This window comes from Pseudopipra pipra, chromosome 19, assembly GCF_036250125.1.
Source record: "Pseudopipra pipra isolate bDixPip1 chromosome 19, bDixPip1.hap1, whole genome shotgun sequence".
Lineage (NCBI taxonomy): Eukaryota > Metazoa > Chordata > Aves > Passeriformes > Pipridae > Pseudopipra > Pseudopipra pipra.
The window spans coordinates 3,031,295-3,101,580 of record NC_087567.1 but is presented as its reverse complement, the minus strand read 5'-3'; the positions used below and the strand labels follow the sequence as shown (position 1 = coordinate 3,101,580).

Sequence of the window (70,286 nt, the reverse complement as noted above, 5' to 3'; positions counted from 1 at the left end):
GGAAGCTGTTCAGAGGACACAGTGACTCGTTCTTCGCTGGAGCCCAAGCAGCCACTGGAGAAGAAATGAGTGTCTGGGGAAGAATTGAAATATATTAACCTGTGTGCAGAGAAGTGTTGCTGTTTCTGTTTCTCTCAAATCACTAAGAAAATGCTGCACTCGTGGCTCCAGTTGAGAAGTAGTTTCCATAGAGAAAGAGCTCATGGAAGGAGGGAGATGCAAAGAAAGTGTTAATGCCAGAGCAGAGGGTTTGGGAGCTGGGGAAACAAAAGGAAAATCCAGAAATGCTCATAATGTGCAACAGCCTTGGGGGATTTTTTGTGTCTTCAGACAAAATTAGTGAAGGGAGTTTAGTCTGAGGGCCTCCTGGAAGCTCTCTGAAATCAGCACATAAGCTGCTCCTGCCTCAGTAAGCCCTGTGCTGTGTCCCAGGGAGAGCTGTGGAAATGTGGTGCTTCCACAGCTCCTTTTTAATTGGAAGAGTAGTTAATTGGTGTGAACAGAGTTACTTGATCAAACTGCTTAAAAGTTTCTGCAGTTTGAAGGAGTAAGAAGTTCTCCCTCTCCTGCCACCTCATTAGCAGCTTCTGCCAGTTCTGCTGCCCGCCCAGGTCCATGATGGAGTTTCTCCCATGCCAGGAGCAGTTCCCTCCCTCCCACAGTGGGCAGGCAGAGAGCTTAGCCATGCTCCAGGCTCCCAGGGTGCTGGTGTGTGCCCAGGTCTCAGGAGGAGCAGCTGATCCTCCTTTTGTGGTGTCACTGAGCGGGGCTCCCTGTGTCTGTTCGAGTGGCTCTGCCCAGTGGCTCTTTTCTTCTCTGGATGCACCAACTCTGGAACCCAGGAGTAGAATCAAGAGGCTTCCAAGAAAACAGCCTCTTGCCCAACTGTGCTTCATTCCCACCAATTCCCTCAGGTAGAGACTGAGTTGGTGCAGAAACAAATTAGAGGTGGTTCATTATGAGGAAGTGACTTGCTGAAATGCTTTGCAAATTAAATGCTCCAAACCCAGACAATCCACCGTGCACAACCCTGTGTGAATGCCATTAAAACCAGAGGTTCCTTATCTCATGGTGCTGCCCTGAGCAGTGTCACAGCTGCCACAGCTGCCACATGTGTGTAGTGCTGGCAGCAGACAGCCCATGGCAGCCGAGTTCTGTGTGTGGCACTTCTCCCAGGGACCTTCTAACTCTTATGTCCTTCTCTCTGCCCCATCACAGGTGCTTTGCTGTTAGGAGGGATCCTTTACTCCTGGCAGTTCCCTCACTTCAACGCCCTGAGCTGGGGCCTGCGGGAGGATTACTCCAGAGGAGGATACTGTATGATGTCTGTCACCCACCCGGGGCTGTGCAGGAGGGTGGCTCTGCGGCACTGCTTGGCCTTAATCGGACTGTCGGCGGTGGCTCCTGTCCTCGACATCACCACGTGGACTTTCCCCATCATTTCACTCCCCATCAACCTCTACATCTCCTATCTCGGCTTTCGGTTCTACAGGGATGCAGATCGCAGCAGCTCCAGGAAGCTCTTCTTCTGCAGCCTCTGGCACCTGCCCATGCTGCTGCTGGTCATGTTCACCTGCAAGAAATCGGCCCTGGAGAAGGAAGACAAAGGCGACCTGCTGGGAAAGGGGGAGAGTCATGGGAGGGCTTTGGAAATTAGATTGCCTTAAATGTCGATTGTATGTTGTCCTCATGACACATCAGGTAGTTTATTTTAGTAATCACAGTGGGGAATCCTGTGGGAATCTGTTTGAGGAAGAATCGTTCGTGCCTAGCGACCACTTCATGCGATGATTTTCTGTTTTCTTTTGGAGGGAGTAGCTGGGAGAGCTCAAAGCACTCAGGGGCCTCAGGCCCCTTCACTCATCCCGGACTAGGATTTTGCTTTGGGGTGGCCTTCTGAAGTCCCTGTGAGCCATGGTCTCTGTCCTCGTGGGTGGTGGGGTTAGTTAACGAGTCACATGCGCACACGTTTCCCCGCCAGCACTGGCAGCCTTGGCGAAGCCGTCAGGGAGCGACCCAGGAATGATTTCTCACCCTGCTCCCCAAGCACCCTCTCCTTTAATTTAAGCTTTGAGGCACACAGTGGGTTGGGGTTTTGTCTCAATCCCCACCATCCCTGCGCTGGTGTCACACCAAAACCCTCGCTCTCGGGGGTGTTTTTCAGTCAGTTGCTTTTCCCGAGGTTCTCGCTCACCCCAGTAGATTTTTGGCTTGCATACAACTGGCACAGTGCTAAAGGAGAGAAGAAAACTGCCTTTCAGCACAGCACACACCAGCATTTAAACACCCTCCAGGTGAAAGCTCTCCTGTAGCACATCCCTCAGACACACTGAGCCATTCTGCTGTACTTCCATCACAGGGAACTTCTGGGTCCCACGTGGTTTTACATCATCAGAGTTTGAGCCCTGGGTGTCAGATCTTCAGCTGGTAAAAGTCACCATTAGTGTTTATGGCAGTGAGGCTGTGAAAGGTGGAGGAGGTGGGAAGCAGATCCCAGAGTCAGGTGGTTGTAGGGATTTTCCATGCTCATGTGTCTTGTGCCAGCACATTCGGTCTCAGCGTCCTCTCATGAGCCCTGGACTGGCATCAAGAGTTGGAGCTCTATTTAGTGTCACACTGTGGTGGCTCAGAGAAAGGCTTCACTTTGAGGGTAATTAATAGGTAAGGAAACACATTTACAGAAAAAAGGTTGTGGATTTAGCCTAATACTGTAATGTTCACTTGCTGCTGCAGCCTGTGTCCCTCCAAAGCAATTACTGTGGATGGTCTCCCGAGGAAAGTGCATTATCTCTGTTAGCTGATACACTGAAGAACATTTCTGGCCACAGTGCTTGTGATCCTGCTGCAGGGCTGTGGCTCACCCTCAGCCTGCCTGGGGCTGGCTGTGACCTGCTGGGATGCTCCCAGACACAGCAGCACCCAGGGCAGACAGAGACGGGGATAGTTTATTGCGGTAGTCAGTGCCTGTTACGACTTGATGTGTTCCCATGCCAAGATTTCTTTCCCATGTGGAAAGGGGCTGGGCAGCAGGTTGAGCATCAATCCAAAGATACAGCAACACCTGAAATGGGAGACACTGTCTCGAACCTGATCCCGAGTAAAATCCTTGAGGAAACGTCACAAATCTGCCATCACAGGTGTCTCACACTGACACAGAACCTTCCCTGGCTGCTCTCGGGATCCAAGCCTGACTCCTGGTCTGGGTTACGCTGGTGTAAATCAGGAGTGACACGGTTTAACCCCTGCTGTGCTGGCAGAGGTGCTCTCAGGAGCAGGGCCACCTGTTTTATGTGGCTCTTCAATAGTTGGCTTCAGGGTTTGGTGACTCTGGAGTGATTGCAGATGACAGGCTGGAGTCCCCTCTCACTGTCTGACAGGTCTGTTGTGCTCAGGCTACTGTGGGCAGCACTTTGTGGAACTGTCTGGAAACTGTTCAACTCCTGAATTTGTTTTAAAAATGCATCCAGTCTTCTCTGCAATAAAGTACAGACTGTACAAAAAGAGATGAACACTCCAAATCTGTTTTATAGTGTCCACTTATGACTGGAACTCTGGTCCAGTTCAGTTAATTGCAAAGGTATTTGGTAGTTCTGTGGCACTTCTCACAGCAGCATGTTCTTGATCACTGCAAGAGTTTGTGAAATACTGATTTATTGTGCAAGCAGCGACTGAAACTAAGTTGCATGTGAGTGGAAAGGGTTTGTGCGAAACCAAAGAATTTGGTCAACCTTAAGCTGACAGAGGAACCTGAAAAGAGCAAATGGCCTACAAAAAAAGTCACAGATTTTGCTCCCAGAGGCAGAAAGTGGTGCTGAAGCAGGAAGGTTGTGGTTTTCTCCTAAGTCATTCCAGAGCCAGGCTTCAGATGGCCTGTGAGTCCCGGGTGCTGTCCTGAGGAATTCCATTCTGATTAAAGGTCCCAAGGACATGCCTGTGGTTGAGCTTGTAAGAACAGTCATCTTCATTTCTAGGGCCAAAATGTGTAACATTCACGGGGTTTAGGGCTAGACAGGAGCTTTGTGATCATCCCTGAGTGTCTGCAGAATGCAGGTCACCGAGCTGCACCAACACCTCCACACCCAGTGAGTCTGGCCTGGAGAAAAACATGGCTTTAGAATCAGTGGATCTGGGGTTTAAAGGTAAGAAATACTTAATAAAATAAGCTTTTTTTGCCTAGGAGGTGTTCCCTGCTCTGCTACAAACTGGCCATAAACAGATGAAGCCATCTACTGCCATTTTACTGCCTTTTGGTAGTGTTGCTGTTGTATGTGCTTTGAAAATAAACACCTGGCCAAACTGAAGCCTTTTTTGCAAATGGATAGTGCAGCAGGTGCTCTCAGGTCTCCTTTTCAATATTGCTGTTGCCACTGTGGAAATTAAAAATCCTGAGCTGTCTGCCCTCATCCAAGGGTGTTTGTGGTCCCTGTGAGGATTAATGGCAGCCTTACCCCCTCCAGCACTGCTGATATTGCTGCCCAAATCCTGCAGGGAAAGAGGCAGGTGAGGTGCATGAGATGCCTTTCCATGATGGCTTTGCACAGGAGATAAAGTTGGGCTTCCTGCATCTCTCTGCTGGGCCCTGCAAGCATCAGGCTTTGCACGGCTCCTTGAACCTGAAACAGCAGTTCCTGCTTGAAATTGCAATGTTTTCTTTTCCTTGTCCCATTTGGAGAACTTGAATATGGGTTGGTTGTCATCCCCTTATCCTGCATAATCAGGATCTCCCCCTGAATTGGTCCTGCAGAATCACTGAATGGTTTGGGTTGGAAGGGACCTTAAAGACCATCTTGTTCCAACCCCCTGCCGTGAAATACCTGGTCTTTGTGTGGCAGTGAAAAAAACAGCTCTGATGTGCCCTGTCCCTCCTAGCCCTGGGTCTGCTGAGGGGTCCCATCTCGGTGCTGCTGTCACAACAGGCAGCTCTGCACCCCCAGGAGCTGGAGTAGAGCTCATGTAGGAATCTGGGCCAGAGACTCAAGAGGATGAAGCTGGTTTTAGTCTGTTTGGACTTTAAACCTTTTGTGTGGTTTTGTGGATAAAACAGTAGCCCTAGGGCTCAGGGGATCTTCATTCTTTCCAGACCTCTGCAGAAGAAATGCACTCCAGCTGTGGAACAGGGATGGAGGTGCTTCACCTTGCTGGAGGAGGGAACAGCTCATGTCTTTGTCGGCCCTGGCCTGTTATTCTCTCCATCAGTGCAGGGTGAGTGCTGGGTCAGGCTTTGAGGAGCATTGCAGAGAGCTGGCACTGGCTTCCCCCACATCCCTGCTTTGCCCTGACCTTCAGCAGATCTCTGAGCACAGCGCTGACCCCGCAGGGCGCGGTGAGGAGCCGAGTGACACAGCTGGGAGTTGTCCCAAGCTCTCAGATTTGCAGGGAGGTCCCATGTGAGCTCACACACAGTACCCTGACACTGCTGCCATCCCAGTGCCCCTGACTGCTGGCATCCCAGCGCAGCAGCAGTTGGTGTGGCTCTGCTCTTTGTTCCAGCATGAATGAGGAAACCCAATCCCAGCGCTCACAGCGCTTTCCCTCTCCTTTCCCCCACTGAGGGGTTTTTTTTCTCGCTTCCTGTATCAGTCTCCGATATAATCTGCCCCAGCAGAGTCACACATTCACACTCTCCTGGCTCCAGCAGCGTTTCCCACTCAGCCAGGCCACGGCACTTCAAGGCTTACACAAAACATACACGTCCTTTTCAGTTCCGAACGATCCCAGGAGAGCGGGAATGGAAACAAGAGTGATACTATTAGAAATCATTATCATTACAGATAGAAAGCATGTTGTCCTGGTTGCTCTCCAGAGGTGATTAGATATTCCCTCTTCCTTGGAAATGCAGGCTGTCTACAGAACACTTGGCTATTAAAACAGAGATATCAGCACTGTTTTCCTCCCGAGCAGCTCTGCTGGAGGTGGTAATACTAGACAGGCTGTCCCCAGTGGCATTTCTAGTCATGGAATTTCTTAACCAGGCAAAAAGCCAGCCCAGTCGAGGGCTCATGGGATGCAGGATGCCACTTGTGCTGCCCGTGGGACCTTGAGTTGGTTGTTTTGCCTCTTGGAGCTGCTATTTCTTCTTGCAGTCCTGGCAAGGTCAGTGCTGCAGGGCAGGGCTTGGCCCCTGTGGGTGCATGTCCAACACTTGGCCCTGCCCAAGACAAGTCAGACTCTGGTTTTAATGTTCATCATCTCCCTAACAGCGTGGTGTTAGTCTGGAGTCAGAGGTGACAACTGAGTGGTGAGGTCAGAAGTGTCACTGGTGAGGACACTCCTCTGTGAGATCCCTCAGACTGGGCCTTGCTGGGTGGTTCCCTCGATGTGTTTTAGTCCCCTCTGAAACAAATGTGCTACAGGTTTCTAGGGCTTTGACATGAGGTCTAGCAAGCTTTGGAGCTGCTTTCCAGACCCTTCTGTTCACAGAAGCACGGAATAGTCAGGGCTGGAAGGGATCTCTGGGGATCCCCCAGTCCAGCCCCCTGCCCAGGCAGGGTCACCTGGAGCAGGTGACACAGGAACACGTCCAGGTGGGGTTGGAATGTCTCCGGAGAGGGAAACTCCAGGCCCTCCCTGGGCAGCTGTTCCAGGGCTCTGCCACCATCCGTGGGAAGAAGTTCTTCCTCACGTTGAGGTGGAACTTGCTGTGTCTTAGTTTATGGCCACTGCTCCTTGTCCTGTCACTGGGCACCACTGACAAGAGTCTGGCACCATCCCCTGACACCCACCTTGGAGATGTTTGTGTGGATTGATGAGATCCCTTCTCAGTCTTCTCTTCTCCAGGCTAACCAGGCCCAGCTCATGCAGTCTCTCCTCATCAGAGAGATGCTGCAGTCCCTTAATCATCTTGTGGCTTCCACTGGCCACATTCTCCCTGACTCAAAGGAAAGGAGTCCTGTTGAGCAGGGCATGTGCAGGGTGTCCCAAAGCCATTTAAAGCACTGGCAGAGTAACCTGTGTTTCAAAGAGCTGGCAGGAGCACCTCTCATCAGCTCCACCTCACACACTGCCTGTCACCTCTGCTTTTCTGCTTCCAGACTTTAGCTGTTTGCACTGAAGATTTTCCAGCCTGTGTCGGTGCCTCAGGCTGGGATTTAGTTTCCAGTGTTTCAAAAAGGCACAGTTCAACTGTTTCACAGAGCAGGGTTGGCAGAATGAGCTATTTTCCCACAATGTGGAGATGTTTCTCCTCCTGCTTCCAACCAGTTCTGGCACCCCCAGGCCTTGGAGCGAGAACTGAGGGTTTGGCAGTGGGCTCAGGTTGGTGCATTCATCTGTTCTGGGAAGGTACTGGGTGTTACCCCAGTCCCTGAAAGGTCACAGCTCCCAAATTGCTGACACCTCCAAAGAGATGCTCTGAGTGTGGTGGTCCTGGACCATCCCAAGGAGCTGGTGAGGAGCTGCTGTCACAGTTCCTGTGCTTTGGGGGAGCACAAGGACTGAAAAGAGGTGCTAGAAAGGAGGGTGCTTGGCCCTCACCACTAGTGCTGGAACCATTGCCCTACATCCATTTTTCCAGGAGCCTTTCTTCAGTCCTGCCCATCGAGTGAGGCAGAGTGTGGTACCCAAAGGTTTCTATGTGTCTCCAAAGTGTGGGTGGCCCCAGGGACTGGGACCAGTTCAGTGGTTATGGCTTTTCCCCTTGTTTCACTGTCCCAGACACATCCCAAGGTCCTTTCTGCCCCCTGCTCCCCTTTTTAACACATTCTATTTAAACTACAGCTTCCCTTTGGTACATTTTTTCATGGAATATGTGCTATAACATGCATTGCCTGTGCCCCTTGGAACTGCAGCTGTAGCTGGACTGTCTGTTCTTCAAGAGAAACACAAACCGTGGGGAATTTCCCCGGCTGATTGGGAACAGCAGGGATCTCATCTCCCACACTGACCAACCTGTCCCTAACTGGGACCCCTGGGCACATCTTGCCCATCTTGCTCATCCAAAAAGCAAGAAGTGGGAAGAAGAGAGGAGGCATCCCTGCAGGTGGGGTGGGGAGAGACCAGACCGGTGCCAGGGGAGCACAGAGCTCCAGGCAGGATGTGCAGGATGGGCTCCAGCACTGACCCTTCTCAAAGTGCAGGATGCAGACACACACGGCACTCAAAGCTCATTTGCAAGGAAGTGTCTGGCACAGGGATCTGTCTTTTGTTTTCTGAGCAAGGGGGAAAATGAAGATTTGTGCGTCTGGGAGATGTTTGGGATTTTTTTTTTTTTTTTTTTTTTTTTTTTCCGGGGAGAGGAGGCACTATATCAAACTAAACTTGAAACGGAGATGCAAACGAGGTGATTAAGGTGTTTCCGCCGTGCTTCCAGGGGAGCTGCTGGACGGCATCCAGAGCGGGGAAGGGAACAGCCCGAGTTTATCAGTGAGCTCCGAGGTTCGCAGGGACACTCGCAGTGCGGAGCCGCCAGGGGCTGGGTGAGCGACTCTCTTGGCCATCCCTGCACTGAGTCACTCCCAAAAACACCGCAGGGACACCGAGGGATGCCGGGGGCAAACGGGATGCCCGGGGCCACGTAGTCACCGGAGTCAGCAGCAGAGAGAGGAATATTGCTTAGATGTCTTCTCCCCACTCTGACGCTCCTGACCTGCTCCTTACACACATTGCATTGGCTTTCACGGGGAGCAGGGGCTGGCAGGAGCTGGGAATACATTGGGAGTGAGGCTGATTAACCCTTCTCGCCTCAAAAATGAGCCGTGGGAAGAGTGCAGAGGAAGCATCTGCAGACAGATGTTCCCGTGGTGTCTCTGTCCTCTGCTCCTCCCCCGCAGCTCTGTCCCCAGGCCGAGCAGTGTCTCCAGGGCTGCCAAGAGATGACAAACACTTCTGGTTTGGGGGCTGTCCTCTGTGCTGTCACTGATGCCCGGGGGGGGTGACCCACAGGAGTCACCCAACATCTGCATCCCACGCTCCCACCAGGAGCAGCAGCGCTGGGTTTCCCGCAGGGGTTGCTCCGTGAGGGTGTTCGTGAGGTGCCCGTGGGTGCGATGAGGAGCCGCCCCGCTGGAAGAAGCGCAGCTGTACCAGGTACCCGCGGGGCTCAGCCTTGCTGAGTCCATCCTTGGAGCCGTGCCCGTGCCAGGGACACCGTCTGAGCCCGCAGCTCGGAGCCGTCGAGCCCGTCCAGCGCCGCCAGCCCTTTCCATCCTTGTTTGTGGTGGGGACTGCGGGAAGGCCGTGCTGGACGGACGGACAGAGGGACACGGAGCGCTCGGGGCGGCTGGCGGGCTGTGCGGGCTGTGCCTCGCTTGGCCGCGGTGGCCGGGAACTCCCTCTGTTGACTCCTCCTGAAGTTGCATCCCTTCATCCAGCGGTGTCCCCGGCTCTGGTAATAAATAGCACCTTCCGTAACGTCTGTAGCCCTCACTAAACCACAGACCGGACTGATTATTGCTGCTTTTGTAGCCTTTACAGAGCTGTTTTTATTTATAATTGCACCCCGCTGGTGTGTTCATAATGATTTTCCCGGCTGCGTCCCATGCGGTCCGGGGCTACAAAGCCACATTTTCATAGTAGCTGTTGTTGGTTTTAATCACTTGTTATTCGGATGATGTATTAATAGCAGTATCTCTGTGAAGCTTTAGAGTGTTTTCTTTTTCAAAACATTTACAATAAAAGCTAAGTGTTAGCCCTAATAAAACACGTGTTTCCTTTGGCTCCCTCCTCCAGCGATGAATCCAATTAACCGAGCGCTCCGAGCAGAGCCCGTCTCGCCCCGTCCCGTCCCGTCCCGCCCCAGAGCCCCTCCTGAACCTCTGATTTAAAGGTGTTTGGGACCCCAGCGGGAACAGGGGTGCTTGAAAGGCCCCTCGTGGTCGGAGGGGTGTGAGTTTGTAATTGCCCATGTGCAGACTGGGGGAGCTGCAATAATGCAAACCGTGCTTTGCAGATGTTTGTTCGCGCCTCGGGATTCTCCTAAAACCCAAATAACCCCTCACACCTTGTTTCCCAGAGAGGGAGGGCGATGAGGATGGGTGGATTGATGATGCTCTTGGGATGAGAAACCACTGGTGAAACCAGAAATAAACCCAGGGTTGTTGCCTCCTGAGCACCCTGAGCCCGTGGGTGGGGAGGAGTGGGGCGATGCTCTTTGTTTTAGCCATTTATGGGGGGGAAAACTCCCCCACAACAAAACGTATCTTTGCTGGAAGTGGTTTAAATGGAACACTTAACTCACTGGGGCCACTGCCTTTAATTTCATTCAGAAGGGGACTGTGAATGGACTCCTCACCCTCTTCAAAAGGCCGTGGCAGCGTGTCCGCTGCGCTGCGGGTCATTCATGGACACTACAGGAGATGTGAAAACATCTGCTGGGTCCAGGCCTGCTCCTTTCAGTACAGTTACTCCCCTTGCTAATAATTGTCTGTGTTCTGTCATCTAGAAAGGGACTTTGTGTGCCTCCCAGGTATTCTAATGCTAATTTGTTTAGTTAAAAAGGAGAAGAGGCTAAACAGATGTGAACCATTTGGTTAGGTTGTAGTTCATTTGTTAGGAAGTGCAAAGGATTCTTGGCAGGATATTAAATATTACCTTGGCTGCTCACAAACACTTCATATTTCAAGAGAGGAAGGGAGGTAGGGACTGCACTCCATAAATCAGCCTTTTCAAAGAGACAGAAAAAGGCAAACATTTGATAAATCTGTGTCATTATACTTAGAGATCAAAGGGGGTTTTACATATGTATTTATGCAACTGGCAACCTAGGAGACAATAATAACAAACATAGATCTCTGACAGCTTTACAAAAATAAAAATTAGCCGGTTCTAATCTGTAATTATCTGGGAACTGTGCGAGGTAGGAGGTTGCTCACAGCGAGCTTCAAGTTGCTAATGCTGAGACGGTGAGAGAATATTAAGTCATTCAAAAATACATTAGGAAGTTCCATGGGCAAGAGGTTGCCAAAGCCACTGGGTGGTAGCAGGGCATGGCCACTGCATCTGCAGCCCTGGTGTCATCCACAGAGCCCAAACAGGGCAGGCAGGAGTCACCAGAGCCAGGAGTCACCAGGGAAAGCAATGTTTCCCCATATGCCTTGATGAAAATCATTCCTTTATGATGGAAATATATAATGATGGAAATATATAATGGTAAAAATCATTCCTTTGTGATTTTCCAGCAGGTGATTTAGCAGGAAGCTACCTGAAGGATCCCTGAAAGCAGGGAGATTTCCATCCCTGGGCTCTCTCCAGGGTTACAGCTCTGTGTCTGGTACCTTCCACAGCCCCACATGGCATTGTTGGCCTGGGGAGCCCTGACACTGTTCCCCGGGTTTGGTCCATTCTGTACAGCTCAATAAACAGAGAACTGGATCCAGAGGCTCAGGTAAGTCAGGGAAGAAGCCTGACAAGATCCCAGAAGAGGTTTGCAAGCAGCAGGAATAAGAGCAGGGCCAACAGGGGCTGCAGTGGGTATTGCTTTAATCCAGGACAGAATTTAGCAGAGGAGTTGAAACCTCTCCAGAAGCAGCAAGAGCCTTCACATCACCCAGAACACAAGGAGGAATCCAGTTGCGTTAAAATAATTCCACGGACAAAGCAATGCAGCCACAGAAATTAGAGAAGGAGAAGTAGCATTATGTCATCTCTCCTTTCCTTCTGGCCAGTCACTGGCCTGATTTCCTATTCTCTTGTGCTGGTTTAAAATGACTTCAGCAACTTGGTTTCTGCTTGTTCCCATGGGAAACTTCCACAGTCTATAGATTTCACTGGTAGGAAACTCTTCTTGACAGTCAGACTATATTTTCCTTTACTCAATTCCATCACATCACTCCTACTTACGCCTCCTCGGAGCACCCTAAACGCTCTTCTCCATTGAAGTCGGGGCAGTTATGTGAGCAGTAAATTTGGCCCGTGGCACTTGGAGAAATAGATATTAAAACCCCAGGGACGAATTAGGGAGAGAGGGGAGGGAGGGCAGTGGGGGAAAGGAAATGGTTTCAGGTTGAGAGAAACAAGATCTCCTCTTACATCTGCACAGTGGTGCTGCCCAGGGCCCCGGAGGGAGCACGCCTGGGACGCAGCACCAGGACACTGCAGGAGGCAATGACATCCCTGGGATGTGCCTGGGGTGACCCTGGGGTGTCCCTGGGTGCTGGTGGGGTTACAGAGCCTCTTGAAGGCTCTAGGGCAGTATGTGGCACTTGGGCTTGGGTGCAAAAGGGTTGCATAAAGCCCTGGGCACTTGTCTTGACTGTGGCTGAGCTGTTTGGAGTTCCAAGGCCTGTCACCCCTGGGATGGCCCAGCCCCACTATTTGGGATGGTCACTGACTGCTGGTCCAGCAGCTCTGACCCACAGAACACTCCCTGCAAGCTGTGCCTCCATGGGCTAACATACATGTGTTCTTCAGGACAAAGTCCCAAATGCCCTGGGCCCTTTCCCCCCCAGCTCTCACCTCACTGTCGTGGCATCAATATGAGTCCAGCAGATGTGGGCAGGGATGGAGAGGAGGCTGCTGACAGACACACCAGATTTATCCATCAGCAATCCTCAGCTCCCCTCTGCTCTGGAATAGCACAGGGGGCACTGCAAAGGACATTATGGCAGAGAGGAGGGGTCAGCACCACGGACTTCTTAGGGGAGAAGAAGTGGAATAAAGAAGTGCAGGACCATGGGACCCTGCAAGGGGGCAAGGGCTGGGACATGGACTCATGACTGAGGAACATCTCAGGGTGCTGCAATAAGGACAAAACCCCATTATAGACACATGTGGATGGAAGAGGACACGTGAAAACATCCAGAAGCCCCACACCAAAGCCCTACATCTCAGTGTGCTGGGTGCTGTATGTTCCCCAAAAGGGGGTGGTGTTGGCTGGTCACCTCCTCTCTGACCAGGTCACTGCAGGGTTACACACTCCAGATTGCCTCCTTTTCCCATGATCAACCACTTGATTAACACCATGAAATGGCAAATTACTTTTCTCCAAGCACAGCTATGACCACGGTAAGAAAACTGCATCCTGTCTGGATTGGGACCAACAGCACCCTGGCTTGATTTTTGGGTACCTGCTTCTATTTGTCACCCCAGCAGGACAGGTTCCTGCAGATCTTTGAAGAGCTGTGTGCAAAGTCTTTCTCCTTCAAACATATGGATTTTCTATCTGGGAAGAAAAAAAGCAACCAGGTAGAACTCAGCATCAGGCCAGCAGGACAGGATCAGCACTGGGAACTGCTGCCTCGTGTCCGACTCCAAAAAATGCTGGAAAGCACATGGCTGCAAGGGTGGGTGTTGGTGAGGTGAGGTGAGCCCACAGAGCTGCCCCTTCCTCTGTCTTGCTGAGGATTTGATCACAGAATCACTGAATGGTTTGGGTTGGAAGGGACCTCAAAGCTCATCTCATCCCAACCCCTGCCATGGGCAGGGACATCTTCCACTCTCCCAGGTTGCTGAAAGTCTCATCCAACCCAGCCTTGGACACTTGCAGGGTTGGGGCAGCCACAGCTTCTCTGGCAACCATCTTCTCTGACTGAAGGTGTTCTGGGTTCTCTGCTTTCTGCCCTGATTGAACAAGTGTGTTTTGCAGAGCTGGGCACCCTCCAGGCCCATCTCAGCAGTGCTCCACTAAGTGCCACCATGACCCCTTGTCAGGAGCTGCACTTTCCCAGTGCTGTCTGTGTAATCAATCAATCAATCAGCCATCAAGAAATAGGATCTGGAGACTGTACCGATGCAGCTCAATTAGTTATTGATTAACCAGCCAACCAGCAGGACAGCCACTCTTATGATTGCAGGGCACAGAGCAAACCCAGCTGTGCATTTCTGTTCCCCTTCCCTTCTAACCCTGTTTCTTCAGGGGGTTTATGCACACATTCTCCTGCCACAACTGCTGTGTGTGGGATGTTAAATGAATTTTGGGAGCCAAGAGTAGGTGCTGGGCCTGGCTGGAGCCCTCTCTCAGTGTGGCAGTAGATACAGAGGAGACCTGTGCCCTGCCCAGCAGCCTGTGGGTCATTCACCCACAGCTGGAGACAGTGGGTCAGTCTGGAGGACAGAACACAACTGGTTCCCAACCTGCTTGTCAAAACCTCCCTCACCCACCCCCCCTGCTCCAGGAGCTCAGCCCTCCTCCTGATCTACCTTTCCTTGGATGCTGTTTCTGATCACTGACTTGCCATTCCTGGGGAAAAAACTCCTGACGTCCAACTGTTGAAGATACAATTACAGTAAAACCTATCTTGGGGCTATTTTTCTTAAAAAGCCAATCCAACTTTTACAAGCTACAGCTGACATATATTAAAGGCTTAAACCAAACTTTCCGTGACATTTTGTTGATGTTACCCTGGCTGGTGCTGGTGGATGTAAGGAACAGGGAGAATTATTCCATCTGAAGGGTTTCCCTCTTATTTCATGGGCGTAGGAATGTGCAGTGGAGCAACCTGTGCGTGGAAGCTGCAGGTTTCGTGTTTGGAATTGCACAAAACATTGAGTGCAGAGGTGAGGAAACCTGGGGGCAGGAGAGGCAGCCTGTGTCACCCGTGGAAGGGTTGCTGCCCACAGCTGTGATTCATGCACTGCCTGGAACTGTCCTCTTTAATTCCCTTCACAATTACCCGTCTGGGCCAGCTGGCACAGCTCTGCCAGCACACACAGGGAAACTGGGAAGCAATTCCTCCTGCCACTGCACCTCGGCTCTGCTTGGTTGGGATCACCCTTCACACCACAGAGAGCCCAGCAGTGCTGTCTATTTTCTCTCACAGCAGAGAGATTCTTTGGAATTGTTTGCTGTTGACTCTGCAGCTGAAGTACAAAAGTTCTCCTTGCGTCATCCCAAAATCTGCTTCGCAAATACCTGGTCCTGGGAAGGATGGGGGCCAGTGACACCAGAACTGGTGGCCCAAGCTCTGTGTTAACCCACTGAGCAGCTTTTAGAGAAGTCATACACTTCTCAGGGTCTTATTTATCTTATTTTCCTTTATTTCCCCTCAATCTTTATTTCCCCTCCTTGAAAAAGCAACTCATCAAAAGAGTGGGTAAAACACTGAATCACAGAATGGTTCGGGTTGGGAGGGACCTCTAAATGCCATCAGTGGCAATCCCTTGCCGTGGGCAGGGACACCTTCAACTAAACCAGGTTACTCCGTGCCCTTTCCAGCCTGGCTCTGAAAACTTCCAGGGCATCCACAGCTTCTCTGGGCAATGTTCGAGCACCTCATTGTAAAAAATTTCTTCCTTATACCTATTCTGCCCTGTCAGTTTAAAAATATTTTGCCTTGTCTCTGCCAAGAAGTTTTCCCCCACCTTCCTTATAACCCCCTTTCAGGTGCTGAAAGGCGGCAACAGGGTCTCCCCGGCGACCTTATTATCCCAGCATATTGGGAATAAGGAGGAGGAAAAAGTTACTGAGTTGCCGCCAACACCGTGACGCCCCAGCTGGCGATTGCCTGCAGCCCTGGGGGGACAGAGAGCGGGGAATGTACAGCACACAGCCCTCGGCGGGATTCACCCCGTGCGGACCCGGCGGCAGCTCCGGGACGGCGGCGGGCGACCGAACCGCCCCGACGGTGCGATCCCTCCCCGCGCCACCAACCAATGAGTTCATCCCTCCTCCCGCTTCTCCCCTCCCCGCCTCATTATGCACCGGCGTGTGTCTGTGATAGGCTGCGGGCTCCGCCCGTCCCCGCCGCCGTGTCCCGCCCCGCCGCTGCCTTTGCAGCGCTGCCGGCGGCGGGAGCGGCGCTGGGCGGGCGGCAGCGCCGGGCACACGGCGAGAGACCGATGGGGCCGTGCTGAGCCCCCGCGGGTGCCCATGAGGCGCCGGGCAGAGCCGAGCCGAGCCGGCCGGGCTCCAGCCATGCATCCCGGCGCGCCCGCGGGCACATGGGGCAGCGCCTGAACCGCTGCCTCGATGTCCCCGTCGCGCTGCCGCCGCTGAGGCGGAGGCTGCTGCTGCTCTTCATCATGCTCTTCCTCTGGCTCTACATGTTCTACTCGTGCGCCGGCTCCTGCGCCGGGCTGGCGGCCCGCGGCTCTCCCGCGCCGCCCCGCGCCGCCCCGCCGGGGGAGCCGGGCGAGGAGAGCAGCCTGGAGGAGCAGCGGGCAGCGCCCGACGCCGCCAGCCCCATCTCCAGCTTCTTCAACGGCTCCGGCACCAAGCGGCTGCCGCAGGCCATCATCATCGGCGTCAAGAAAGGGGGGACGCGGGCGCTGCTGGAGTTCCTGCGGGTGCACCCCGACGTGCGCGCCGTGGGCGCAGAGCCCCACTTCTTCGACCGCAACTACGAGCGGGGACTCGCCTGGTACAGGTACGGGACGGGGGTGCGGGGGGTCCCCCTGTCCCGCCCTGGCCGCCCCGGTGCGGGAGTGCGGGCTCCGGAGCAGCTCGGGGAGCGCCCGGGGCCGAGTCCGCTCGATGCCCACCCCTCCGAAAAAAACAACCCCTAAAAAATATAATCAACCCAGCGCGCAGCTTGCGCTCCCCGTTAGTCCAGGCGGCGGCGGGCTTGAAGCGATCCAAACCGTGTTTGATTCTTATATGAAGGTTAAATATCAGTTTAATATTCTTAAACGCTCTTATTCCGCCGTGCTTCCAGGGCTTTTGCTGGAGCGGTTATTTTTCCTCCAGCTCGGGGTGTTGCTTTGGGATGAGTGGTGTGTCCCCCGCGCCGGCACGGGCCGGAGGGCGACCGCAGATTTGGGGGGGAGATTGACCCGTTTGGGGTTTTTTTTACCCGTTGGGGTGGAGGTTGACCTGTTTGGGGTTTTTTTATTTTATTTTTTTGTTGTTTTGGGGTTTTTTTGTTTTTTGTTGTTTTTTTTTTTTTTTTTTTTTTTACCAGTTTGGAGGGCATTGACACGCTTGGGGATTTTTTTAAGGCGTTCGGAGGGTTTTTGACCCGTCCCGGGAGCGCAGCCGCAGCCGGGACTGGCAGGCGGCAGCTCCGCGTTCCAGATACAACTTCCTCGCTCCCTCCCCGCGCTCCGTCCCCGTTAACTTTCTCCTACCCCGCAATCATCTCTGGATCGATGGCCCGGGGTCGCGATCGCCCGCCCGGCGCGGGGCTGCGGCTGCGGGGGGGAACGGGCGCGTCGGGGACGGGACGAACCCTTTGGCCTGGGAGAAAATTATAAATTCCTGGCTCGCATCCTGCAAGGATGGATGCCATTCCGAGTGGTTTCGCGAGGAGCAGCCCCGTGCGGGGTGTCCGTGTGCCGATGGGCTCGGCGGAGCGGGAGGCGGTGGGTGCGGAGGAGAAGCGCTGTCGGACACCGAGCGCGGGGCGAGCCGCCTTTCGGTGTCTTTTCATCCCCTTTCCTATTGAAGTTCCTTTATCAGGAATATTTTGAATATGTCTTTCTACTGAGTGTTTACAGGAATGCTAAAGGAGCAGAGATGGAAACTTTGAAGCCAGATGGGAGCTGTGAAGTTGCGAATTGTAACCTCTTTGTAGTCTTGAAACTCCCACCCGGCAAGTCCGATTAGCTTTATGTCTCTTTTTTCAATGTTGCCATCCCTCAGCAGTTAGTGAAATGAGTGCAGGATAAGATCTGGCGAGGAGGAAGTCATTTTCGAAAGCTGTTTTCGTTTTAGGAAATTCTGTCAGTTTGGTGGAGGATGCAGCGCGTGGTCCCACAGCGACCCAGATGAAACCTTTATAAATCCAGTTGGGTTTAGAAAAGTGATAATCTCGCGTTTTGAAGGAGAACTTGCATATAACAGACCAGAAGACCTGTCAGGATTTATTAGCAAAATGGTGTTGTACGTGTTGAACTCTGTTTTTAATTAGGCACCTAAATTAGACCATAAAATGGTTGATTAATCTTTTACAAGTAAGAGGTGGAAGGGGAGAAGGAGAGAATAATGCTTATGATCACGTTCATCTGTTATCCCAGAGGCAGTGGGCAAAAGTCAATATTTAAAGGATACACATTATTTTTAAATTTGGACAACAGGTATCAAAGTTGTGTTTAACTTCTTAAAGTTTCCTCTTCTCAGCTACTGAATTTTAAGCGGAGTGGGCCCTATCCCTGCAAACACGTTGCAGTTTCTCGATAGTATTTTTGCTGTTTTAGCTGAAATACAGCAAATCTTGGGATCTAAATGATGATATTCCCAAGCAGCCAGTGCAAGTGATGCTGAAAGTCTTGAAATCACTGGAGTGTGATTCACCCCAGGACGGGAGCGTGTCTGGCTGTCTGTGGGACAGGGACCAGGGTCGATTAGGGGGGACTAAACAATGCAAAATACACGGGGGAGGATGAAAACAACAGACAAGTTGTAATATATTGTGCATTATTTCTAACTCAATTAGAATTAGATGCAGAAGTTTGTTCCTATAAATTTTGGCATTTAAAAATCAGTTCCTGTCTAGTAGCAACTCCAAACTCCCACTGACTTCAGCGAATCTTGGCTTCTCAGCCCTCCTCAAGAACATGCTTATTTCTCCCAGCCCTAATGAGGCTTTTATTTATTATCTTAATGTCAATAAGGAGATGTGTTTGTACTTTCTTGTTGATGGCCCAATAAAATCATATTAAAGGTGTCATAGAAGTTCGGTGGTGCCAGTGTCACACAGTGAGCTGGGCAAGCCTCGCCTCTGTTTTTCAGATACTTTTGCACAAATCGACTGAACTTTGGAACTGGGGGAGTTACTGTGTCCTCAGCACCCTGTGTGTTCAGTGTAAATCCAATTGCCTGTCTTTGAAATGATAAAGACTTTTGACCAATTTTTGACCCCCATCTCATTAAAAGTGTATTTTAGTCAGCTGGCTAAATTTGATCATATCCATTAGGAGTTTTTGTTTGTTTATTTAAGTTGTTCCTGCCATCCAAAATCTACTTTTTCAGATTCCCAAGGCATCACAAATTTGCTTATTTAGCTTGATGAATTCTTATTTTTGGGAATATTTGCAATTAATCATGTTTGTGTTAACCACTGATCTCTGTCTCAAGTTTTCATCTATAGAAAATAACTTCTGAAGGCGGGAACGCAAAGTTTTTCCTTGCTCCATTTTCTGTCAAGTGAAATGAAATCTGTTAGTTTGTTTCCTTTGTGTGGAAGGCAAAACAGCACCAAGTGGTGCTGACCACCATTCCTGAAAAGCAGAGGGAAAAGAGGGGGAAAATTACATTGTTTTTCTCAATAGTGATATAACTAAAATTTAGTGAAAATAACTTCTGTCCGCACGTTGCGGAGTTTGCACCCAGTAATGTTTTAACTGCCTCAAGTGAAAATATGTACCATGACAGAGGAGAAACGGGATCCAGCCACTATTGCAAATAAATTTTAAGTAGTGCCTGGAATTTTTGGACAGTAGAGAAGTTCCCTTTTTGGAGCAGTGAGGAATTCTGAGCTATGTGTCTGACTGCCTGGCCGAGCAGCCTGTGGGGACGTCGTTGTTCTCTTTTGGGTTTACTGTAGGGCTTGGTGGGGGAGAAAAAATGTTTCTTGCAAGCCTAGAAAATCAATTGTTGAATTTCTTTTATTATTTTCTTCAATTGATTCAACAGTGATGTGTTTTGAAACGTCCTTGGGACTTGAAAGCCTGTTGTCCTGTAACTAACGTAAGAAAAAGAGATCGTGTCGCTAGTGTTACACGCTTGCTGATTTTTCTTTTTTTACTATTAATTTCAGCCCAGTGGGCTGTAATACCCAGTCTCTCCTGCCTTGGGCTGGGCGTTCCCAGCCCTACTCACCATCACTGATTTATATTTCGAGTCTGTAGCTCTCTGCTGGAACCCCTGTGCCGTGGCTGTGCCGGCTGTAACCACGACACCACGGCTAGACCCGAGCTCCTCTGTCCCTAGCAGTGCAGCAGGGAGACCTCTTTTCCTTTTTCCTTTTTTTTTTTTCCATGGAAAATTCTTAAAGTGCTGGTGCTTTGTCTTCCTACTCTTGCTAAGTTGCCTTAGTTCATTCTCCTTAGTGAGACTGGGTGGTTTGGGTCAGCAGGATCAGGCCCCGAGGTCTGGTGGTGTGCGATAAACTGCTTCAAACGTGCCTTTCTCAGACTTCCAAATCACCTAAATGACACTGGGGACCTTAATGTGCAAAGAGCTGCTTCACAGCATCTCCTGAATCAGGAGAAACTTCCTCACTTTTTTATTTTTTATTTTTCCCTGGGAGCCTCCCTTTTCTCCCCAAGGACAGTGTAGGGGTGTGAGCTGCTGCTCGCAACGGGCCAGGCCGTGAGCAAGGGAAGAGTCAGGAAATGATGGTTAAAATTGAGGGTGAAAGCCTTGCTGTGCTAAATCTTGAGCAGGGCAGGGTTTGGCCCTTGTGTTTGGTCAGTCTCTATAATCTCAACTTTGGGGAGGGTTTAATCCCTGCTGTTGAATTGCCACTGCCACTTCGCTTCCCGGCGGGACACGGACCCGGAGCGCGGGCACAGCCGGGTGCTTGCAAAACTCAACGTGTTGGTTTCCGCTGAGTGTCACAAGCTTAGTTGGCCCCAGGAAGTTTGAGAACAGCCCTCTTTCTCCCAACTGGACTTTGGGTGCAAATGACAGCATCTGAGCAAAGACCAGTTCCTCCAGTGAGCTGTGCTGGGCTGGAATGAGCGTGTCCTAAAGGACCGTTGCGTTATCTGGGATGGTTTGGCCGAACAACTTTGCCTTTGAGATTTTTGTTTTCTTGATGTAAAAAAAAAAAAATTAAAAAATCAGCTATTGGCCTTGTACTGTGTTGTACTTAAGCGAGTGGGGACTTTAAGTGGTCCCCTCCAAACCTACACAGAGCTCAGTGCCCCCTTGGCCGTTGCAGCAGCTCCCCATGATGTGTCTCAACCGCTGGGCGACGTCGGGAAGAAAATGGCCCCAAAAAAGAAGGGCTGGGCTGCTAAAATCAGTCAGCAAGGCCCTTGTGTTTGCATGGGATCATTCCTCCAGATCTGAGGAGGGTTGAGTTGTTCAAACAGATGGCAAAGATTATTCGTGTTGCTGGGGTTTCAGTGCACTGCTCTGTTTCAAGCATGTTGCCCGATATGACGCACGTGACAAGTTCTTCCCAGCACGACGCTGGGGGGGGGGACGACATTGTCTGCCCTGCTCGGGTTTCATGGCCTCACCTGTCGAGCTGCTGAACTTTTCAAAGTTGCCCAAGCGTTGGGGGTGACGGATGCGGGTGGTGGATCTGCCTGGCTAATCGTGTTAGCCCGGCCCTGCCGGGGAGCGCTGCGCTCCTTGGCATGAAAACGATGGGAATGAAAACCCACGGGCTCAGCTCTGGGGTTGGGATTTATGATTTATTTTTTTTTTTTTCTTTTCAAGTGGGCCATGGCAGATGTCTGTAACACACACCAAGCTATGGATATCTCAAGGCACTTCTAGTCAAGGCTTTGTTTTCAAAAGCATCCAGCAAGCCCCGGGTGCGGTGGCTATAAAAACCCTACCCAAAGCACCATTCTTTGGAGCTGTATTTCCAAGCTGCCTGATGATGGGATTGTCCTACCTTCAGGCCTCTCTTGCTGAGCTGCTCTGTTCACTTGAGCCTGGGTTTGGGGCTATTAATCCACCCTAAGTAGGAAGAAGTCTAATTTAGTGATCGTTCAGCGTGAGATTCGTGTCTCCTGGTGGTGTGACCATGGGTGATCAATGGGTTCAGGGGATAATGAATGGGCCAGGGCTGTGTGGGATGGGTGACATATGGGCTCAAAGAACAACAAATAGCAGGGCACATTGTTTCAGTGCTGTAATTAGGGGGTCAGGGGCTATCGGCTGCTACCTGTTGTCACCATGTGGTGCGTGAGGAGGGGCTGGAGCAGAGGCTTCTCCCTTGGTTTGTGTGAGATGACTAAGAGCTGTGCTGGGTCCTGACTTGCTGCTGATGACTGTACCGGGGCTTGCCCACGCCGTGGCAATTCCAGGGCTTTCAGCAGCTCTCTGTGTGTTTAATTAGCTCAGAGAAGCACCGTGTGCTTTTTAAAGGCGCTCGGCCCAGCGGCAGCCAGAGGGCAAGAGAGTAAATGGACCTTATCCCGGCTTTCTTAATGGAAACAAGGAGTCCTGTGATGAAACATATTGATTATCAGCAGGCTCAGAGGGAAGGGGGGGGAGAATTTGGGACAGGGGTTTACTGGTGGTATAGCTTTGCCATGAGGAAGTTGCTCCCAGTCTGGAGGTGGCTGCAAGGTGCCCAGAGACAAGTCAGGAAGGGCATCACATCCTGTTGGGTGTCAGACAAGAGGCAGAAGTGAAAGTCCCTCTGTCTTGAGCATCTCTCCACCTGGGAATGGTAAAGGCTCCTCAGCTGTGTTTGCAGTGGACCTTAGCTCATTCATAAAAGTGATAGGAAGGAGACAACCCTCCCTGGTGCCACACTCTGAAGACCGAGGAGGAAAATGGGCTCGGTGATGGTGATGTAACACGTGGTGCTCTCGTACTGGGAGGTGAGGAGGGGCTTGTAGGAGCTGTGACCCGCCTTGCTTGGCTGCCCAACCTTTCCTCCTGGCTCTGGCCACACGAGTCACACAGAGAGGATCAGAAACTTGGGAGTTTGGGGCTTTAGAAGATGTTGATGAGAATGTTAGAGGAAAATAGGTGTACAAGTGCTGCTGGCAGAAGACCTCACACTGATTTCCAGTAAAAGAATAATTCCATTTTTTAATTTTTTTTTCTGTCAAAATATGTGAGCATGACAGTGCCCTGCCACGTGGTGGCTGGGAGAACTTTATTTAGAGAAAAATAATGCCAGGTTCTGCTAAATGCTTTACATCTGTGTTAACCTCCTCGGGAACGCCCTGGAACTACCCTGCTTCAACAGCACTGCAGTTTTCTCCACTCCCTACAGAAAAGGGAATGAGGAAGGACATCTCTACAGAGGGATGCTGTGACTTAGCAGTGGCATCAAGGGACTCGAGGCTCAATTTGGCAGCAGGTCTGACCCAGAATTTAATTTGCAGCCAGTCTGGGGTGCAGGGCCACGTGTGGCTCATCCTGCCCTCGATGTGGCTTGTAGAGAGTCACCCACAGAGCCTGGCTTTGCTAAACCGTGCTGGGGGCAGGGGGTGGCCCTCCCTCATCCTGGCCTTCTTGTGAGTCTTGTGCTGCTAAAATTCCTTAAGCCAGAGCTGTCGTCTGGCCAGTCCTCTCTGCTGGTGCTGCTGGGGATCTCTGTGAATCCACCAAAGTGGCTGGTTTGTAATAAAAGTGAGCAGTTGTAACCTCTCCCTGGAGCTGGCACAGCCTCTCCCCTCCGGTGTGTGTTCCTGGCAGCGCAGCAGGCAGCTCTTCCAGAACAGAGTGGGAATTGTGCAAGGGCTTTCATTTTATATGCTGATGTATAACATTATAGGTGGATGTATGTATTTTATAGATCCTTCCTGAAGGTGAACTCAAGGCCAGATCCTGCACTGCCACAAGCATGGTCTGAGAGTACTGAATATGGCTGCAGTAAAAACATCAACTCTCTTTAAAAGACACACTTTTCACATAGGAACTTTACTGTGATGAAAAGATGAGTCCTCAGCAGTGTGCAGTGGCAGAGAGAGAACCAGGTCCCCAAAAGTGGCTGTGTTTAATGCAGTTCAAAACTCTACCAGGAGAAGGGCTCCAGGATCAGGCCCTCGGTGTGTATCCATGTGACTGTGAGTGCAGAAAGTGTCCCCACAGAAGCCAAAATCCATTACAATGATTAACTTCAATAAAGCAGCTCGACAAGCTTTATATTAAAGCCTTGAGCTCACAGCGTCTCTGAGCATGGAACACAAACTTGCCTTAAAACGTGAAAGTCTGTGAAGTGCAGGCGAGCGAAGGAAATCTCTAGAAATTTGTTGATCCGGTAAAAGAAAAATTAAACGTGAGAAAAGCTTTGCTCTGGGGTTAAACTGCGTTTATATTTTTGATTCGGAGCAGGGTCCGGGGGCTGCAGCACTGGCTGGGCTCGGAGATCCTCCCGTCACTAGGGGGAGGACGAAACCCCGGCGTCTTACTCACAGAGCGTTTTGCTGCTTCGTTGAACTATTAAATATTTGTTTAAAAACTGGCAAGGCCTGCAGCTTTGGCATGCCTTCGGTTTGTTTTTGTAAAGGTGCATTAGGCTTGGAGGGAAGGCAGGAGGTGTTGGAGTAAACAGGAGGTGTGTCCCAGCCCTCGGTCCCGGAGTGGCTGCGCACGGGTTGGACGTGGGGCTGGGAATGCTGTTACTGAACCTGAATTGCAGCGGGACCCCGTGACTCTGCTCTGCCCCGTGTCTCTGCATGTTGGAGAGGACGTGATGCCTCTCACAGAGGTGCTGAGCCTCTGCTCTGACCCCCTGAGCCCACCTCTGGTGACACAGCCAGTGAATTGTGCCGGGTCAGAGCTGGTCCCCCAGTGCCGGGGCTTCTGCAGGAGCGTTGGGACGGGGGAAGCTCACCGAGGGCTCACCTGGGACCAGCGCGGCAGTGGTGGGTGTCTGTGATCACCCCGGGCACCTGCCCCGGCTTCCCCGTGGCTGGACCGACCCAAGGGAGCAGCAAAGGGCAGCCCAAGCACTACCCCTTCTCCAGGACACGCTCAGCAAAACCCATCCCCATCCTTTCCCCAGCGCAGTGCACTGAACTCGCTGCAACTTAACACAAAGCTTGTAACTTCTTTCTTTTTCTTTCTTTTTTTTTTTTTTTTCCCTTTTAATTTCCCTCTTGAGCTGCTCTGGTAGCTGATGAGCCTTGGGCTGTCTGCATGGCATTTGCAAGAAAGCAGAGGGGAATAACTAATAGAGGGGATGTTGTGCAGGGAAGGAAGATATCAGCCTTGCCAGAGCAGAAGTGGAATAGCCGGTTAGGGTTTCAACGTGGGTTTGCTGCAAGCCGAGAGGGGCCGGGAGCTGCTGTCTGCTCCGAGGGCTGGTAATTACAGGCTGGCGCTGCCCGGACAGCCGGACGAGCGGGAGGAGCCGCGGGTGTCTGGGCACACACCGGCGCCTTGGCCGCCTGCCCCGCCGGCACCGCCAGCGCTGCGCCCCCAGAGATGCTCCCAAGGTCACCCTGCTAAATGCAGTGTAATAATTAATTAAGCTATATATAAACACAACGCTCACGTGGTCCTAAAAGCAGATTAAGAGGGCCGGAGTTTCCTCTTCTGCGCCTTCCTCCCCGCGAGTCTTCCTCTGCCCGGGCTCCTCCGCGGGGGAGCCCCGCAGTTGTCGCGGGCTCGGCTGTCCCAGCAGGGCTCACCAGTTGGGTTAAGCAGCTGCACAGCCGGGGCTGAGCCCAAAAACGATGAGGGCAGAGCAGGGGCTGCTCGATGGATTCCCCTCGCCCGCTTCGCCCATCAAACCCACTCCTCTCGCTGGTGGGGGAGGGCAGGACACGTGCGAAGCCTCTGCCCTCCCAGTCCAGATCGGTCCGTCATTTCCCTCTGCCGTGGTGCCTGATGCTGGGAATGATCCAATGCTGGGAATAATCCAGTGCTGGGAATAATCCAGTGCTGGGAATAATCCAGTGCTGGGAATAGCTGCTGGGATTTGCCTTCAGCAACAGGCATTCCAAAGCTCCTGTTGCTTTCAGACTCAGTACAGCAAGAGCTGAGCTGCCCGGTTTGTTCCCCACCACGGTGGTGGGGAAACTTCAGCGAGGGGTTCAGAACCTCCCCAAAAGCACATTTGTGGGGGGTTTGCAGCATGGAGGTGGAAGAATAAGCTGGGCTGGGTTTCCTGGAAGAGCTACAGCAACTTAAAGTTTGTAATGAGGCTTGAAACTAAACCCAAACCATCGCTTGCCTTGCGACTCCTGGGGAGTTGAGATTTGTACAGGATCAAAAATGATGCTTTTTTTTTTTAATTGTCTCTTGCATCCATCTGAAGCTGGTCAAAAGTCACTCCAAACCCCATAAGTAAACATTTAGGGATAACATTTATTTAAATGCTGGGTTAATTTCAATGTAGCTGGAGAAACAGCTCGGGGAAAGTTAAAAATCACATTTCTTAATCAAGCATAGGTGATAATGTGATGTTGAGGCCATTGGAGAAGAGCAGAGCAGCTTCCAGCACTTCCAGATCGGCCCAACTTTTGTAGTAGGGGCACATGCATGCCACGAACCCATCAGCAAAGTCTGACCCTTGGCTTTGCACAGGGAAAATCCTTGGAAAACAGAGCAGATCCCACATCTGTCTCTGGGAGCTGTGGGGAGTGAGCATTAGCACTGCCCATGCTTGCTCTGAGGCCACTCCTGCTGCTTCCCAGACCTTCTCCTCGTGCACATCCAGTTGACTGAGGGCCGCCACTAGGGATGGGGACTGGTGGAGGGGGTGTCCAGGGTGGTGGGCTCCGGGGGAGGTGATGCAGGTTGTCCATCTCCAGCATCCCTGGCTCTCCCAGGCAGAGCTGGCTGGTCTCACTCTCCAAACCCCAGGCTGGATCTACATCCAGGGGATGGAGACAGAGAGAAAAGACTTTGTGAGGGCTCACAATGGGGTCCCCAGTGGGTTCAGCCCGGGTCAGAGGGGGCTGGGCTGTCCCTTTGGGAACCCAAGGGTGCAGAGATCAAAGGTGGGGGTGAGTCAATTACAATCCACGTTTGGTTCATCCATATGTTTGGGTATTTGAAAGGCTTCAATGGTCACCCATTTTATGTCTCTTATGCCCATTGATTTGTTAATCTGACACTTGGTTTCATCTGAATAACAATAGCTGTCATTCAGAGCCCTCAGTGTTCAGGGAAAAGTCATTTCACTTGGGTTGTGCTCCAAGGCCTTGGCAGACCAGCCCACTGTGCTCTTTATGTGGAAGGGCTCAAAGGACTTGGGGATAATTCAGCCCCATGGCAGGCTCTGGAAGGAAATCAGCTCTTGGTGGAAGCTGGGTGGGGTGCTGAAGGTTGGTGATGGGTTTTGACACTTGTAGCTTTGCTCCCTAAGGTGCTTCCTGGTTGTCACCAGTGGACCTGCAGTGTGTGGGGTGTGAGGAGGTGGGCAGGGTTCCACACAGGGACAAGCCAAGCAGTCAGGAGTGGGAAGCAGGCATGGAGAGCCCTCAGATACTGGCTGAGTGCTCTGGACTAGATCAAATCATTGGTACGGCCAAGTGAAGTCTCTAATTATGTGAATACCTTTTTAATGAGCAGCAGTGCTTTGCATCTGTTGTACTTGCAGCAGAGCATCTCCACCAGCTGAGCCTGCTCTTTAAAGAGCTCCTGACTGTGTTTCGTGGACTGTTTGTGACCACGTCATGATCCCACGTAATGACTGGGGCAGGAAGGGAGTCTGCAGACAGACCTGCTCCTTCTTGTTTCCCTAATTGGTGCCTGTCTCCCTCCCTTGCTGGGAATTTCTCTCCTTCCCAAGCCTGGTTGGGTTCCTTCTGCTCTACCCTGAGCCCTGCAGCGTCACTGGGGACCCATCTTGAGATGTGGTGGCACCACAAACCTGCAGCTTGATTGCCTCAATGGGCACGATGTTTTTTTAATCCTGGAACTTAATTTTGTGTCTTTGTGGAGTGTAAAAAGGAGGGGAGAGAATCAGGATGTTCATCCTGGCCTGACTGGAGATGTTGGGTTAAAAATCTCATTCTGGACAAATGTCTTACTGCTCTGTTTACCATGGAGAGATCTTAATTTCCAGTGCCACTCCTTTGTGAGTGCAAATCACAACTCCATTAACAAATGAGTTGAGGTGACAATCCCATTTGTGTTCAAATGCATTTAGGGATCAGCACTGAGAGCATCACCGGTGTATTAATTTGCCAGGCCTTTTGTTCCAGGGGGTGGCAAATATAGCTCATCCCAAGGGGGGTCACACTGACCAGGACAGTGTCCAGATTACTCATGGTTCGGGATGGGGTTGGTGCCACCCCTCCCTTTTGGGAAGGAAGTGGGAGATTTTAAGGAGTTAACTGGGTGGCTCAGCTGGGAATAAAATCCTAAACCAATTTTAAAGTCGTGACCCAGTTGATGGGATGCTGGGGGTAATGAGCAGCTGGTGAGTACAGGACATGCTTGGTTCCTTGGGCACCTTCCCGTGCAGCTGGTCCTGGGTTTGTTCTTCACTGGCCACTGGGAAGGTGACCCATCCTCTGACAGTGAGAGAGGGCATCCCCTTCCCTTTACAGCAGCTGAGGAGGAGCCTCAGTGCTGCGTGGTCTCATGGCTGGTTTGGGTGTTGCTGAAGAGGCAGGTGGAGTCGTGTAGCTGAGGTTTGGCAGCACTTGGCCTGTCTTAGGAACACGGATTCGTGACCAGAAGGGGCAGAAAAAATTATAACTTTCTTTTTCCGTGGTGCAAATGGAAAACTGGAGACTTTCCGAGCTGATGTCTCAAAAGTCTCTGCTGTTCAGACAGTGCTGGATGCCCAGAGGATCCCTTTAGGTGTAGAAGGTGGGTTCCTGGAGATCCTACACAGCTTTTTTGAGGACCTGTAGATGTAAATGTGTCTCAAGGTTTGTGTCAAGCCTGCCCTGGCCCTGCCACCTCGTGAGCTGCCTTTCCATATGCTGCTGGTGGGAGGAGCTGGTGGGCTCTGGTTCAGACTTCACATGGAAGATGCTCGAGGAGTTCTCAGTGCCCAGAGGAAAGTGCTGCTGGGTCAATAAAGTCCCTACTCCCCTCCCTGTGTTGTTATGCCCATGGTGAGGAAGAGGAGCAGGAGCACAGCTGTCATCAGTCCCTTTTGGGGGTCTAGACAGTAGTTTAAGCCCCCCCTTTGCCATGACTTACCCCAAGGGCAGGTGAATCCCCAGGAATGCTTCCCCTGCATTGATTATGATCCAAGGGGTGCAAGCTGGGGTGTCACTCAGAGCAGAAAGGGGCTCTGGGGCTTATCAGGAGGCTTTTTCAGAGCAGGAAGGCTGGGCTTGATTAGCAGAAATGTGTGTCAAGGTGGCAAACAAAGTCCTCCCTGTGCAAAGGCTGGGCCACTCGTGCTGGTGTTTAACAAAGGGAGGCATTATCAGCCTGACTCGTTACCTGCCCGTGCAGGCACAGGATTAGGGCATTTGTTTGGTGTGGGAAAAACACAAAAGACCTCTCAGCAGGGCTGTGATTTATGGATGTGGCATTAGGGGAACGTGGGCCTGCCTGTGTCTTGCTGGGTTGGTTTTGTTTGGTGCCTGTTGACTTGTGCAGCATTTCTGGGGGGTTGGCTCTTTGCTTTCTGGGTTGGGTTGGGTTTTTTTTTCCCCCTACCTTCCAGCAGAATTGGAGCAGGTGAAATGTGGTGGCTTGGCAGTGCCCCAGGGAAGAGGGAGAGCTTGGGAAGGGACACTGAAGTTCATCTCCTTGTAGTGCTCTGCTGGGTGGAAATTTGTTAGGTGGTCCTGAGTTCCTGAGTGTTCAGCCGTGGTGGACCAGGGTTGGCCTCCCACATCCAGCTGCTCTTGGTGGCTGGAGAGAGGCTGCTGCCATGGTCACTGCATGAAACTTCACCAGCAAGTTAATTTATAAGTATATGCCATAAAAATCGATATGCATATATGGACCCCCACCCCAGGATGGCTCCAACTAGGGGTTGACCTCTGCTGAAATCCCAGTTGAAACTGGGAAGCTTCCTTATTGCAGCATGGCTACAGAAACACTGGGAGGCTGCACAGCTGCCTTGCAGACAACTTGGGGTGCATGAAGGGACCATCTCCCCTGCATTGGTTACACCAGATGTGCCCTTTGGGTCCAAACTGAGGTGTGTTCTGCTCACTGGGCTCCCCAGCACCAACACAGGCACAAGGGGTTGCTGGAGAAGGGCCTTGAAGAGCAGGTACTGCAGGGATGAGGCAGGTGGGATAGCATCCCGTGGGCCACCTGGATCAGGAACAGCTCCTGGTGTCCCAGCCAGGGGCAGGAGCCCCGGGAGCCCCAGTGTGACAGGCCATGAGCCAGGAGGATGCTTTGCTCCATGGGCGGGGGGGTGATTTGGCTCTTTGGCTCTTGGTTTGGGCATCTAGTTCTTGAAACAGCCGGTGCTTCTGGGACAAGAGCAGGAAGCCAACAGGCTGTGCCCTGGCTGCAGTGCCAGCTCTGTGCACCTCAGCTTCTGCCTGCCCCACATCCCAGATCCCCACATCCCTGGGGTTTAACCCCATGGAGATGGCTCCCTTTGCTGCAAGGAAACATTTTCCCAAGACCTACAAGGAGGAGAGGTGTCTTAAAGACCAGCGAGGAGCAGTGCCTGGGGGGCTTAACATCTTTTGAGAGGATTAGTGCCCTTGCTGCAATTAAGAGAGCAAATTGGTGGGTGTGGGAGACGTTTGGGGCTACAGACTCAGTGCTGGGATGGCTGAACACGCTGCCAGCACGGGCTGGTGCTCCTGCTGCTACCAGATGGTTGTGTCTGAGCCTTGGTGACAGGGCCAGAGGGAAGAGGCTGCAGTGGGCACTGGTGCCACTTGGAGGTGGCTGAGCAGTTACTGCGTGGCAAGAGAGCTGACAGTGAGTGCTGGGCTTTGATGGGGACCTGTGAGAAGAGCCCAGTTGTTCTCCTGATGGAGCTGAAGCCAAACCCCTGAGATCAGTGTTATTAGTCCCACATTCCACAGTCTGTTCACCTGGGTAGCATGGATGTGTTTTGGCTGTCCCACCAGCTATGGTTTCTTTATCTGCTTTTAAGCCTCTTCCAAGCCAGGCTTCCTTTGCTCAGGCCTACTCTGAGGTAGCAAAAGCCTTGCAAGGGCTGCATTTTGGGGTTTACCCTTTTTAATTATTTCCACAGTTAAGCCAATAACTCCAGACTTCAACTCTCTTTGCTTTGCTGGGTTTTTTTCTGGGCAGGGACATTCTGTGCCTGCTGAGCCAGTCCAAGCTCAGCAGATACTTGTTCCAGCTTCCCATGAGGGCAGAATTGGTGCTACCCAAGTAAAGCTGAGTTCAGGAATTCACACTTCTGGTGCAAGGATGTGTTAAACCAGTGCTGTCCGAGAGGCTTTGAGAGCAGAGCTTTGTCTTGCAATGAATCCATAAGTGGATCTATCAAATCTTTGTGTAGTAGGAGTTTGGTACATGTAATTTTAACTGTAGGTAGGAGTGTACTACATGTAATTTTAACTGTAGGCTATAAATTTTGGAGGGAGGAGAAGTTGCTGGTCCTTCTGGTCCTGATAGAGTAAGAGGCAGAAGGCAGTCCAGAGAATTTATTTTTTCCCCAGGAGTGAGCTGTGAGCACTGAAATCTCTGCAGATGCCTAAAATTCTTCCTCTTTCCTCCCTTTCAGGCTGTTGTCTGTTTAATTTATTAGGAAAAATGTTTCTACTGCTACCAGGGCAAGCAGAGCCGAGCTCCTGCTCCTGCTGGAGGTGCTGGGGACTCACACTGGTGGCCTCCAGGTGCCCGAAGAGAGGGAAGAGGATTACACTGGTGCAACTGGGGCTCTCCTGCAGGGATAAATTCCAGTTAAACACTCCAGCGGGGTGTAGGGAGAGGTGACATGGAAGAGGAATCAAACACACAGCTTGGCACAGACAGCTGGCGCTGCGAGCTGCTGAGAAAGAGTCTTTAGTCCCAGTTTACCAGTTAGCTCAGTCATGTTTCCTGCTGAGTTTAGGGGTTCTCCCCCTCCGCTTAAATCATGAGTTTCACAGAACTGCCCCCCTCCCTGTTCTGCTTTTAAACAAAACCAGTCTTTTTGTTCCTTTTCGGGGGGAAATGGAGACAGATTAGAGTACTCTCACATGACCGGAGCGGTGGGCAGCGCAGCCCGGTGCCGCTGGGCGATATTCTAAAGAACTCACCCAGAAACGGCAATTAGCTTTTAATTGCGGCTCTGCTGCCGGCCCGGGAGCAGCACCGGCCGCTCTTTGTGGGCCGGAGCAGCACCGGGGGGGACCCGCGGCCATGAAAGGGGACCGGGGGTGACCGGCAGGAATAAGATGCTCATTTCAGCCCCACCCCCTTAGTGCGCTCAAAAGCTCTTATTTTCAGAGCAAAGCACTATTGAAGCGCCGGGACAATGGAGCCCAAATCCTGCTGGGGGAAGGGAGGTGCTGGCAATTGCGTCTTTTGTTGCTTTTCCTTCTTTCCTTGCCTACGGCCTCCCCCATCCCATCCCTCCAAGAAATCCACATAGATGCTCGCTAGATGATAATGCAATCACTTTCTCGGGACCTTGCTAATAGGATTATAATTATTACTGGAGATGAACTGGAGTGAATAGAATATTTACCACTTCATCTTAAATTATTGTAAATCCCTCCAAAGCAGCCCTTTGATATGTAAAGTGCTGCCCCTCTCCCCCCCCAGTGAAGATAATTATTTAGTGGAAGTTCAGAGCTTTTAAGTATGATGGGGAGCAGAAAGAGGCTTCGGTGTTTACATAAAGAGAAGAGGAGGGCCTGTGTAATGAACTGCTGAAGTTGATGAATGTTGTGCCTGGCTCCTGCAAAGGAGGAGGGAAAGTTCTTGCTTAGCACTTGTAACATCTTGGGCTGTTGTTGGGGGAAGAGGGGACAAAGTAATTGGAAATATGGCCCATCCTAGCCCAAAGAAAGCCCCACATCTCTGCAGTCCATGTCAGTCAGTGCATGAGTCCAGCAGGTGACAGTGGCAGTATTTTGGGTTTGTTCTTTAGGGCTGGAGGAATTCCTGTTTGAGGAGTGACCAAACAGCCTGGGAGTCCTCAGCCTGGCAAAGAGAAGTCCAGGGTGAAGCTGTGGTACTCTACAGACTCAGAGCTAGGCTGGAGATGAAGGTGGGGGTGGACTGGTGTGATGGTGCAGGATCTTCACATGGTTTAAGGGCAGGGGCTGGGGTGGGCTGTGCACGTGGAGGGTCTGTGTGGGCTCAGGGGGAGTCACAGGATGGTTTGGGTTGGAAGGGACATCAAAGATCATCCAGTTCCAACCCCCTGCCATGGGCAGGGATGCCACCCACTAGATCAGGTTGCTCAGGGCCCCATCCAACCTGGCCTTGTCCAGGTATAGCACATCCACCTGGACAAGGGGTTGGAAGAGTGACTGACTGAAGATTATTGGGTGGGCAAAGTGCATCAGGCACAGGAAAGCCCCTGAGCTGATTTTGGATGGAGGCTGGGAGAACACTAGGGGATGAGGTGTGTCTTTCCTTGTTCTTGCTCTGCCCTTGACCTCCTATGGCAGGACTGGAGACCCCCAGGCCACTGGAGAAGGGGTCTGCACCCTCCCAGGTTTCAGGCTGGTCCCAGCCCCTTGAGCCTTTCCTCCCAGAGGCTGCCCCACATGGAGCATCAGGTCTGGGGTGGGAAAGGGGGTTGCTCCAGTCAGTCACCTCCAAGGCCACCTTCATGCCTTTGTATCCTTTGCCAAGGGCCAGGCATGTCCCAGGAATGATGGCCACACCACCATCAGCCTCCATGGAGTCTTTGTGCCTCTTGGGCCTCTTTATTTTCCTCACTGCTGAATGCACAAGCCCTGTCCCATGCAGACAAGACTCTCATCAGGTATTTCTGCTGATCTAAGTTGTTCCTGCCCTATAGGCTGTACTATATGGTGCACCATATATGGCATTTGGATGCAGAAGGCAGCAGCCCTGCAAGGGATAACATGTCATTATCTTGGTCATGAGTCTGTGCTTCTAATTAACCCACTTAGTCCCATCAGCTGGGGGAGGCATTTGGGTGAAAGATGGGTTTGGGCTGGCACAGGGTGGGAGGCAGCCTTGACAGCAGAGGCTGGTTCAGCTCATCACACCCACTGCTGCTCCCAGAGGCACAAACCCTCCAGGTTTTGTGCATGGATCAGGCCCTGCTTTGTCCAGATGGGTGCTCAGATGCTGCTGCAAACCCTCTGCTCAGCTCTGGCTGGACCAGCTCTGCTGCAGCGTGGAGAGGGTCAAACCTCTGTGGTGGCTCTGAGGTCTGATTTGAATGCAGAGACTTTTGGGGAGCTGGAGAAATCCTTTTATTAAAAAAAATAAATCCCAAAAAGCCCCCGCCCCCTGGTGATTGCAGCAGTGTGTTGCCCCCTCCTCGAGGCTCTGCCGGCTTTGATTTGCTGGGGCTGTTCGGTGCCGGCTCTGCCGCCGGGGTGGGGCCCGAAGGACCATCTGCCGGTGTCCTGCCTCTCCCTGCTCCCCCTGCCTTTGATGGGGCTTTTTATCCGCATCAAAGGAACTCGGAGCAGCCTCCACAGCCCGGCCAGAGCCTGTTCCTGTGGCCTGTGTGGTGATGCCACCCGTGGCCACCAGCTCTTTGGTGCCTTCACACACCATCACCCTCCTCTCCCTCCTTTAATCCCCTGAACTCCCCGACAGGTGAAGGGCACCTGGCAGCTCCGGGGGCAGGGGGCAAGGAGAGGGAGAAAAACATTCATTTCAGGCCCACATATTTTTTTTTTTCTCCTTTCCCTACCCCTTCCTCACCCCCGAAGTTCATTAATTCCCATCATCTGGTTTGTGTAAGCGTCGTGGCGAGGGTTCCACGGAGCTGGATTGGGTTACACCCATTTCAAAAAGGCCGAGCCCGGTTCCCAGCCGTTCCCTTTTATTGTTGTATAATTTGCCAACCCAAACAACAGGCTCCTGCTCGAGACAAAGGCACACATGTTGCTCTTACCACTGGCCATAAAAAAGAGGAGAGGCTGCCTGCTACTGTACAGGTCTGCGGTGCAACAGCAGCCCAAGCCAGGGAGGATTTTGGTAAGAAAAATGTCATGTAGCAAATAATAAACCACCAAGCACTCCCACCCCCAAAGAGGAATTTGCTGTTGCCTCTTCTCTCTCTGTTTTTTCCTCTTCCTCCACCTCCCTTATTCTCCCATCCCCTTTCTGCCACAAGAAAGCGGAACCAAAGCCAAGAGGGTAATTTTGAAGCCAGTTGACCTTGATGCAGGTGGCAGGTTCTGCGATGCAATTAAAATGCTTTATTACTTTAACAGTCTTTCCCCGGGCTTGTCAGATGCTTGCTTTTAAGGAATATTGCTGGGATTTGATGATTTTGTGATCAGCCTTGCTGTGATGAGAGGTTGGGATAGAACTAATGTGGTGGCCTCAGGGCTGAGCTGGAGATGCTCTGAGTTTTTACTTCCCAGAACATTGCAGAGCTCTTGCTCACTGCCAGGTGCCTCTACAGGGCTACAAGTGCGTGGTTTTAATCCAGCCCTTGGCTGCTCTTATCACCACTGTCCATTTTTCCTGCTTTCTGACAGCAAAACTCTGCCTTGGAAACTGGGACCGACTGGGTATTGCCTGGGCAGAGTGGATGGGTTGGGAGGCAGAGCTGCCAGCAGTGGAGGTGCCACCCCCATGGAGATACCCCTGGGTGTCCACAACTCTTTTTCAAGATGCTGGAGTCAGCTCACTTGGCCTAAATTTATTTATTGGGATGGGGGAGGAGAGGAAGAGGCAGAGAAGCAGCGAGAATTATTAGAGTAAGAATTGGCTGTGCAGGGTGGGAGTGGCAGTCAAACCCTCCCCAGAAGTGAGTTTGACTTAAGGCAGCAGGTGGACTGTGGTTTGAAATGAGCCCTTTGGCTTTGGTGGGATCCTGAGTGGAGCAAAGCTGAGCAGGACCATGCTGGGATGGAGCAGGGGACCCAACTGGCCCCAGGAACAGGGCAGTGATGTGGGAGGGGATGAAGCTTTAACCTGCCTTATCTTCACAGTTAGTCCCTCTAGAGCTGTTCCAAGCTGGTACCTGTGGGCTTGTTTGCTTTCTAGCCTGCAAATTAAAAACGCAGCAAAAATCTTAAATTTATCACATGCACCAAATTGTACCACTTTGGGGGTTATTCTGGTTCTGGCTCTACCTGAGCTTGGTGTCACCTTGGGTTTTCAAACACTCTGACAGGATTCTGGAGGCTAAAAATCTGTTTCCCCCCAGGAAAGAAGAACTTTTATGTTTATCTTTTGTATTTCTATTCACCTTCTCACCACAACCTTCCAACCTAACTTATGTGGTTTCTGGGACAGCCCTTTGGGAGGATTTGGGATGAGAAACTGAAACTGAAAATTCACTTTTCTGGGAAGAAATCACTTTTTGAAGCACCAGTGAGGAATTTGGGCAGAAACTGGCCAGAAATAGGTTGGGTGCTCTGTGTGTACAGTGCTGGGCTGCAAAGCAAATGGTTCTGGATGGCAGACCTGAACTTGATTGATGTCCAAAACAGTTTGACTTCATATTTCTCCCATTTCCCCTATTTTTATTGCTTCTGGGGAACAGCTATGGGGAGAAAGTCTAGGAATTCTGCACCAAAGGCAGTTCTTGCTGTATCTGGTGGCAGAGCTGCTGCAGGGACAGCTGTGAGCACTCCTCAGTCTGCATCCTGTAGCTGCATCCAGGTGCTGTGACATTCCCTGTACACTCCTCCAGGAGAGTTTTGTCACCCTTGTAGAGGGAAACTGAGGGATTGAGCACGTGGAGTGGAGGGGTTTGAGGCTGGAGGGTGCCACTGCTGCAGCACAGGGTGCCCTGATTTTAGCACTGTGGGACTCAACGCGTGAACGTGCTGGAGCCTGAGGAACAGCCCCAAAAGTGATGCTGGGTGGCTCCAGGTGCTGGGTAGGATTATATCCAGCATGAAGCCCTCCCCAGGAAGGCAAACTCGTCTGAGTGAGCTGTGTCTGGGCCGGGCAGCCTGACGCTGACCCCTTGGTGGGCAGACGGCCGGGGGTGGGAGTCTCTGCAGCCCCCCAGGGCTCCAGCAGACCCCGGAGGGGTTTATCCCAGCAGGTGTTTGCTATGGCAGGAGGTGCGTGGGGGGACCAACAGACATCCCCAGGGATAAATCCACCACTGCTGTGCCCTGCCCTGTGCTCTGGTCTGTCCTACCTGCAGTGAATAACCAGCAACAGGTTGTGGGGGTCCCCTGGCCCCCCCGTCCCTCCCTGAGACGTGGCAGCAGATTAGCCCCGAGCCCCTCTGCACAGACAAAAGCTGCCACAAAGGGCATTAGGCTTCAGGATTGGATTACTGTGGGGCCACCTGTCATCCCCACTTTGTAAATTTATCTCGCTCCGTGCCCGGTTTTCACACTGGAGAAGTTTGCACTTTAAAAAACCTGTCCCATAAAATCCCCCGCCCCGTGCCTGTCCAAGCAGCAGCCTGGCTGTGTTTGTCTGAGCATCCCTTCTTCTTCCAGGCTTCAGAGCTGTGTGGGGCTGGGGATTAGGGCTGTTTGAATGAAGAGAGCCTTTATTACATTAGTCTAAGTGGTTAATAGGTAAAGTAGGCCAATCCATCTTTAGACTAAGCCTATCACTTCGCCTACGGAGGGTGCAGGCTCCGCCGAGGAGATATTCATTAAAGGAAAAGCTTTTCCTCTGTCCCTCTTGACATGTTAATAGCTCAGGGTTAGGGGCTCTGCTCTCTGCCTGTGCAGAATTCATAGCTGTGCAAAATTCCTGGCTGTGCTCACACAGCAACTCCCTCCCCTCGCTGGGACCCCTGGCAGCTCTGCCCGAGTCAGCAGCACTGAGCCCCACCAGTGCTTTGCTGGCTGGGCTGGGTGGGGAGTAAAAGATGCTGGGAGCCTGTTCCTCATCCTCACTTCCCTCTTCAATGCTCAGGAACAGATGCCTCATCCCTTCCCAGGAAGGGAAGGAGTGAGAGAGTTCAGATGATGGGTAGAGGCAACGCTTCAGTGCTGGGACTCTCTGCTGTGGGATGTTCTCAAGGCCAGGAGTATTCATGGGTTTGAAAGGATTAGACAGTTCATAGTCACTATGAAATGAGATGATTTGGATGCAGATGCTGGCTCCAGAGGTCTTTGAACTGCAGGTTGCCAGAAGGCAGGAGGATAACAAGGCAGGAGGGATTGCTTGCCAAGCTTTTCATACCATCTTTATTTTCCACTACGAGTTTCCGCTGCAGAGTCTTCATCCAGCCCTGTCCCGACTGGGGCTCAGCTGAGCTCCCTGTTTCCCACAGCCTGACTCCCTTTATCCTCTCCCTTTGCTCTCCCATAAGGACAGAAGTGGTGGCTGCACCTCTGCCATTCTTTCCTTGCACCAAAGAGTGCTGACAGGAGCTGCCCGGGTCTCCACCGTGCCTGTGAAGGCTCCATGGGAGTGGAAGGCTCCATGGCAGTGGAAGGCTCCATGGGAGTGGAAGGCTCCATGGGAGTGGAAGGCTCCATGGCAGTGGAAGGCTCCATGGGAATGGAAGGCTCCATGGGAGTGGAAGGCTCCATGGCAGTGGAAGGCTCCATGGAAATGGAAGACTCCACATCTGTCACGAGCTGCCCCAGGGCTGAGCTGTGCACACACCTCTGAGCTGAATGTGGGTTTGTGCTGAACCCCACTCCTTTTGCCCAAGGAGCTGCATCCTGCCAGGGCATTGTGGCTTCTGACCATCACAACTCCTCTTTCCCCTCCCTGTGCAGCAGCTGTGGTTTAGTGAGGCCCTTGCTGCCGTGGAGCCCCAGGAGCAGGGAGCTCATCCTCCTTCCACCAACACGTATGTCCAGCATGTTGGAGCTGCACTGGGCCAAGCTGCTGTTCTCCAGTTGTGGTTTGAATGGGAACAAGCACTTCTTGGTGACTTTTCCACCGCTGTGAGTTCAGAGCAGCCAAAGTACCAGTTCCTCCTGTCCCCGAGGCTCTGTTGTCTCTGGCTGCCAGCGTGACGGATGGAGCCTCTGTGGGAGCTTATGGAAACCATGGGAAAGCTCCTCACAGCTGACATGCCCATGCAATAAAACTTTGCTTTCCTGGATGTGATGCTGTCAGAGGTTCAAACCACATCCGTGGGCCACAGTTTTTGGCTTCACTTGCAGCTGTCTCGCTTTCAGGGAGCCACTTTTCAAATAAGGCAGCGTCTGAGACAACCGTGAGGATCTTAGTTTTGGGCTATGCCTGGCACCTGTGTGGGTACAATGAAGGGAGTGCAGGAACAAGGGCCTGAGGGCTGGTTTTGATGGTTCCAGGTCTTCTTCTTGGGTTGAAAGCTCCGTTTCTACCTCTGCTCATCTCAGCCTGTGCTGGCCAACCTGAGGGCAGCAGCAATCAATGTGCTTTGTCCTGCTTCTCCTGCTGCGATGGGTCACCAGCAAGATGTTCTGCAAACACCAGGGATTCAAATCCTCTCCAAAGATAACAATCTGGTGGGTCTAGACCTGCACAGAGCTGAGTGCTTTCAGCCACAATTGAGGTGTGGGTTCAGGAGATGACAGCTCTGCAAAGGGACTGACACCAGGCCAGTGGATGTCTCTTAAGTAAAGAGTTTCTCCCTGTTTTTTCCACTTACACAGTGCTCTCCTCTGTGTTTGTTGAAATGCTAATTAGGAACCTGTGTTTCCCAACTGGATCAACTGACTTGGCAATGCATTCCCAGCAATTTCCTCCCGTGTCACGGCCCAGCCCTACCCCATGCCTTTCTTGTGCAAGGAAGGGAAAATAAGCCTTGCATCATTCCCAGCAGATGGATATATACTGACTGCAGTAGTCCTGGAGGAGAAGTCTGTGCCAAGGTGCAGGGCCCCATACAACCAGCAATCTGATGGACCTGACCTGAAGCCAAAGGGCTCCAGTGCAACACAGCCATCCTGAGGATGTCTTGGGAACCATTCTCTGCTCCAGGCAGGTCCCAGACCATTAAGGACTTCATGGGATGAAACCAACCTCTTAAATCAAGCTGGAAAGCAGTTGGTGGCCAGCGCAGGATGTAGAACTCGGGTTTAATGTGGCCATAAAAGGAGACACCACTTAATGAGCAAATGTTGAAATCCACATCAGCCCATGACAGCTTTAGGAGTTGCTCTGAGCGTTATTGACTGGCCCAGCTCTGTGACGGCATCGTGGGCTTGCAGAGTTGGCCAGAAAGGCAAAGGATTAGTCAGAGTTTTATTTTGGTTACTGTTTTTTTGGCACATGCTGGCTCCTGACTTCCAGAAGCTCTCACGTCCCAGGTGTCTGGTAGACCAGCGTGATTTTTATCTGCATGTGAAACTCCTCTTGTGTGGACTTGAAATCCCGGCCCTCGGGGTTGCCACAACCCCTGGGCATGGCTGGAGGTTTGCACAAGCTGGCATCCTCTTCCTCCACAGTCCAGCTTGTCCAGCACCACTTCCCCCAATGTCCTGTGGAGATCTGGCACAGGGACCATCACCCACCATGTAGAGAAGGGGCTTTCTGGGCAGCCCCCAGGCACAGCTCACCTGCGGGGTGGAGGTGCAGCCAGTGGGTGCCTCTTGCCAGTAAACACATTGCACAAAGGTAATGCCAGAAGCTGATGAGGCAAACACCAGGTACGGTTGTGAGCTCACCAGGAGTTGCATAAACAGTACTGACCAGCTTTCGTGGGCATGGGATGATTTTTGATGCAATCAGACCTCTCATTCCTGGTTTCCCTGTGTTTTGGCCTCAGAACAGATTGGTCAGGCTTTTTTCCCTTGAGCTCTTAATCAGGGCAACCATTGGCTTTAGCACAAATTATCAGTGGCTTTTTTAATTGCAGGAACCCTGGTGATCTTTGCTGTGGAAGCATAAAAGCAGTGAGGGAGGAGTTGGCTGTGGGGGAACAGCCTCTGTAAGGTGTTGTAAAGCTGAGGGAAGCTCAGCTTGGGGCTTGCAGATCACACGCTGGCTGGTTATTTCTCTGTGCTGGGTGGATGCTTTGAAAACTTAATCAAGTTTTATAGCTTTAATTTCGTGCCTGACTCCCCTCTTGCCTTTTCTTTTCAACTGTCTTGCAACCCAGAGCAAATGAGTCCCGTTGGGTTATAAAAGGAATGAATTGGCAAAGGGTCTGAAATATTTCAGCTTGCCTAGTGAAGGATAGGAAAAAATGACTCTCCCTGCTTTGTGCCACTTCCATCAATTCTGCAAAGCTCTCCAGTGCTTCCCAACATGGTTAATTAGAAATAACCAGGGAAGAAGGTGGAATTGCTGAAAGCTTTAGGTTTCACAGGTACTTTGTGAGGGTATGTCCTGCCCATGAGCTGAGGTTGTGTTCTCCATGGTTGTATCCTGTATCCTGACCTGCTGTAGCCTGTGGGGCAGTGCTGGGAGGGATTGTCCTTGTTGGGTGCTTGGCTGGGATGTGCTGAAGATGCCACCAGCAGCAGCTCCTGATTCTCCTTTTAGTTCATGTGAGGGAACAAGTCTGTGCATCAACAGGGAATAGTAAAGCAGTGGGTGAAGCTGGGTGCAAGAGGACCCCTGTGGTTGGTGAGGTCCTGCTGTTGATAAGCCTGGGACAAATTGCTCCCTCTTGCCTGAATTTGGAAAAGTTCTGCATTTGGGATGTAAGGGAAAGCGAGGTGGATGAGCTCTGACGAGCTCCTGCTTTTCCGCTAAACCATCCTCTCGTTCCTACGGGGAAGTGAGCTCTGGGTTGGGGCTTGAGGGCTCTGTGGTGCTGCCATGAGCCAGAAAAGCCACCTGGTGCAGCTCAGGACTCATCCTGACCGCTCTGGAGCTGGTGTGGTACGTGTAGCCACACTCCAGGTGCAGTGTAGCCCAGCTAATCCACTCATGGATAACTGGGAGATTACTCAGCTGGATTTCTAATACAGTGGCCTTTAATAATAATCCCCCCCTAATCCCTAAATCAATGGAAAATGGATTTGTCTGTACAAACCAAATGGCCTGTGAAGGCATGTTATGCAGAAGCATTCTTGTGTGTACCTATGTGTGAACATACCTAGAAATGCATATGGATGTTTTTTTCCTGTTCCCTGCCCTTCTGACCCACGTCCTCGTGTTTTGCTGGCAGGGACCTGATGCCCAGGACGCTGGAGGGGCAGATCACCATGGAGAAGACCCCCAGCTACTTCGTCACCAAGGAGGCCCCAGCCCGCATCTCCTCCATGTCCAAGGGCACGAAGCTCATCGTGGTGGTGCGGGACCCCGTGACCAGAGCCATCTCGGACTACACCCAGACGCTCTCCAAGAAGCCCGACATCCCCACCTTTGAGAGCCTGACCTTCAAAAACAGGACTACGGGCCTGATCGACACCTCGTGGAGCGCCATCCAGATTGGCATCTACGCCAAGCACCTGGAGAACTGGCTCCTCTACTTCCCCATCGGGCAGATCCTCTTCGTCAGCGGGGAGAGGCTGATCAGCGACCCCGCGGGGGAGCTGGGCAGGGTCCAGGACTTTCTGGGCCTCAAGAGGATCATCACCGACAAACACTTCTACTTCAACAAAACCAAGGGGTTCCCGTGCCTGAAGAAGGCGGAAGGCAGCAGCAAACCCCACTGCCTGGGGAAGACCAAAGGCAGGACCCACCCCGACATCGACCAGGAGGTGGTGCAGAGGCTGCGGGACTTCTACCGGCCCTTCAACATGAAGTTCTACCAGATGACGGGGCAGGACTTTGGCTGGGACTGAGCCTGGCCTGGGAAAGACCCCCTTGTAATTCCTTGCCCAGCACGGTTTGCTTATATAAAGAGATATATATGTATGTAAAATGTACAGAAATCTATTTTATAATAATTTATTTTTAATTCCTAAGCAATTAATTCACTAAGCTGCCTAACCGCACTGGCTAGAACGGTAGCCCGTAACCTGTTTAACATTCCACGGTGTTTAATTCTAATATGTCTCTCTCTTCCTTTTTTTATTTTTGTTTGTTTGGTTTTTTTCTCCCCCCTTCTGTTTCCTCCTCTTTTTGGTTTGGTTTGTAACAGACAGTGCTTCCACTTTTCCTAAACAAAATTTGTATTAAAAAAAAAAAAATCAAAAAAAGGGAGGGGAGGGAGGGAAAGCACAGGTTTATTTTTGTTACGGGTATCTGGCCTTTATAAAACACTTGCTTTCCCTACTCCGGTGTCCCAGTCTCTGCTCCGGTGTTGTGCTCCTTTGTCCCACAGTTTTCCAGTTAGTCCCACAGCCCCAGGGGGGTTTCACTGGGGTGGGTGGGAGGGAGGCTGGGAATTCTTTCACCCCACATAGCTCTGCTGAGCAGCAGGATGTGCTCCCAGCGGCTGCAAGCCTGGGGAACCCCAAGCCATGGAGCTCCTGCTCACACCCAGGGCTCTTTTCCCAGCGGAGAAGCCGCAGAGCCTGTTGCATGGGCAGAGCTCTCTCCTCAGTACACTTTTCCCTCTTGCCTTTTGTCCAGGAGGCTGTTTCCCACGATCCTTCTATGCATTTAAAATCTTCACTGCAGGACAAATGCAAAGTACCCGTGTCTGTGTGTGTCACACAGGGTGCTGGTCGCAGTGACGTGGGAAGCGTCGCTCCGGGGATGCCCACCTGCTCCGGGCACTGCTGGGACACGGCTGCACCTGCAGCACGTGGAGCAGCCTCCACCCACCAGAGACACTGGCAGAGCCATGGAAAAACCCCAGGTCTCTGCCTGGCACCATGCCCAGCACGGAACACATCCCAGGACACTGCACAGGCAGCGCTACCTCCAGTCCCACAGCCACCACAGCAGCTGCAGTACATCAACCTGGGGAACATCAAGCAGTTTGATTCCCATCATTTTTTGGTCCAATGCCCAATCCATGTCTCTCCCAAGAAGCAGGGTTTGCCTAGAGCCAGGAGGAAGTGCTGCTTTGGCAATGAGGGTGACTGTAGGAAAGCAGGGGGGAGACTGGGGTGGGTTGGGGCACTGCAGCAGCCCAGGGGTGCCCTGGCTGAGCACAGGGGTGGCAGCCAGGCAGGACAGGAGGCTCTGAGCAACTGGAAATCCTTCCCCTCGGGTGGAAGTAGATGCTGTGGGACTCAGGACAGTCAGCTGGGCTGTCCTGAGAGCTCTGGCCCAAGGTTTATGAGCTCAGGAGGTCCCGATAAGCACCGTGTGTGTTCAATGCCTTAGCACTGCTGTCAGAGGCTCTGCAAGCTCAGCTGGAACGTTTTCAGAGCAAGGTGGCAGCTGAAGTGATTTGTTCATTTTTAACAGAAGGAGGGCTATGATGGCTTTGGGCAGCAAAACCCTGCGTACCTCACCTGCAGCACTGAGATGATGCACTTCACTGAGTGTCTGCTGATGTAACTACAGCACTTCATAAAGCAGTGTGAGTGAAACTGGAAACAGCAACAGCAGCAATCGGTACAACATCTGATTTTATATATGTTTTCTATATAAAACTGAGCCCTGCACCTCTCCCCAGTCACCCACAGCTCCCTCTTGGAGCATCTCATTTCTGAGCTGTGCCCAGCTGTGGTGGGATGCATTCAATGGCATTTCCCAGATGTTTCTTTTACTTTTGCAGCCTCCTCGCTCTTGCCTGCCCCTTACAGCTCTCTGCTGTGGCTGTTGGGGGATGAAAACCTCCCTCAGAGCCTGGGCTGCTCTCTCTGGGTCTTGATCTGGTCCTGCTCAGGCAGATGGAGCAAAGAGCAGACTCAGCTCCGGGTCTGCTGCAGGGATCTGCACTTCAGAGCTTTGTTTGAACCAAAGGGCTCTGGGCTTGGCTCAGCAGTGTCACATCTCCAACGGGATTTCAAAGAATCACAGAATGGTCTGGGTTGGAAGGGACCTTCAAGACCATCCCATTCCAGCCCCCTGCCATGGGGTCCGTGTGAGTCCACCAGCCAGGGACACGTGTGGGTTCACACATGGGGTCAGTGCACTGGGGTGACCTCAAGGAAAGGGAGATGTTGAGCAGAACATCAGGCCTGAACTGCCTACAAAGCTGCTGTGAGCAGATGCAAATCCCTCCTTGGGGTTTGCCTCCAAGCACATCTTCCCACGAACAGGAAAAGTTCTCCTCTTTGCCCTGAGCCGTTTCTAGTGAGGAAGCAACGCTTGGGGCTGACACAGTCCCACTTCAGGGGGCACAGGGGGGATGTGGGACCTGCTGGGCTGTGCAGCCCCAACATGCCCCCCCTCCTGCACAGTGCAGGTGGTGGGTGGATCTATGCACATTCAGGGGCTTTGGCTTCAGCTCCAGCCGTGTCCCCAGCCCTGTTCCCTGCTGCCAGGACAGGTGACGGATGCAACGGCGTGTCTGCTTTATCCCAGACCTGAGGGGAAGGGGCTGCAGGCAGCGAGAAGAAAACACTTCCTGGTGGAAAAAAAGAGTGATTTTTGGTTCTCCAAACCTCAGTCTTCCTACTAGCAGCTTATGCAATGTGTGGAAAGGAGCTGGACCTCCCCACCTGGCTTTGGGTGAGCTCCCAGCCGCGGCTGTGCCGCTTCCCTGAGCGGTTTCGCTCCAGGACCTGCCGTGGTTTCCTTCCCATGTGCTTCTCTCCAGAGCACGTGCCTGCTCCTCAATGCCAGAAGAGTTTTGCATCCCCTACGTCTTCCTTCTTGCTTTCTTGGAACCAGGTTTTTAATACCCCACTGCCTCCCTCAGCTGCACAGCGGAGCGTGGGCTTGGTTTGTGTAACCGAGCCCTACTGCAAAAGGCTCTTGTGAAACAACCCTGCTGGAGAGTGGAAACACAGAGAGTGAGTAATAACTCTTCTAACCTTAAGCAAATTGTTAGCTCTGACTCAACATCCTTCATAATGAAGTCTGCACTGGACTTTTAATGTAAAAAAGCCTTACCTAACAAATACGACAATGAAGGTGAATTCCCCGTGGTGTACAACTGGTTGCTGATACTGGAATCAGTGCTATTGTCATCATTTTTTTAAAAATACCTTTTTTATTTTAATTTAAGCTTGGAGGTGTGATTAAAAGTTTGGTTGTTTTTCTTTTTTTTTTTTTTTCCACATTGTAACATTAATTTATGGCTGAGTTTCATTCAGTCCTGTGTTCAGAAGTGCAGTACAGGTAGTAGTGATGTGTTGTCTGTAACATGGCTCTAGAGAGTAGTAACCAATTTGTAAGAAAAAGAACAGAATGGAAAGGAAAACAAACAAACAAACAAACAAAAACCCACAAAAAAGAAAATCTGAAAAAAATATGTAAATGGAGTATTTTGTGGTATGTACAACACAAATTAATTTTGCACAAAGACATTTCTAGGAAAATGAAACTCTGATAATTCATACTATTTGTATGAACAAATAAAAGCTCTATTTTACGAAGCCATGGGCACGGCTCTGTTCATTCACAGGGCCTCCCCACGGGGGTTTGGAAGTGCTGGACTTGCATGTCCATCCCAGCACTGTCCATGCAGCTGCCCAGAAGCCTGTGCTGAGTCCAGCAGGATGTGATTCCCCACATGATCCCCATCCAGCACAGGGCTGATGAGGAGCCAGAGGCTTCCCTGGGGGGTGAACATGTCCATGTTTTTCAGTCAGGTTTTGGGGGGGGTGATCTGTCCTGTTGGACACGCCTGCATCCAACACCATCTGAGGGAAGGAGACCTGAGGGATTGCCCTCAGCCCTGGGCAAAAACTGGGTGGGCTTGGTGGTTGGTGGAACCCCCCTCCGGTGTCAGGGAGGCTGCAGGACAAACTCAGCCCTTTACAGCTGATGGGGGGGAACCTCTCCAGTGCCAAATTCCTTTCCAAAAGGTTTGCACTTCAGCCTGGAGAAGGGGAGACTGAGAGGAGACCTCATTGCAGCTACAACTCCTTCAGGAGGGGCAGAGGAGGGGCAGGGACTGAGCTCTGCTCTGGGGGGACCAGGGACAGCACCCAGGGAAGGGCTGGAGCTGTGTCAGGGCAGGCTCAGGTTGGATCTCAGGCAAAGGTTCTTCCCCCAGAGGCTGGTTGGGCACTGCCCAGGCTCCCCAGGGCAGTGGGCACAGCCCCAAGGCTGCCAGAGCTCCAGGAGGGTTTGGCTGATCCTCTGGGGCACAGGGGGTGACTCTTGGGGATGGGCCTGTGCAGGGCTCAGGGCTGGACTGGATGATCCTGATGACTCTTCTAACTCAGCATATTCTGGGATTCTGTGGTCCAGCCTCTGGGGTCACTGGTTGCCACTCCCTACACACTCAGCACTTTCTGATACAAAACTTCATTATCATTAAATTCAGAAGAGTCCTGGGCTAGTGCTATACAAAGCAGCACCTAAACAGCATTACAGATTTATGTAACTGCCACTCAAAATTAAAATAATTACATTAAAATAATTTCATTTTTTTCCACATCCTTGCATCCAGTACAGAGTAATCGATGGGAGTCTTTTAGGCTGTCCATTTTTCAGAGACCTTCTAGAAAAGGAGTCAAAAGGGAGCACGAGATTTAATTTAGCAATTTAGGAAGAGTTCAGCCTGGAAAGCTCCAGCTGGTCAGGATTGTAATTAGCTGCTCCCAAACTCTGGCAGTGCTTAAACTCCATAGGTGTCTCATTTTTAAAATATGTAGATTTTACTTTACCATTCCCATGAACCTCTGGAGCGGCACAGCTGGATGTGCTGGGAGCTGACCTCAGCCTGATGGAGTTGAGCTGCTCCTTACCTCATTCTCACCTCACCTTGATTTAGTTCCAAAGCAGGTGTGAATGCCCCAGCAGATGTCAGTCCTGTAGGCAGCCTGGATCTGAGCTCAACCTGATTTCCCAGCAGCTCACGGAATCCTGTCCCTCATTCCTGTGTTTTATAAGAGCTGCTCAGTGCTGGGGTGGAGAGTGTGGGGGCTTTTCCATCACAGGGGGACTCGTGCTGCTGAGGAAAGGGAAGGTTAGTCCTCAAGTCCTTGATTCAGCACCTGCCCTGCCCTCTGCATCTCCCTGTGGGCTGTTCCCAGTTGTACCCAGGCTTGTGGATACCAGGGATTCAATCCCCAGCTTGGGCTGGGTCCCATTCTCAGGTGCTGTTTTGGCAAGAGCAACTAGAAGATAAAGTTAAGGGTGTCTGTGTGATTTGTGGGGTCCTGAATACAGAGAAGATGGGCTGAGGGGTCTTCTCATAGCCCTGGGGACCCCAGAGAAGGAGGAAGCTCCTGAAGGAGGAGAACGGATTGGTGAAGAGGCAGCTGAAGCTGCTGATATGGTGTTAACCAAGGTGGATTTAATTTTTCTCCAGGTATTCCTTTCACCTAGGAGTTAACCATGTCTCCAGGTTGTGCAAGTCACTGTGGCATTTCTAGGGAAGGTGCCTGGGCTCTGGTGCTGAGATAATGTCCCAGACAGGTGTCACCTTGTGAAGATACAGATACCAGGGATGAGAATACACAGAGCAGGGAGGAATTCACCTGAAAGGGAACAGGCTGCTGCCATGGGCATCCCTGTGTGGCACCTGGAGGCTGTGGAGACCTCTCTGAGGGGGGTGAGGGAATGTTGAAATGAAGGAGGACAGAGCTGGAGAGCCTTTAAGCACCAGGGAAAGGTCTGGGCAGGACCTGCAAAGGCAAGAAAGTGCTGGTAGTGCTTGGAGTTGAGTCCATGCTAACAAAGCCATTGAAAAAGCTGGTGGATTTTATAGGTAGCACCATGTTTATTTGGCTTCAGGCCAAAATGATGCATTTAAAACAACCCTGAAGCTTGAGAAAGTTTTTACTGGGGCCTGGTTTTGGGAACACGTCATTATTATATGTATGTATTTTTCCTTGGGCCTGGTGTACAGATGGCTGGGAGGTTGTGCTGCTGGCAGCCCCAGCTCCCAAACCACCAGGGCACTGCAGTAGGAAGTGCTTTGCTTCTCTTTCTGGCTTTTTGTTATTTTTTTTCTCCCCTTCAAAAGTGTTACTGAACCACCAGATCTGTCCGTTAATCGCTTTGTTTAAAGCTAAACTTTATTATCCTCCAATTTCTCTCTGTGGTTAAGAACCACGGTGTTAACTCTTTTCCTAATGCATATATTTAAAAAAGTAATAATAGTGACTAATCAGTTATAAATCATTCAAACATTTCTATGCAAGGCAATTGTTCAGCACCTTGTTTAATGGCTTCTTTATTAGAGGGAGGAATTCCTGTGTCAAATGTTGGTGTTGGTACCTTCAGCTGGGATAAAATCTCATGATCACTGGGAGTCCTCAGATCTCTCTGTTGATGGGGATTTTCCCTTTTGCAGATTAAAATTAGTTTAATTACAACACCTATTCCAGATAATTTCAGAGCCCTACATCCTAATTCACAGGGAGAGCAGTCGGTACCAACCACAGGAGGTTTGCTGCTCTCGCTGCCTCTAAACCCTTCTCACTGAGCTGTTTGCTCTGCTTTTCCTCCTGTTGCTTTCCCTTATTTTCCAGCAGGACGTGATTCAGTCCTGCAGGACTTTTAGATCTTGACTTCTGCCTCCCCATTTTCCCTCTCCCTCTGAGAAAGGGCTTACAAACAGGATTGTGAGAATCAGCCTCTCTCATCAGAACAATTCGCTGAAGAACCGAAGAGCATCGTCCTCCAGGAATATTATTTGCAACTATTTATACAGTCAGCTATAATTGTGAGGCTTAATTCATGCTCATTAAGTCCTCTGAGATGCTTGATGAGCAGTGCTAAGCATTGCTGGTTATTTAAGCTGCTCACAGCACTGAAAGCATCACCATTTGTCTTGCCTGGATCTTTTTCCCCATCCCACCATGAGCTGGGAGGGAGAACATGGGCACCAGCTGCCCTCTGGAACAATCTGGCTATTCCTTGGCAGAGATTACATGCCATGCCCTGGTAGCAACCAAAATCCTGAACAAAGGAATGAAGCTTTAAAATGATGTGCTCAAAAAAAATGGCTTGGCAGAGAAGATGCAACTGCTTTGACATTGAGGTTATTTAGCTGGGAATTTATGTGTCAAAAGCTTAAAAGCTTCACCAAAGAAAATTTAAGAAAGCACCATGTTTCCAACTAATTAAGTAATGTCAGCCAAATATAATTTATCTCTCACCATCACTCATGTCTACAGCAGAATTATCTCATTTTTGATTTCTAATGACTTTCTCTCTCTCTCATTAATCTGGCCATGAATTATTTTTATGTAACTTTTTGGCATTGAAGCAAAGAAATTTTTTTCTTTTTAATAAAAGCAGCATCCCTGGATAATTCTACATCACCCTTGAAAGGGGGCAAGGAGTTTAGCTGGGGTTTCATGGCACAACTCCAGCCTCCCTTTCCAGGAACCCTGGTAGGCTCTACCCCGGCTCTTCCCCAGGATCTCAGCTTGTCCTTGATTCCCTGAGGCTTCTCTTCTAGTACCAAGGTCTGTAAACAGGTTCTGGTTTGGGCTTTTATTCTGACAACAACAACAAAAACAAAAAAGAGGTCTTTCCCTGGAGTTCTCTGTGTTTTTTTACCCAGCATTGCTGCCTTTTCTGTTTCTCACAGGATCCCTGGCTTTTCTTGTAGACACAGGCTGTTGCTCAGGCTTAAAATTTGATTCCTCCACTGATCATCCATGACTCTGTCCCAGGCATGCATGTCCTGGGTATTGGAAATGTCCTTATTTCTGCTTCACTGCTCTGATTCATGTCTTGTTTTTTTACTGATGGTTTGTTATCTGAAGCTCAGCTTGCTTCCAAATCCCCGGAGCAAGCCCTGAGGATGCTCCCAAACAGGGCTGGATTTGGATGTGTTGTTTGCATCCAAATCCCACCTCCTCCTCCTCCAAGAGCAAAGAACTGGAGATGAACCTTTTTTGCTGCTGCTCATGGGTGAACAGGGGTGGATCTGTAGTTTGGAGGTCTGTGCTCTGCCTGGATTTCTCTGGCAGTGAGGACCTTGAGTACAACCTAAAGAGATCAGCAAATCCCCCTTGTACTGTCAGTCCCAGCTGCAGAACAAACTCAGGGTATTTAGAAAGGCAGACAAACGCTGGGGGCTTTGCACAGATTGGCCAGACCTCCCAAAAGTTCCTTTGTTTCCAGCCCCTGCAGAAGCAGACCCTGCTATCCAGTCACAGAGAGCTCTCCTGCTGCATCTCCCGTGGGAGGAGCTGCCACTTCCAGCCAGCCCGGGGTGCTGCGAGGTTACCTGGCTGGCAGGTGACCCGGGCAGAGAGCAAGAGCTGCTCCAGCACCTCCCTGGGGAATGCAGGAGTGAGCTCACAGCCAGGAATGCCAGGCAGGCAGAGCCTCAGCTGGCAGAGATCCACTGCCTTCAAAGGCTGAGCTGGGAGGAAGCTGCAGGCAGCAAACAGAAGGCTGGAGGATGGTGTGGAGGGTGGGAAAGGGAGCACTGTGCAGGGACACCTCAAATATTGCCTTTCTGTGCCCTTTGCATGGGCTGGGGATGCTTAGAGGTACCTTGTATGTAAGAGTATCTCTGAAACTCGTGCCCACTCTGCCAATAAAGGCACAATTTAAGTTGGATGTGACTGGTCTCAGCGTGGAACTCTCAACAGGAGTGAAGTTGCACTGCTGGTTAGTTTGGGTTAAGAGGTCACCTACAGCTCAGTGTTTCCCTAGTGCTTCACCAACAGCTTATAAATATGGTGACAGGTTGGATTTACCATGGTCTCTGTCATGGTTTAACCCCAGCTGGCAGCTCAGCCCCACTTGCTCAGTCCCCTGGTGGGATGGAGGACAGGACTGGGAGAGTAAATCTGAGAACCTTTGGGTTGAGACAAAGACAGTTATCTGTGTTATCTGTTGTGTCCCTTCCCAACTCCCTGTGCCCCCCAGCCCCCTCACTGGTGGGATGGTGTGGGGAGCAGGAAAGGCCCTGGCTCTGTGGAAACCCTCCTCAGCAGTAAGGGAAACATGCCTGGGTTGTCAATGCTGTTCCCAGCACAAATCCAGATCACAGCCCTGTATCAGCTGCTATAAAGAAAATTAACTCTATCCCAGCCCAAATCAGCACAGTCTGTCACCTGTGTCATCTTGGATGACCAACCAGCCTCCAGTACTGAATTCCCAAAGCTGAGCTTGGGAAGGAACAGGGGAAAGTGAGCAGGTAAATCACATTCCCGTGGTTGCAGCCTAAAAAGCTGGAGGACTCTGGTCAGTCCATGACCTGTCAGTGCTGAGAACTGGGAGAGGCTCTGGCCAACCTGGTCTCAATCCATGCCCCCACATCCCAGCAGGTACAGGAAAGACCCTGTTGTTTACAACCTGCTGTAGGAGATGCAGAGCTGCTCTACTCTCTGTCCCACTCTCCCCTTCTCCTAAACCAAAGCAAAACTTGAAAATCAAAAAGCCGAACGAGGAAAACTCCCCTAAAACCCAAAGGAGTTTTTGACTCATTTCTCCTCCCCAGATTTTCATTATTTCCTATGGAAAAATCCACTTCACCCATGGAAACCTGCCGTGCAGAAACTTCCATGCAGTTAAAAAGTAAGAAAACAACTTTTTTGGAGAACAGAGTGGCACTGACACTTCTGCTAATTCTGGCCCAGCATAAGGCAGCCAGATGGGGCAGGGGGGACAGGAGCAGGGACCTCCAGAGCTGGATGTGTCTCTGCAGCAGGAGGGATGTGAAAGCCCCATGTCCCAACTAATATCTCAGCAGCTCTGCAGGTGAAGGTCTATCAGGCAGATATGGAGATGTGCTGGAGCCACTGGGCTGTGCTGATATTAAACCCATCCTGACTGCTGTTCAGTGCTGGATCGACTGCAGAAGTGTCAGACAGCACTTGGCTTTCTTTGATCATGAGAATGATGGAAAAAGTAAACTCCAGGCCAAGTATTAACACAGCTCTGCCATGGGAAGCTCCAAGGCACAGATCTCCTGGGGACCAGCAGCACCAATTCAGCCTGGGGAGGGCAGCCCTGCTGATGTGCAGGGTGGAATTTAGCAGATACCTACCCAAAACCTGGGGCCACAGTCATGTGGGCAAGGGCTGATGGCTGCAGACTTACAGAGGGCATGTTTGGATTAGATATAAGGAAAAAATTCTGCCCTGTGAGGGTGGGGAGGCCCTGGCACAGGTTGCCCAGAGAAGCTGAGGCTGCCCCATCCCTGGGAGTGTCCAAGGGCAGGTTGGATGGGGCTTGGAGCAACCTGGGCTAGTGGAAGGTGTCCCTGCCCATGGCAGGGGGTGGAATGAGATGATCCTTAAGGTCCCTCCCCACCCAAAGCATTCCATGACTCTGTGCAGCTGTAGGTGTGTTGCATCTCCACCTGCAGCGTGGGCTGCTCAGGTGATTCTGAGACATGGACATAGAATAACACTGTACTCATTTTTTTTCAAGCCTTTGCAACAAATTCCAGTGTGGAGGGCCAAATCCTCAACTTGGTATGAATCAGCCTCTCTATTTTTTTTTTCCAGGTAACTTCAGTGGCCCCTCAGGACTTGTGGCATCTGGTGGGATCTGCTTGTAAAGAGCTCCAAACAGAGCAGCAAACACCTGGGCAGCCTGGGACTCATCCTGAGCAGCCTTGTGGTGCTGATGGAGATGACTCTTAGTCCATCTACCTTGACATGGCCACAGATGCATGAAGTGATGCAGTTGTACCAGAAATCCAGTCGGCTCTCAGTCCTGAGGAAATTCATATGCCATGTGTTGGGTTGGCATCACCCATCCCTGGAGGGGGAACAGTGCTGGGATCTCATTATGCTCCCTCTGTGTATATTTGCTTTATACTGCTTTGTTTGAGAGCGTGTTTGGCAACTCTGTTGTTCAAGTATTGTGCTGGGAAACACACAGTGTTTATGTACCAACAGGGAATAACAGCCTGCAGACAGTCAGGGCTGTGGTTCCAGCGGTGCAGGGGGTGGGGGATGTGGGGTGAGGGGTCTTGTGAGGGATCTCTCAGAGTGAGGAGGTCAATCTGATGGGATCTGGGACACAAGGACTGGATTACCTGTGGAAGGGGAGTCTGTGAAACATTTCTTTAGTGTCTGTGTTGCCATTTGTGGCAGAGCCCACCTCACCAGTGCAAGGGATTAACCCTTTGCTCACGGGTAGTCCTTTAAAGATGAAGCCAAGGGTCTGTTTTGGGTCTGCATTTGGGTCTGCACAGACCAAACCACGAGGTCAATGCACAAGGTCACCTCCAGAAGTCCTGACTGTCTCAGGGACTCCACTTTCTGCCCTCTTCAAGGAAGGATAGTGGGAAGACTTTGATCTGGGTGTTTCTTGGCAGTTCACAGGCACTCCAGAAGGTTTATAATGAGGTGCTTTTCTAATTCTGTACAATCCCATTTTCAATGGCAACTTGGGCTCTTGGCACTCATTTTCCTATGGAATCCTGATGAGGACTAGGTTTCTATGGCCTCTAGCTTCAAAATAGAGAAGCAATTTGCTTATACTGGCAGTTAGAAGCCTAATTGGGATCTGGGCCTCAGGACCAATCACTTCTGAAAATGTTACCTCAAACACTTCAGCCCCAGGTGCTTGGGCAGTTTCACTGGTTCTTCACAAGTTCACAACCCTTTTAGGAGGTTATCTAAAGAGCTGAAGCAAAGTCCTGTGCTTTGGGAGGTTTGGTTTATGCTCCTGGATTGCTCAGTTGGGGTGTTTTTGGCAAGCAGCTCTCCCTGCCCGCACATCTCTGTGTTGTTTCCATCCTGAGCTCCCAGTTCTGCTTTACCTTACCCTGACAGCTTTGATAATTCTGGAGCAGCACTTGGATACTCCACCTGGGTCCATGTGTATCTTTTTTTTGCTGTTCACTGCCTTCATTATCCTATTTTTAAGTATAAATAATGATGTGTCCTGGGAATAAACAGTAAATTCAGGAAGAGCTTATAGTTTAGAGAAGATTGACTAATTCTTGGCAAGGGCACGTTGGCATAGCAGTGTTGCCTTCAAGGGAGAGGAATTGATTGATGTTTGCAATGTGGCTGGCCCTGTTTCTCCAGATGTTCTGGTGAATGCCTGCAGATAATGAATCCTGTCTGGAAATCTGCAGAAATTTATGAATATTTGTGGGATAAGGATGGTGTTACATGGATTACTCTGACCTGCTCCAGGCATGGCTCAATGCAGGGCAATAAGCAGCCCCACTCTGCCTTCTGAGGCATCACATGCTGCCAGAGAGGCCCTAATTCAGCTGTGGAGGACAAAGCTGCAGCTTCTGGAGGTGGATTTATCAAGTGAGTGATCGTAGCTCGCTGCCTCTCGCTGTGTGTGTGTGTGACATAAACATCTATTATCTTCATTTGTAAAATTTCTCCGTGGCTCACCTCGGGGCAGACACTTCTGAGAGCTCAATTACAGGCAGTTAGCTGCTTGACAACACTCCTGGCAGATGCTGGCAGAGTGCAGGGCTGTGTCCCTGTCAGACAGCAGATCTCTCTGTTTATTAATGTACCGACACCGAGCGGTGCCTGAAGTCACCTGGGGAGCTGCTGGGGCTGTCACAGGGATGGAAAGAGGGGCAGCCTGGAGTGGGAGCTCCTTGTGGCTCTTACAGGAGGTCCCAAGAGGTCTTTGGTCTCACAGATCCCCATGGGGATGGAAGGGCAGCATCCCTTGGCATGGTCAGTCCTCGTCTCCAAAATCAGTGTCATTCAGACACGAGGAGTTTCCTCCCTGCACCACAAGTGCATCCACAAAGGGATCTGCCCAAGGACGTGCAGAAACCCTGTGGAAGGGCTTGCAATCAAAGGTGGGTTCCTGGTTCTCAGCCCACAGTTCTTTAAAGCATTTAAGCAGATACAAATCCCATCTGAGGATTGGATCTCTGCTCTCCAGGGGGATTAGAGAGCAGAGACTGTCCCTGTGCCAGAGCCACCAACACAAACAGTCCCTGTGGGGCTGGAGGGGACGGTCCCTGCTGTCCTTCACCTCGGTGTCTCCCCACCTGGAGGGTGACTGTGGTGAGGAAGGATCTCTGTAAGCTTACAGCACCCAAGTGATGCCTTTGGAGGCAGCTCTCTGTCAACCTCCTGCTCTGCTGAGTGACATAATGAGGGTGGGAAGGGGCTGACAGTGACCTGGGTTTTTTTCAAGTCTTATTTATCTAAAGATACTTTCATTCCCCACCTAAGGCAGTGGAAGGACTCTGCATGGCCAAGTGACAGCTCCAGTGATCAATCAGTTCTTCCTAATGACCGACATCCTGCAGTGGTGAAGGGCCACAATCAATCACAACCCATTATTATTACATGATTTAATTGTAATTATGGGAGGGAAACACGGTGTTACACTTTCACATCCCTCATCCCAGAGCTGCACCTTTGGGTGGCACCTCCCAGTCACATTCACTGAGGTACCTGATGAAGGTCCTTCCTCCCCCTCTTCCCTCCCTGCCAGCCCCCATACCCTGGTTCAGCACAGGCAGGAACTGAGGAGGAAACAAGATGAGGGAAAAGGGTGCAAACCAGAGTTTATTGCACCAAAACTCTTTGGAGCAAATCCCTCCTGTCCTTTCTGCTTCCCTGGTGTCACAGCCCATCCCCACCCAACACATCCCTGGTCCTAGAGACCAGATCCTCACATCTGTGCAAATAGTAATTACTTTTGTTTTGCTGGAAATCCTAAATATTTTTTAAATTAAAACAACATTATTTTGGCCAAACACAAAGAAAAAAAAAAAAAAAAGCAAGAGAAAAATAACCCTCTGGAGTTTTTGTTGCCCCAAGATGAATTATTTTTCTAGAAACAATATAGAAGTTCAGAAGCACTTCTTCTGATGGAGAGTTTGATCCTATGTTGGAATTACCTAAAGAAAAGTGCCTTTAGGGAGTTTTTAGATACAGGAGAAATGAACGAAGTATTTTGTAGTCAGCCAAAGAAAATATTTGTTTAAAATATTTTCTATGTCAGAAACTTCCTTCTCATTCCAAAGAGGTCAAATATCTGTCAGAAATGAGCCTTTTGTGGGGCACTTGGATGGATTTAGGTGACCTCGAGGTCCCTTCTAGACTATCTTCTGTGACCCTACGACATTAATCTCTGTTCTAATGGCCTGATCATCAATTATCACTGGATAAAGGAAAATGTCATTTGATAATGCCTCCCTGGCTGTGTTTGCACAGGCTGCTCCCTCACCCCTGGAATGCAGAGCTGGGAAGGGATCTGGGACACACCTGTACTGAGTCTGGGTTTCCACTGGGGATTGCTGGGAAACTGCTACAGGTTCTGCTGGGGTTGGAAATGTTCCTGCAGCACCCTGGAGCACAGGGAGAATAAAATGCCCATCACAACCCCCAGCCTCGACCTCCCCCACACACGGGATTGGTGTAGATGAGTCCAAGTGCCTTGTCCTGTCTGGTGAGGATGGAAGGGCTCCAGGTCAGTTATATCCCTGATGGAACCTCGTGGGAGTGAGGTGAGTCTGGACCAAAATAACCCCATGGCTGATCTCTGATCTCCAGTCCTGGGGCAGATCTGAGAGAGGGGGCAGGGGATGTTTTCCCTCCAGCAAAGTAGCAGTAATGTGAGAGCTGCTCTGTTTGCACTCACATTTCTCTCTTCACCAGAAGACCACAACCAATACAACATCTCTCTCTCTCTCTCTCTCTCTCTCTCTGAAGAATTTAGTTTCCAGCCTTCTTTTCCCCATGGGGCTGCTCCCAACACTGGTAGAAATTTTTCCTGCCCCATGGATTGAGGGGTTTTTTTCCTTCCCTTTCTGCCCCCAATTATGTTGATATTCACAGGTCAATCTCTGCACTTACCACCACTGAGCTGGTTTTGTGATGTTAAAGGGCACAATGATTTTTTTTTATCATATAGTCTCTTTTTCCTCCTGTCTCCCTCAATTGTAGTTGAAGAAATATTGTTTGTGGAGTCTTCAGCATAAAGGTGGCAAGGCTGGGTTAGAAACAGAGGGTTTCTGCTGCAAAACACCCAAAGTGTCCTGTGCCTGTCTCTGCTTGGAGTGGCCATGTGCTGTGCCAGGAAAGCTGGTACTCAGGCACCTCATCTCTGTGATCCTGAAGACTGGATTCACACTGAACTCTGCCTTGGAGAAAGTGTCATTGGGCTGGAGAAGACCCTGAGCTGCTGGTCCAAAAAAGTTTTGAAGTATTACCCACCAGAGGACAAGAAACTCTGTATCATGGAATCACAGAATGTGCTGAGCTGGAAGGGACCCACAAGGATCATCCAGTCCAACCCCTGGCCCTGCACAGGTCCATCCCCAAGAGTCACCCCCTGTGCCCCAGAGGATCAGCCAAACCCTCCTGGAGCTCTGGCAGCCTTGGGGCTGTGCCCACTGCCCTGGGGAGCCTGGGCAGTGCCCAACCAGCCTCTGGGGGAAGAACCTTTGCCTGAGATCCAACCTGAGCCTGCCCTGACACAGCTCCAGCCATTCCCTGGCTGCTGCCCCTGGTCCCCCCAGAGCAGAGCTCAGTCCCTGCCCCTCCTCTGCCCCTCCTGAGGGAGTTGTAGCTGCAGTGAGGTCTCCCCTCAGTCTCCTCTTCTCCAGATTGAACAAGGACAGCACAAAACAGGAGAGGGGAGGGGGGAAACCCATCACTGAGAGTTTTCCTCTTGCAACAAACTGCAGAGAGTTTTTGTGTGCCCTGGCAGGGAGGTCCCTCCAGTTATTATTAGATCTTGCTTATAAAAATGTTAGTGCAGAGTTCACAATAACAGAGCCCTAATTGACCCACAGTGTGCATGAAATAAATCATAAATGGGAAGAAAGTATCAATCAATGAGTGGTGTCTATGGCAGACATCTGTTTTCTCCCTGGCCTGCAGCCACACCTCTCTGGGCTCTGATCTCACCAGCCAAGCAGGGTCAGACGAGGTCAGCTCCTGGGTGAGGATCAGCACGTGGATGCAGCACTGTGGGAGCTCTGTGCTGGTACCTGTGGGCTGTGGGAGCTCTGTGCTGGTACCTGTGGGCTTGGCCACTTGTTCCTGCCCTGCCTCAGAGCAGCAGGAGTGTCAGGCAGGTCATCAACCTCCCCAGGATGATCATCTTGAAGTCCCAGACAAAAATCAGTGGGTTGGTGTGTGCTGCCTGGGGATTATCAACAGCTGCTGCCTAGAGATTGTCCCTGAATATTGTGAGGTACTCCAGGGTTTTTATGGGATGCTGAGTGGCAGAAAGGTGACAGACTTGCTTCTTGGCAAGTGAGCAGTGTAAACACCCAAATGGTCGATGCCATTTGCAGGAAGGAGGCAGAGATGGAGCAGATTTCAGGGGATTTTTAATAAAAAGGAAAGCAGAGGCCTGTTTTCCCAGTGATAAAGCAGTTTCAGATGGTCAGTGGGGCTTTGGCAGAGAGAGAAAAGAGGAGTCCCTGAGATGACCAGATGTGGGTTCTGAATCTGCCTAATCTCTGTAGAAGAGATTTTTGTTTCAACAACTAGATTCTCCTACCTAGAGCACAGGTATGAATGGATGCAAAGGCATTTCTTGAGGTGAAAAATCAGCTTTTTTCAGTTTCACCCCCTTGCTCCTAAAAGCAGGCTCAGCTGTGCCTCCAGAGCCATTAAAACTGTGGAATTGCCCATGAAGGAGGCCCACAGCTGCCAGCCCAACGTCCTGGTGCTGTGCATGCTGTGAGCAGAGCTCAACACATCTTGCCATGTGAAAAACAGCATCTGGGTTGCAGCTGGGGGAGGAAACCAATCTGCTGTTCCAGGCAAAATATTCCCTTCAGGCTGGAATGTCCCTTCCCTGTCCCCCGTGGTGCCCACTGACAGCTCTGCCTTGGCTACCCTGGGCTGGGCAGAGCCCTTTGCTGCTGAGCTGCACTTCAAAGAGCTTTTCCTTTCTGCCGTCAGCTCCTCAACACCAAGGGTTTTTTCCCATCTCAGGAGGGTGCTTGGGAAAACTTGCCAAAGTGCAGCATTCCCTGGGCTCAGCCCTGCTCTCCTGTCTGGTTCTCTCTCCTTTCCAGCCCTTTGACTCGCTGGCACCACGTCTCACCCCAGGCTGTGTGTTTCCTGCACAATTCTTATTTTTGGATAAAACACCTGGCATAGTTACACTCATTCAGCCTCTCTGGTGGAACACTTCAATTCTGTGAAGAAACAAGTTTGTCTTGTCCAGCCAAGCCCAGTCCCTCGAGCTGTCCCAGCACACAGTGAGATGTGGGAGATGCTCCGAGGTCCATCCGTGCTTTTAAGGGTTTAGTGCTGATTTCAGTGGATTATCTGCAGCCAGAGCTGCTTTCCTGACACTTCACTTGAGCTGAGTAATATCTTAAGTGCTTCTGAGTCTTGCTTTGCTGTTGGAAATGAGGGCATGATGGCAGGGAGGGGGGTGGTCTGTTTTCCTTTGAATTAGCTTCTACTTCTGAGGCCTCAATTACACTCAGGTCATGATTTCTGGAGCCTTTTTTTTTTCTTTCTTCCAAGCATTAATGGTAGAAATGGAGCTACATTAGAAAGCTGAGAGTTGCATGTATAACTGAGTATGTCCTTGTGCTGGGGACTGCAGAGAAATGCCAAATATAATGGATTTCATGATAAAAACTGCAGAAAACAGTGGCTGTGTGTGACGACAGCTCCTGCAGTGGAGCAGAAGTTGGGCTGATGTTATCATGTACTTAATTAGATGTTTTGAGCCTGAAAAACTTCACACTGGGGATGTCACTGGCTGCATGTAGTTTAAAGGGAGGGTTCACAAGTAATATTTGGCCTCTGGAAAAGGCCAATTAGTCACTTCAGCCCAAATGACAGAACGTGAGGGATTGCCTGGGGGACGGGTTGCTAATGGTGGCTTTCAGTTCCAGCCTGCCTGCTTAAAAGCTGTCAGAAATCTTATGTTAAGACAAGCACTTTCTTATTTCTGCCTCCTCAGTGTGCTGTTGGGAAATGGCTGTTCCTGCCTGGTGTGGCACAGCCCTGCCCCAGGGGGTGGAAATGAAGCTGGAGCCCTTTGGCTGCAGCTGGGGAAGGGGCAGGACAAGCTCCAAGGGGCTGAGCAGAGTGTGATGGTTTCAGTCTAGGCCTTCCTGGAAACCAGCTTGTAACCAGGAAGGAACTAGGAAGGTGACCAAGGAAGTATTCCATGCTATTCCTTTACGTAACCCAGGGTATAAATAAGGCATTGATAAGAGAGTTCGCTCTCTTTCCTCTCCGGCGAGGTTCGAGAACGGTGGGTCCCTGTTTCGGTTGGGCTTATCTGGAGCCGAGGCCTACAGTGACTGCCGTTATCTGCCACGCGTGAGGGGAGAGCCAAGGACCGTGTCTGGCCATCCTGCCTGTTCGAAGGGAAGTGGTGAGATTCTTGCTAGTTTGCCTTCGACTGGCTGTTTGACTTGTTCGGTCCTTGCCCCTTTTTGTCCTTCTCCTTTTTTCCCTCCCCCCCCCCCCCCCCCCTTCCCCCCCTGGTGTGTGGTATTCCCCTTTCGTGTATCTGTCTTATATATAAATATACATATATATATATATACATATTTTTTGCTATAGCTTTGGCTGCTTGGTTTTTCTTCTTTTCCCTCTCTGGGAGGCGGGTCCTTGTTGTCAAGTTTCGGGGGACTTGGCAGGAAGCCAGCTCGAAACTTGTACAACATTTTTGGTGTCAGGAGTGGGATATTTTGGTTAAGTTTGGCTTGTTTTGATAAACATTTTCCAGGAAGACAGCTAAGCTCGGTGTTGTTTTGCAAGCCAATCTATTGTTTTGGGAACAGGTCTGGGAACACTGCCAGAGTCTGGGAAAACAGCCAAGGAAACTTTGTTTATATAAAACAAAAGTTTGTTTTGGGATCAAGAAGAAATAATAACAAAAAGCAATGGCTATTTCATTAATTTGTCTTATAATTCTAGCCGTCTTTACACCTGTGTTAGGCTACTCTATAGGGAGACGTCCAGACCTTGAGGATGGATGGAACGAATTGCTTCCATCCTTTAATTTTGACATCGAAGGTTTGGTAAAGGAGATCCCCATGGTTAAAATCGGCTCTAATTACTATATAAATCTTATTGCAACAGTACTGTCATTGATAAAGGTACTGGAAGTGCTCCTTAAACTTGGAAGAATGGGGTTCCGTTGCTCTCCCTCTTGTAGGAAAGATCACACCTCAAAGGGATTCGCTGGAACTTTGGAAAGGGCTGCAGACAGGCCAGTCCCCGGGTGGCATGGAGCTTGGGGAGATTTCGGTAGATTAGTAGGACGTGTGTCACCCCCCATTAATTGGGAGTTCACACCAGAACAAATGTTTGATTCTGGTGAGATGGCCCACTGTTTGGCAGAAGGGTGTTTTTCCTACAAAGATCCGAATATGCAATTCTCCGCTTTGTGCTGGGGCCTGGCTAATGCTTATCGAGCTGCCATAGACCACCTTCAGAGGGCTAAGGTCGACACAGAGACCCAAACCACGCCACTTGAAACCAGTGATGTCCCTATTAGGTCCACAGAAGTTGGGGTCCAAACACAACTTGAAGTCAATGACATTTCTACTAAGTCCACTAGAACCGGGACTCAAGCTAAGAACCGGAAGATCATCATTGCCCCTATAAAGAAGAAGAAGACGTGGGTAAGGGAGATCGAGGAACTTACGGACCCATCTCCGCAACCAGAACGCACAGAAGAAAGAGAAGAAGAAGAAGAAGGAACAGAGGATGTAGTGAACGAAGGAGCGGCAGCAATGGGAGAAGGAGCAACAGCAAGTGATGAAGGCGCGACTGCGAGAGAGGAAGTGGTTGTGACTGAGGAAGGAGCGATTGGAAGAGAAGAAGCAGCTACCAGAGAGGAAGAAACGGCTACACGGGAAGGAGCACGTCCAAAAGAACTAGGGGCACGCCCAAAGGAATACAGAACAGCACCAAGAGAAAAGAAAGCAACAGCACAAATGGCCGGTGGTATATTGTCGCTTGATGATTTATATCCTGACTACAAATTCAGTGTTACAAAGGACGCAAAGAAGGAGCCAAAGCATCCCCCTCAATTGGAGGGGGAATTATCTCTACCCCTCCAGACCCAACCTTCTCTTGGAGGTGTGGATGATTGGAAGAAGCCCTTATCTTGGCACCCGAGAGACTACTCGCTACCTCCACCGGCTGGGTATCGTGAACGACGTAGAAGTCCATCTCCACGGCGTGAACGACGTAGAAGTCCATCTCCACGGCGTGAACGACGTAGAAGTCCATCTCCACGGCGTGAACGACGTAGAAGTCCATCTCCGCGGCGTGAACGACGTAGGAGTCCGTCCCCACGGTATGAACGGCGTAGAAGTCCATCTCCACGCCATGAACAACATAGAAGCTTATCCCCATGGCATGCCCAGTCTCCATCTCCACGTGAGAGATACAGGGAGGAGGCAGGAGCGGTTCCACGTAAGAGCGGAAGAGTAAAGAGGGAGGTAGAAAAGATTCTACGTGGGAGAGATGGACAAGAAATAATGCGAGAAAGCGAAATTATACAATCACTGACCACAAGAGAGCTTAGAGATTTACGGAGAGATTATATGCGCTTGCCTGGTGAACAAATCCTCGCCTGGCTGGTGCGATGCTGCGACAAGGGAGCTGATAGTCACATAATTGAAGGTGATGAAGCACGACAACTGGGATCCATTGCCCGAGACCCTAAGATAGAACAAGAAATGGGAAGGGAGAAAACGGCATCCAGTCTTTGGCTCCGAATTCTTCATGCTGTGAGGGCGAAATACCCGTTTAAGGAGTCCCTCAAGAGTTCTTCGAGAAGGTGGAGGACTGCGGAAGAAGGCATCCAATACCTGCGGGAATTGGCCATGCAGGAAATTGTCTACTCTGATCCAGAATATTATGACATCCAAGTTCCCGAGAATGTTCCTTGCACACAACCAATGTGGAAGAAGGTAATTCAAGGTGCCCCTAAACCATATAGGTATTGCTTGATAACCGCATATCATCCAAAGATGGATGAACCAAGTGTGGACACCATGTGTGCTTGGATGAGGAGCATAGAGGAAAATCTGGAAGACCCCTTCGACCCTCTATACCGACACCCCTATGATAGGGAAAGAATGGAGAGAGATTATGAATATTCCAGATATGAGGACGACCTTAGAGAAAGAGAGGACAGAAGGTATAGAGATTACCAGGAAAGGCCAATGGGAAGATCATGGCGGGACCGACAAAGACGACCTCGGCCTAGACCTCGATCCTGGTCTCGATCTCGCTCACGGTCCCTGTCATTCACAAGTCAAAGGAAAGAGAACTCTAAGCGTTGGCCACGTAACCAACTATGGGCATACCTTCGTAGTAAAGGAGAAAACATGAAGAAGTGGGATGGTGAACCCACTTTTAAGCTTGAAGCTAGAGTGAGGGAGCTGAAGCGAAAGAAGACTGACAAGAAAGTTGTCTATGTAGTAGACGGAGATTTCTTAGAAAAGAAACTGCGATCGCCGAAACACGAGAAGATGGAGGTCCGCTTCGACAACGGTAAAAAGTCTAAGAAGTCAAAGTCAAACTCTGATGACGAATGCTCTGATCAAGACCAGTAGAGGGGCCCTGCCTTCTGCCAGGAGAAGGAGAGGGACCAAGAAGATAACCGAGTTTACTGGGCTGTGTGGGTTCGATGGCCTGGCACATCGGATCCTCAGAGATACCAGGCCTTGATAGATACTGGAGCCCAGTGTACTGTAATGCCTTCGGAGTATAAGAGTACCGAGACTGTTACTATTTCTGGAGTGACCGGAGGGTCTCAAGAATTGTCAGTGGTAGAGGCAGACATGAGCTTGACGGGAGACCAATGGGAAAAGCGTCCCATTGTGACGGGGCCAGAAGCCCCTAGCATCCTTGGTATGGACTACTTAAGGAGAGGATACTTCAAGGACCCGAAAGGGTACCGGTGGGCTTTTGGTATAGCCTCGGTGATTGAAGAGGAGTCCAAGCAATTGTCTGCCCTTCCTGGCCTCTCAGAAGACCCTTCCATTGTAGGATTACTGCAAGTTAAAGATCAAGAAGTGCCAATAGCCACAACAACTGTGCACAGACGACAGTATCGGACAAACCGAGATGCTGTGATCCCTATCCACAAAATGATCCGGAAGTTGGAGAGCCAAGGGGTGGTCAGCAGAACCCATTCACCCTTCAACAGCCCCATCTGGCCTGTGCGTAAATCCGATGGAGAGTGGAGACTGACTGTGGACTATCGTGGCTTAAATGAAGTTACGCCACCGTTGAGTGCTGCCGTGCCAGATATGTTGGAGCTCCAATACGAGTTGGAGTCCAAGACAGCAAAGTGGTACGCCACCATCGACATAGCCAACGCGTTTTTCTCCATTCCCTTAGCGGCAGAGTGCAGGCCACAGTTTGCTTTCACCTGGAGGGGCATTCAATACACCTGGAATCGACTGCCCCAGGGGTGGAAACACAGTCCAACCATCTGCCATGGACTGATCCAGGCCACACTAGAGAAGGGTAAGGCTCCCGAACACATCCAGTACATCGATGACATCATTGTATGGGGGGATACAGCAGAAGAAGTTTTCAAAAAAGGACAGACGATCATCCAGATTCTCCTCGAGGCCGGTTTCGCTATCAAGAAGAGCAAAGTCAAGGGACCTGCCCGAGAGATCCAATTCCTAGGGGTGAAATGGCAAGATGGACGACGCCAGATACCAACAGACATAATCAACAAGATTGTAGCAATGGCTCCCCCCACAAACAAGAAAGAAACCCAAGCTTTTCTGGGAGCAATAGGTTTCTGGAGGATGCATATCCCAGAATACAGTCAGATTGTGAGCCCTCTTTACTTTGTGACCCGTAAAAAGAACAACTTCCAGTGGGGTCCTGAGCAACAACAAGCTTTCAGGCAGATCAAGCAAGAAATTGCACATGCCGTGGCTCTTGGACCAGTTAGAACGGGACCAGATGTAAAGAATGTACTCTACTCTGCAGCTGGAGATAAAGGTCCCTCCTGGAGCCTCTGGCAAAAGGTGCCTGGCGAGACACGAGGGCGACCACTGGGTTTCTGGAGCCGAAGCTACAGAGGTTCTGAGGCTAATTACACCCCTGTGGAAAAGGAAATCTTAGCGGCGTATGAAGGTATACGAGCAGCTACAGAGGTAATTGGTACTGAAGCACAGCTCTTCCTGGCACCCCGATTACCAGTCTTGAGCTGGATGTTCAAAGGGAAGGTACCCCCTACGCATCATGCCACTGATGCCACATGGAGCAAGTGGATAGCCTTGATTACGCAGCGTGTACGATTGGGAAGCTCAAATCGCCCTGGAATTCTGGAGGTTATCACAAATTGGCCTGAAGGTGGGAACTTCAGTCTGGCAGAAGAAGAAGAAGAGCCAGTGAGCCGAGCTGAAGAAGCTCCGCCATTTGATCAGCTGCCAGATGAAGAAAGGTGTTATGCCCTTTTCACTGATGGTTCTTGCCGTATTGTAGGAAGGAACCGGAAGTGGAAAGCAGCCGTTTGGAGTCCCACCCGACGAGTGGCAGAAGCTACTGAGGGTCAAGGCGGGTCGAGTCAATTTGCAGAGCTCAAAGCCGTCCAATTGGCCCTGGACATCGCCGAACGAGAAGGATGGCCGAGACTCTACCTCTACACAGACTCGTGGATGATAGCCAATGCTCTATGGGGATGGTTAGACCGATGGAAGAAGATGAACTGGAGGCGTGGAGGAAAACCCATCTGGGCTGCTGACTTGTGGCAGGACATCGCTGCCAGAGCGAAGAGTCTGAATGTGAGAGTCCACCATGTAGATGCCCATGTGTCCAAGAAGCAAGCTAATGAAGAACATAATAACAACAGAGAAGCGGACCGAGCTGCACAGATAGGGGTGTCACAAGTAGACCTAGACTGGCAGCAGAAGGGAGAGCTGTTTCTGGCTCGATGGGCCCATGATGCTTCCGGTCATCAAGGCCGAGATGCCACTCACAGATGGGCACGAGACCGAGGGGTGGATTTAACCATGGATATCATTTCTGAAGTTATCCATGATTGCGAGACCTGTGCCGCTATTAAGCAGGCGAAAAGACTGAAGCCCCTGTGGTATGGTGGACGTTGGGAGAAGTATAAGTATGGAGAGGCCTGGCAGATTGATTACATCACATTGCCACAGACCCACCAAGGTAAACGCTATGTGCTTACCATGGTGGAAGCAACCACCGGATGGTTAGAAACATATTCGGTACCGCATGCAACAGCCCGAAACACCATCCTAGGCCTTGAGAAGCAGGTCCTGTGGAGACATGGCACTCCAGAGCGAATTGAGTCAGACAACGGGACTCATTTCAAAAACAGTCTAGTGGCCACTTGGGCACAGGAGCATGGTATTGAATGGGTATATCACATTCCATATCATGCACCTGCTGCAGGAAAAGTAGAAAGGTGTAATGGACTGTTGAAGATGACTCTAAAGGCACTAGGTGGGGGAACTTACAAAAATTGGGACAAGAATTTAGCCAAGGCCACCTGGCTAGTCAACACCCGAGGCTCTGTCAACCGAGCTGGTCCTGCCCAAGCAGAGTCCCTCCACACTGTAGATGGAGACAAAGTTCCAGCGATCCATCTAAAAGGTATGTTAGGTAAGGCCGTTTGGATCACTCCTCCCTCAGGCCAAGACAAACCCATTCGTGGGATTGTCTTTGCTCAAGGGCCTGGATATACTTGGTGGGTTATGAGGAAGGATGGAGAGGTCCAATGTGTGCCTCAAGGAAACCTAAGCCTGGGAAAAAACTAATTCTGTGCCTTGAGTTGTATTTTACAGGAGACCAGACACCAGACGGAAAAAAAAAAAAAAAAGAGAGACCCAAACAAAGCTGATACGAGAATCTAAGGATGGCCGATGATGACACAGCCCAAACCAATGAGCCAGCCCTAAACCGGAACTGTGATTATGACGAAAGGGCCAAGAACACAAATCGAGTTGCTGGTGGTGCTGATCTTCAATGACAGACGACAACCTTCGAGAAAAAATAAACATGGACTATATATATATATGTGTATATGTGCGGGATAGAGACAAACACAATATACAGGTGTTACGTAAAGAAATAGTATGGAATAAGGGGTGGAGAATGTGATGGTTTCAGTCTAGGCCTTCCTGGAAACCAGCTTGTAACCAGGAAGGAACTAGGAAGGTGACCAAGGAAGTATTCCATGCTATTCCTTTACGTAACCCAGGGTATAAATAAGGCATTGATAAGAGAGTTCGCTCTCTTTCCTCTCCGGCGAGGTTCGAGAACGGTGGGTCCCTGTTTCGGTTGGGCTTATCTGGAGCCGAGGCCTACAGTGACTGCCGTTATCTGCCACGCGTGAGGGGAGAGCCAAGGACCGTGTCTGGCCATCCTGCCTGTTCGAAGGGAAGTGGTGAGATTCTTGCTAGTTTGCCTTCGACTGGCTGTTTGACTTGTTCGGTCCTTGCCCCTTTTTGTCCTTCTCCTTTTTTCCCTCCCCCCCCCCCCCCCCCCTTCCCCCCCTGGTGTGTGGTATTCCCCTTTCGTGTATCTGTCTTATATATAAATATACATATATATATATATACATATTTTTTGCTATAGCTTTGGCTGCTTGGTTTTTCTTCTTTTCCCTCTCTGGGAGGCGGGTCCTTGTTGTCAAGTTTCGGGGGACTTGGCAGGAAGCCAGCTCGAAACTTGTACAGCAGAGTTACCCAAAGCTCCCTCAAACTCAGGGTCTGCCCAGTACTGTCAGGATGAAATACTTGCCTTTCTCCTCCGTGGCTTCCCACCTTCACCCAGCTCCCCACAGCCCAGATGGCCCCCAGTCCACAGCCCTGGTGGTGGTTGGCACCAGGAGACCCCTCCTTGCCAGGCCTGGGGACATCCTGCTGCAAAGTGTTGAAGGGAGCAGTGCTGGGCACCAAATTCCTCCTCCAGTGTTCTCCCCTGCTGGTTTCTCACTGGAAGAGGTCAAAATGAGACAACTGGGAATCCCTGAGTCAGAGCCCATGAGTGCAGCAGGACTGGGGATCTCCTGGGAGAGGTGGTCTCTCCTGGCTGCTGAGATGGGCAGCTCTGGAAGCTGTGAGTCTTAGAGATGGAAATATGGGGAAAACACAGGTCTTGGTCTGGAGCAGGGCAGCTCCAGGTGCTCCATCTACACTGGGTGGAGGTGAGTCAGGCCAAGGGGTGCATTCATGTGGCATTTAATTCAAAGTAGTGAGCTGGGGAGGTTCACCAGTCCATGAGGGAGTGTGGTGGTCACCCCCAGTGTGGTCACTGCTTTTGGAGGACAGATGTCCCACGCTGTGTCACCTTGATGGGAATCAGCAACACAGCAGGGCCCAGCACCAGAGTCCTCCCCAAGAGCTGTGTTTCAGCTCCCCAGCACTGCAGAAGTGGGAATGAAGGGGAACCTCAGGGTTGATTTCCCCCTCCTGAGGCTGATAAAACTCCCCTGAGGTTATAAACCAGCAGCCAGGAGTGACAGCACTGAAGGCTGGAGGGGACAGGGCTGGTGTTCCTCCAGCCTGGCAGTAACACATGGGCTCAGATGGGTCCTTTTCTTTGGAACCATAGAATCCCTAAGCTTGGAGAACCCCAAGATCACTGAGTCCAACCTTCCCATGCCACTGTGCCGAAATCCATCACCTCTCTCTTCTCCAGAAACTTGCACTGAGGCCTAATCTTCCTTTAGATTTATCTTAATTATTAATGCAACACATCTGTCAGAAGTCATGTAAGCTCAGAGCAAGGGAAGGGATTAGGACAAGGTTTGGGAGTGTCTGCTGTACTTAGTATTTTCAACACTGGCGTGTTAAAATGAACAGAAAAGTCTGTCCAGGGCCCTGAGTCATCAGCTCATTATTGAATTTAAGGTAAAGTGTGACTAATTCAGATTTAGGAGATTTCATTATATAATTACATGTATTATATAATTTCATTATAAGAGTGCTCTTCCTGTGCTTGCTGCTGGGAAGAGACCCAACATCAGAGACCCCCTGTGGGTCTCACCTGCCTGGTCCCTGTGCCTCGGGGTCTGTGCCACCCCCTGCTCCAGGGTCAGGAGCAAACCCCGAGGGGGGTCATGTCCATGTCCCCACCCTGCAGCAGGGCTGGGGGCCCTGGGGGCACATTTCAGCCCCAGTTCTGCCCCTGCCCCTGGAAAATGTCTCCCCATTCCCTGCCCTGCAAGTGGGGATCATTTTCTAGGCTCCATCTCCCGAGTGTCAGGGTGGACAGCACAACTGAAGAGGAGTTGCACCTCCAAAATATCAGTGCTGGAGCCAGAAGCAATTTTATATAGCTGTGGAGTCCCAAATCCATGCTTAGGCTCCCTTGCCAGTCAGTGGAAAACTGAGGATGCTTCCAAACTGTGGCTGAGGTGAGCTGTCTGTGGAAGCAGAGCCCCAAATGTTGGGTATGACACATCCAGGCCAAAGCTAATTGACTCAAAAAGAGTAATTCTGTTGGATGCAAGAGAAATAGTGTTTGGCTTGCATTTACATGTTGTCTGAAATCATTTGTCAACAATCTTCTGTAATTAGATCTTGATTTAGGCTAATCATGATATGCCTTGTTAACTCAAAATGTGTATTTAAACCCCCATTGACTGTAATAGGACAGAAGCACATGCAGAGGAAATCTGAAACACTTTTAGTGGTTTCACAGAGAGACTGAACTGAAATATTCAGCCTTTTTGCTGTTTCAACCATTCTTTCCACAGGCAAAAAAAAAAAAAAATTGAAAAATTCCATTATTCAGATATTATGAGCTGTCTCCCATTATTTTACCAAGCTGGGAAATTCGTGAAAATTCCACTCTGGAAATGTGAAAGCAAAACACACGAGCACATTAAAGTGTTTTAGAGCCACTGCCGAGGAAGTGGTGACATGGTGGCTTTGTTCCAATTTTCTATGTGCGTGTTGGGGTTGGTTTTTTTCCTTACCTTTTGTCCCTACAGAAATTCCAGGACTGAGTCAATTTTGCAAAAAGTCTCTTGGATTCCACCAGGACTGAATTTGCAGCCTTGCTAATGTAATTAACGTCTATTAAGCGAGCGTGTGCCCTGAGCAGCTTAATAGGAAAATCTAATAATGTTTCCTATTGGAATGTTCCCTGTTAAATCGTCAAAGTGCTCCAGTGCATGTTTTCTGTAGGCAGCACTGTATAATGGAAATGTTACACAAATT

The 70,286-nt window shown here is 50.8% G+C and overlaps 2 protein-coding genes across 2 annotated transcripts in view; both read left to right on the top strand.

Moving 5' to 3' along the window:
- Positions 1-3,503, top strand: part of LOC135424446 (protoheme IX farnesyltransferase, mitochondrial) — a 102,532-nt gene extending 99,029 nt beyond the window's left edge. The window contains exon 7 of the mRNA XM_064675674.1: positions 1,219-3,503. Within this exon, the coding sequence (XP_064531744.1) occupies positions 1,219-1,667 (449 nt within the window). The 3' untranslated portion in view covers positions 1,668-3,503. The remainder of the gene's footprint in view (positions 1-1,218) is intronic.
- Positions 3,504-15,659: 12,156 nt separating this feature from the next.
- LOC135424447 (heparan sulfate glucosamine 3-O-sulfotransferase 3B1-like) lies at positions 15,660-45,519 on the top strand. Its single transcript, XM_064675675.1, has 2 exons — positions 15,660-16,238; positions 41,454-45,519. The coding sequence occupies exons 1-2, from the start codon at positions 15,814-15,816 to the stop codon at positions 42,070-42,072; spliced, it is 1,044 nt and encodes a 347-aa protein (XP_064531745.1). The 5' UTR covers positions 15,660-15,813; the 3' UTR covers positions 42,073-45,519.
- The last annotated feature ends 24,767 nt before the right edge of the window (positions 45,520-70,286 follow it).

Bases quoted from the DNA above. Each gene is read 5' to 3' on its own strand.
- LOC135424447 (XM_064675675.1), top strand. From the start codon at position 15,814: ATGGGGCAGCGCCTGAACCGCTGCCTCGATGTCCCCGTCGCGCTGCCG. The intron at 16,239-41,453 runs GTACGGGACGGG...TTTTGCTGGCAG, and splicing joins CGGGGACTCGCCTGGTACAG to GGACCTGATGCCCAGGACGC.